Here is a 72,089-nt window from a genome sequence, read left to right on the forward strand (position 1 = left end):
CTATTAGGTTTCAGCAGCAAATCCAAGGCCTTTAAGATGTTTGATCCAGTGGAGAAAAAGGTTCACATCAGCCGAGATGTGATATTTGAGGAAGATAAGAAGTGGAACTGGGAAGATGTTGGTTATTCTGGTGAAGAAAGTATTAAACTTGAGTGGGAGAATGATTATGAAGATGTTGAGAATGCAGAGGAGGCGGAAGAAGCGGAAGAAGACATTGATGTCGTTCCTTTACCAAACGATTCACCAACTGTAGAAACGATAGCAACAACGGGCAGGGTGAGAAAACCACCAATCTGGTCTGCAAATTATGTCACAGGAGAAGGGCTATCAGATACAGGGGAAGAAGCAAACATGGCTAGAGTCGAGATTGAAAACCTAGCTTTCATGGTCATATCAGATCCGACCAGTTTTCAAGAAGCATCGGGACATCAGAAATGGAAACAAGCGATGGATGCTGAGATACAATCCATCGAACTGAACCACACGTGGTCGCTGACTGCACTGCCCATTGGAGCCAAGGCTATTGGGGTTAAGTGGATTTACAAGACCAAATTAAATGAACTGGGAGAGGTAGATAAGTTCAAAGCTAGGCTGGTTGTAAAAGGGTATGCTCAAGAGTACGGAGTAGATTACACAGAGGTATTCACACCGGTGGCTCGAATGGACACAATAAGGATGATCGTTGCTGTAGCAGCACAAAGAGGATGGGGAATCTATCAGCTCGATGTCAAATCTGCTTTTCTGCATGGTGAGTTAAAGGAAGATGTATTTGTAGAGCAACCACAAGGCTATGAAGTAGCAGGGAAGAAGGACATGGTTTATAAGCTACATAAGGCTCTTTATGGACTAAAACAAGCACCTAGAGCTTGGTTCAGTTGCATTGAGGCTTATTTCGTCAAGGAAGGGTTTGTAAGCAGCTCTAGTGAACAAACATTATTCATCAAACAAAAGGGAGGTAAAATCTTAATTGTGAGCATTTATGTTGATGATCTATTGTTCACTAGTAATGATGAGGAGTTGCTGAATGAGTTCAAACGCTCCATGAAGGATGAATTCGACATGACTGATTTGGGGAAGATGAGATATTTTCTTGGCATTGAAATGATGCAGAAGGCTGATGGCATCTTTATATGTCAAAGAAAATATGCTGCTGAGTTGATCGAGAGGTTTGGGATGCAAAATTACAACTCCGTTTGTAATCCGATAGTTCCTGGACAGAAGGTTGGCCGAGATGAAGCTGGTGTGAAGGTCGACTCAACGCTATATAAGCAAATGGTGGGCAGCCTAATGTATCTCACAGCCACCCGACCTGACCTGATGTTTGTGGTAAGTCTTATTAGTTGTTTTATGGCAAATCCCACTGAGTTGCACTTTGCTACTGCAAAAAGAATCATGAGGTACTTGAAGGGAACTCTAGAATTTGGGATATGGTATCAACGTGAAGGAAAGAGTGAACTCTTAGGCTACACCGACAGTAACTATGCGGGAGATGTGGATGACAGTGAGAGCACCTCAGGCTATGTTTTCTTGATGAGTGGAGGAGTTGTGGCATGGTCCTCAAGGAAGCAACCAATCGTAACTCTGTCAACTACTGAAGCAGAGTATGTAGCAGCAGCTACATGTGCTTGTCAAGCCATTTGGATGAGGAGGATATTGAAAGAAATCGGGCATGAACAAGATGAAGAGATGGTTTTGTTCTGCGATAACACGTCCACTATCAAGTTGTCAAATAATGCAGTCATGCATGGGAAGTCAAAGCACATAAGAGTCCGATACCATTTTCTTAGAGATTTGAGAAAGGAAGGTGTCGTTAAATTGGTCTATTGCAGCACCGAGGAGCAGCTGGCCGACATAATGACAAAGCCTTTGAAGATGGCATCATTTCAAAGAATTAGAGAAGCTTTTGGGATGAGAGTTGTGAACTGAAACTCTTGATCGAGTTCAGTTCAAGGGAGGTATTGTTGTGTAAGTTCTTTTAGTTTTTCCAATAAAGACCTATTCTTTAGGCTAGAGCAGGTTAATTTCTGTTTTGCTATTTTCTTGCTATTAGTGGAGTTAGTGGAGCTAGTTGAGTCATGTCCTTTATTTTAGGATTTGCAGTTGTTTACAGTTTTTTATGTATTCCTTATAAAAAGGCATTGGAACCTATGAATAAAGTGATCATTCTGGTGCATTTACAATTCAATTGAAACACTTACAATTTACAATTATACCCTCCCAACACACACTTCATCACACTAACACATATTAACCGACATAAAACCGAGAAACTCACTGCGCGATTCAAAAAGAGGAACTTCACTATTTAAAATATCATATCCCTGCTACTCACATACATAAACAACAAGATTCAACACCACCACAATAATCAAAATCGAAAACCAAAAAGAGAAATGGAAGTCGAATCCGCACAGAGCTGCACCACCGAATACAACTTCTAATCGTGAGCCTCCCCCACCTCACCGCTACACCGCCGTCGTAGAGCATGAAGTCGTGCCATCCGCCCCTCTTCACGCGGGCAAAGTCACATCACCACCACGACACCTCCGATCTCGGTACCTTTCTTGATTGCTTTTGATTGTTCTGTGGGATTTGGATTATTATTCGTTTAGGTTTTTGATATCAAGTATTGTTCCATTTATTGATGCTTGTGAGAATGACTTTGGTTATGGATTTTTTCTTTCTGAAAAAAAAGAGAAAATAGAAAAAAATTGTTGTAGAGAAAGAAAAAGCAAATTGGGAAATGAGAGATGAGAGGAGAGAGTTCAATGATTTTGTATTGCTTGAACTTTTTTTCCTTTGACTTTTTCAATAGCCATGGGTCACTTATAATTTGGGAAGGGGTTTTACTTTGGAGAGGTATCAATTTGGCAGGGCTCCGAGGTTATTTTAAGAGCTATCAATAGCTTAATTTATAGGGAGAGATGTGTGAGGGATGAAAAAAGAGAGGAAAAGGAGAATCAATTAGAGGGATTTTTGGGGGAGATTGAGATAGCAATATTAGTTCTTAGATGAAGGGAAATGGTTGTGATGAAATTGGAGAGTGAAGTTGTTAGAGAATGTGTTTTTTTGATTGTATGGAATGTAAAGATGATGGTTTAAGGATTTGGATGTATGCAGGGAGTCACATGTTTTTGCTTCTTATTATGTTCTCATTTTGTTTTACAATTCAGTTTCAATTATTTTCGAATTAATTTGTTTTGATGTTAATGATGTATGCTGAGTGATGTATGCTGAGAGTTGTAATGCTATGTGTTTGAAGTGCAACAAACTCGTGACTTCTCTTTTGCAATTTTCTTCTTGTTTAGTCTTTTTTATTATGTATGTGATGTTGATGTTAAAGATGAGGGTGTTAGCTGGGATTTTCGACAAGGGAAACAAATATCAGTACAGTTAGACTTATAACAAATTGAGGTCAACTAGAAATTTCTCGATGTGTTATGGTGCAAAAGTCAAAGTTTCAAGAGGAGAGGTACAAACGAGACTTAGGATTTTTCATGAAAAAGGAATATTTCCTCTATCATTTCAACGACATGGTGGTTTGGGTTTTTGACAACAACAAGGTGCGCCGATCAGCAATTATTTAGGCGTGAAGAGGCGACTTATTCAAAATGAATAACTACTTCTTAGTCTTATCCCAAGGAACACGTGGAGAATATTCAAAATGAGGTACATGCAAGAATCTACGTGGCTAAGGCTGAAGAAATGAACATTAGAAAACTGTTATTTTACACCTGTATAAATAGGGATTATGGTGTTAGGATTCAGGGTGTTCATTTGATTTTATTACAAATACTCAAAGTACCAACTTAGACAGAAATGAGTTTCACTGAGAAAATGTATGAATCTTGAAACACCATTTTCATTCAAAGGAAAAGATTTTTATTTCATTTTATATTCTTTGCCTATTTATTTTCATTTCTCTTTTAACTTCATTGTCACTGTACGCTTACTTTACAAAATTCTAGTCTTTTTAACATTGTCGAAATTACCTTTCACACTACTTTTCTCAACTATTTCGACCAAGTCGAAATCCTTCACGTCTTTACACAAAACTAGAAATAAAAGTTTTTAGCACTATGTCCTAGGATTCTCTAGTTGATCCTGTAAGTAACCTTCAATAAGAGACTAGCGGTTATTTACCAAATTTCACAGTAAACAAATTAGCACACCGAGTGGGACATGTGCTAAACTCTTGTCTTTTATAGACATTCATAAGTTTTCTCTTATAAACTTGTTTTATGCACATGAATTATTCTGGGTAGTTTGTATACGTTTAAAAAGTGAAAAGTCTTTACCAAAAATTATGTGTCCTCATATAGATAACACCAGTTCACAAAATAATCCCCAAAATTTAGTAGAATAACCAGTCAGATCGACGGTTGAAGAGACAGTTATCTTAACTCCCGTTAGGACAACTACCCCGATAGTATCGTCAACGTCAGTTGCACCGATGCCATCACATAGGATAACACCCCCACCACATTCAGGGAATACCCTATTTAACCATACAGTCATAAGGCCTTTGTTTGGGTTCTCAATGCTAATGGATAATAGAGAATACCCTTACGATATGCCAACATGGATGATGGTTGACCTTCATACTAATATATCAACTTTTAGTGACAATGGAATGGCCACTGGGCCATCATATAATCCATACAATGCCTTAGCTTCGACCATCAACAATATTGGTTCGACCAGGAGGGATATGCTACACCCCTCAAATAACGTCATCTTTAAACACCACCTCTATGATGGCCATGAGGTAACAGATGGACGGAAGTAGTTTGAAAGTCTTGGTAATGTGTTTAGCATCTTAGCATGATCAGTTTACTTGCAACAGGTTAAGAGTAAGTTTTGAATTACTAATTCAATCACACATACACATTAAAGTTTTTCAAACCCTATGTGATTTTTTAAACTTCTTGAAAACCTATCAAAGCTTGTATGATATTGATTAGGAAGTATTTTTAATCAATTGAGGAAGTTAACACACTACATAATTGATTAAGGACTTGGTCCATTCGATTAGAGCATGGTGAAAGACCTCTTAATCATTAGAAAAGTTGTTAATTGATTAAGTTATATAGTCGTTTTAGGGTTTCCTTGTTTTGGATTAGCATTGTTGTATTTTAAAAGCTTTTAAATGATTACCATCTAGGGTTAATCGATTAAATCAATTAATTCTCTCATGTATTATTTCCTATTTCTGGATAAATATTTTCTATATAAAGGACGCTTCTCCTCATTTCATTTTGGACCAAAATTATCAATATAAATCTCTCTATATTTATTCTACTCTCTGTTTTGGAATTTTATTTTTCACGAGAATTTTGGTAGTGCTAAAAGATTGAAAAGCTCTTCTGAGAATTATGTTGTAATCGATGTTTTACTTAATTTGCTTTATTCAAGAGCACGATTCTCTTGTGGAATTGTATTTGTAAAATACTTAAAAAGTTGCAAGCTAAACCTGATAAAATGTTGTTTATATGTTCTTGAGCTTGGCTTGTGTGAAAGCTTTGATTGTAGGTTCTTGAACTTGATATGTGTAAAATCTATGTTTGAAGGTTCCTAAGCTAAGCCGCTGTAAAAGCTCTATCTGTTGGTTTTTGAGCTTAACAAGTGTAAAAGATAGATCTATTTGTTGTTGAAGATTCGCAGGAAAATCCTATAAAAAACTTAAGTGTTTATATATTGTAACTCCAAAGAGAAAACTCTTGGGGAAAAGAGTATGCCAAGTGGTTAGTATGAACCTGTATAAATCTATGGTGCAGTCTTTCTATCTCTCATGTCTTCAATGTCTATTGTTTATGTTATTTTCGACGCATATCTCTCTTCATATCCATCTTTTTTCTATATTTCCAGTTCGATATCTTTGTTTGTTAGATTAAATAAAGTTATTTTAAAGGACAAAGTTTTAATAAATTGTTTTCGATTTTCAAACAATACAATTCATCCCTTATTGTGTTTGGAGTCACTTGGTAAATAATAAGTGAAGTCAAGGAGATCACACTTTATTCTTCAAATATTCACAAGGAGAAAACTAATTATACATCTTGTTTATGTTGATGATATTATTGTTACAACTAATGATTTGTTTCAGATTTAACCACTCAAAGAAAAGTTATCAACAGAGCTTGAGATGAAAGATCTTAGGCAACTCAAAATATCTTGGGAATTTAGGTAGCTTACTCAAAACAAGGCATCTTTTGGAGGAAACATGGAAACTGGGATCTAAACCACCAAGTGTTCGCATTGAGCAAAACTATAGGATAAGCCTTTAGCAGAAAAGTTTTAGAGTTGATAATAGCCAGTATTAGAGTTTAGTGGAAAAGTAGATTTACTTGGCACATACTAAGTTGAATTTGAAAAATGTAGTTAGTATGGTTAGCCAATTTATGAATGATCCAAGGGAGAAACACTTGAAATTTGTAGAATATGTTCTACGATATCTCAAAGCCTCTCCAGGGAGAGGGCTCTTGTTTAAAATATGTTGAAGTTTAACTATTGAAGTTTACACTAATGTTGATTATGCGAGTTCTATGAGTGATAAAAATATATGCTTAAATATATTTTACGTTCTTGTGTGGGAACCTAGTTGAATGGAGGAATAAGAAACAAAGTATAGGTACCCGCTCAAGAGCTGAAGGATACTTTAGAGATATGTCATAAGGAATTTGTAAAATATTGTGAATGAAAAAAGTGTTAGAAAATTTGAAGATGCAGTTTGAAGGACATATGGGGTTGTTTTGTGATAATAAGTCAACCATCAGTATTGCATGTAATCTTGTTCAATGTAAAAAGACAAAACACAGTGGGATTGACTGATATTTCATCAAAGAAAAGTTAAATAATAGATTGATAATTATAGCTTGTATTTCTTCTGAGTATTAACCGATAGATGTGATAATGAATGGTCTACTAATAGAATAATTCAACCAACTTAATTGCATGTTTAAAATGATTGATATTCATTCACTGTCTTGAGAAGGAGTGTTGTAAATATTAAATGTAAATATTAATTTGTAATATTAGTCTAAGACTCGTTAATCAAAATATATATGTTATGGGTTGACCAAAGGCGCAAATCAACTAATATCCATTCCATATGACCCAAGGTATAAAGTTGTCTCATACTAAGACAATGCTTAGATATGATTACATCCCCAGAAATTGCATTTGGATGTGGCTTTATCCATCCCCTGCAGAGCTACTTAACATGTTTGCATGTCTGTTGCGATCCACCATCAGCAAGAAGCAACATAGTGCGATATGTCAACATTAGAAGTAAATAGTCCAGGAGTTGACCATTTACGTATGATCTTTTGTCCATAATGCATCTGCGTCATATCCCTTGTATCAGAGGGAAAATTTTGGTTATGTTTAATACTTAAACTATCTTTCACAATGATGATTTGAAGAGAAGAGTTCTTCATATCATCCCATTAAATATGTTTAATTAGGGGCAACTATCATGCCCAAATTTTTTGCCCTTACAAGAATCTATGTTTAAGATCTCTCTAAAAAATCAAAGGAGCAATGTTGAAAACTTGATTCATTCTCATATTGCATTGTCATTTATGTTTGCTCGCTCATGCATCTTTGATGATTTTGTTTCCAAACTATTTGAATTTCAATGGGAGTCAAAGGTTTTATTTGACTGATGCTTCAATTGGTTCCCCTTTTGATCATGATGGAACAAAGTTCTAGAAAATTAACATTTAATACATTTGTTTCTTCTCTTTAAAATGATAGAAGTTGGATGTTTAGTAAATTAAGTCCTTAGCTTTTGGTCCACTGTCTTGAGTTTGTTTTTAAGACTAAGTCATATGTCTTTAGTCCACAAAATACTTGGATTTCCACAAGTCTATACCAAGAAGCGTTGATTCTTCAAAGACCAAATTTCGCCCAATATCATTTATTGAGAACTTGTTTTCACTTGACCGTCATCAAGCTTAACATTTCATAAAGAGTATGAAAAAGGGTTACAAGTTATCAAAGGTTACAAGGTTAATTTCCAAGTGCTACTTTCATAATCATAGTAGAGATTTGGGGACCGTAAGTCTGTAATGCTCGAGTTTAAATCAGAAGTACCAAATAAAATAAAAAGTTTTGTTACAATGGTGGAAACTCAATATCTCATATGAAAGTGAAAACCAAAGCACATTGGAATTTACCTTGTTTGTAATAACAATAAAGTGGACAACAAATTAAGAGCACATTGATATAGCATTACAACAAGTGTTCATATTAAAAGCTTTAAGCCATACATGTTGTTAAAAGTTGATCTTTGATAGTAAACCAGGAAACCGAATTTGATCTAGTACTAAAGTCACCAATTCATTCAAGTAAACTCAAGTTTGGCGACGTGTACATTTCATAGTCCTAAAACTTAAAGGCCCAGGTTGCAAAGAGTTTCTAAGACCCTATTGGATTACAAGCTAAGTAAAGGCATGATCAAAAGTGTCCAGATTTCCTTTGAGCAAGATTTTTCTTTGATGGTTTATCTTCCTTTGCTAGCTCTTCACTGAGATGTTCAGCGGCTGCGCAAACCTACACGAAACCTCTCGTATCAGTCATCATCATTTCAAGTGGTAAGGAAATTAATAATTTGTTGTGATGCAGAATGGAATTAGCATACAATTAGTGTCATTACCTGCAGTAAGCAACTTTGCATAAGCCTAATCGCATCCATGTGCATTGTACTTATTGCATTCGATTCGTAGTTTCATTTCCTTAACCTTCTGCACCAAATAAGAAAAAATCAAGACCTGTCATAAAATTTTAATAAGGAAGAAGTTAACCTTTTGATGAGATTCTTTGAGTCAAATGTCCTAATTGAACCCCTCTTCAACTTTGTTTCAAGGTCCAAGACCTAATTCATTAAGCAAGAACCTCAAATTTTGGATTGGCCAAACTGGTCAAGATGCCTAGCCAGACCTAGAATCATATCCTTTTGACCCGATTCTTTTTGAAAATGATTAAGGGCGTCACAAAGAACATTTGACACGACTTTCATGCAAAATGCACGAGCCAATTTTATTTGGCCCAAGTTCAAACTTGGAAATTTATCATGGTGCATACATCAGGCCAGACTTGGGCAGATTTTGCATATTGATGCATTAAGTCATTAAACTCATGTGTTCTGATCCTATTTAACCCAAGACATGTTATATAACATTGTGTGACAAAAAATGTAAGAAATTATGAATGAAATCAAGGTCACATGAAGCCAAATCGAAGCCAAGATCAAAAGCAACTTTTTCCCAAAATGGAAAAAAGCAAAAACCACAACAACTATGATTAAACCAGCCTTGTCCCTCCTATTTGAGACTAAGTTGCAAACATATTGAGTGGAGGGGAATACCAAGTTAGAACCCAGCCACAATTTCCCCACAAGTTTCACTTTTGAGCATGTTTTGAGTCTCACTCCATTCTGAGAAAACCATCTCCATCTGAAATCCAAGCCTTTCAAGCCAGAAAAACCCTGTTGGAAATCTAACTTTCCTCCCTAAAAATAGAGTTTCAGTTTCAAAGTTTCAAGCCATTCCAAGTTCACTTAGCCAGCCAGAAACCTTCCCACAACATGCCTCAAGTTTTCTGAAACACCAAAACCACCTGCAACCACCTTCTCTGAGCTATCCACACTTGTCGTAATCTTAATCAGAAACTGATTCCGATAATGTAGTTGTACTCACCTTTTTCTCTCAAAAAAGTTCCTCTCTGATGCTAAGTCATATGGTCTAAGCTTTGATTATCCATTATTCTACATTTAATTTTGTTTTTAGGTTAAGTTTCATTTTGGAGTTCATGTGAAGTACTCCACACTCAGAGCCAATCAATGACTCATTTGTATGGAGAAGATAATGATGAGGTGTATGAAATTTGAATCTATGGTTGATTCCTTCCAAAAACATGAGTTGTAGAAGTTGAAATTTGAAGATTGGAGGTTGAAGATGACTCAGTTATCTATTACCTCGCGCGTGTTTTGAATTAAAAAAAATCCCGTTTCATGTTTGTATTGGTTGCTTTGTGAGCTTTTTATTTTTGTTGTTTAATCTTATTATTTTATTTGCTGAGCACGCTTACTAACACCACAAGGAGCTTGACCTAGTGGATGGGGGTTGATCCCATGACTGTAAGGTCAGGGGTTCAACCCCTAGCGCCCCCATATTATTTTTATTCTCTTTTTATTCTTTTCTTATTTTTTTAACCATTTTCTTTAATTTTCACTTTATTTTTTTCCACTACTTATATTTATTTTAATCAAAATATTTTGTGAACACACTTGACTTATTGTTTCCCATGAATTTCATTTCATACTTTATTTATTTTATTTTGACTTTGTTTATTGACTTTTCATGCCTTTATCGATGATGGTTAATGAGATCTATTTGGTCATGACTTTGGCTTTTTAGGGTTGATAAAAGCTTCAATACTTCAAATCTATCAATCAATGATTAATGGATCATTCATGATACTTTGAGGTATTGATAGGTTCCCTCTATTTAACCATACTTAAGTCATTTGATGCATAGATGAACCCATACTTGTGTTTCTAACTTATTGATCCATGTCATACCCCAAAATTCACCCTACCCCGACATAACTTTCATCTGATCCATGGCTCTACTGTACATTCATGCATTCATTATTTCATCATCACAATTTCATTGAAATTTCATAACCAAATACATATTACACGGACTCAAGGCATGGTGTTTACACCCGGAAAAAACTAGGGTTATCCGGTTAAAGTTCTGAAGAAAAAAATTGGGTAATCGATTACCCTAATCATGGTAATCGATTACCCATACCAAAAATTATTTTTTCTTTGGCCATTTTGGACTGGGTAATCGATTACCCTAATCATGGTAATCGATTACACACACCAAAAATTGATTTTTTTGGCCATTTTGGACTGTGTAATCGATTACCTTAATCATGGTAACCGATTACACCTGCGCAGACAGTAGTAATGGCTCTGTTTTTTTACCCAAAAGACCTTTTGGTTCACCCACTTCGACCCCTTTGCTTCCTCTATAAATAGAGCACTATCCCCACTCATTTTTCAAGCTTGAAAGCCACAAAACCTCTGCCCAAATCACATTCAAGCTCCCTCTTTTCAACCTAAACCCCAACTCACTGAAACCCTCTTTTCTTCTTTGAACCACCCAACCACCATGTAAAAATACACAATCTCCACACAACAAAAACAATAGCAAACTTGTGACCTTCACTTACATAATCATTCACCACCACCACATAAACATACAACTTTCTTCCCTTCCATTTTTCCACCACAATAACCATAGCCACCCTGTTCCAAGCTTTTTGCTTGACTCTCAAACCCAAACACAACAACAACCTAGTTTTGACACCACAATCTTGGTAATATTTTGGACTTAAACTCCTTGACATTTTTGGTTTTGCTTTGTGTTTGAAAATGACTTTTTACTCTTGGGTTGTGTTTTGAGAGAGATTTGAGTCAACTTTGAGACAAGTGGTTTTTGTTGGGTTTACACCCTTTTGGGGATTTTTTGCTCTTACTACTTTTTATCAACCATTTCCTTTACATTGTTTCTTGTTATCATTTAATATTTATTGTTGACTTGTTATTACATTTATTTGGTTGATGAGTTCTATTAGATCATGACCATGGTTGTTTAGAGTTGATTAAATCTTCAATACTTCAAACCTATTAATGGTTGATCAATAGATCATTCATGATACTTTGAGGCATTGATAGATTGCCTCTATTTCAACCATGCTTGGGTCATTTGATACATAGATGAAACCATTTCCTTTACATTGTTTCTTGTTATCATTTAATATTTATTGTTGACTTGTTGTTACATTTATTTGGTTGATGAGTTCTATTAGATCATGATCGTGGTTGTTTAGAGTTGATTAAATCTTCAATACTTCAAACCTATTAATGGTTGATCAATAGATCATTCATTATACTTTGAGGCATTGATAGATTGCCTTTATTTCAACCATATTTGGGTCATTTGATACATAGATGAAACCATTCTCTTTACATTAACTTGTTATTCTATTTGCTTATTGTTATTCTACTAACCACTAACCATTAACTACTAACTTCTAACATTTATATTATTGCACTTTACTTCCTTGCAATTTATTTTATTGTGCCATTTACATTCACTAACCATTATTATTGTGATATTATCATTCTTTATCTTGTGATTTACTTTTATGTCATTACCTTGTAATTTACATCCAAGTACTCATTATCATCATCATTGTACAAACTCATCATGCATGTTTATTTACTTGCTATTTATTTTATTGTCATCAATTAAAAATAACATGATAAAGTTATAAGACCAAAAATATTCACTCCACTCTTAATCAACTTGGACTTAGAGGATTTCATCTTAGGACCTTTGCATGGAGGCCTTCCTTTACTCTTTATGATACTTTGTAAACACTTGGATTTTCATCCGTAACTTACATGCATGTTGTAAGAATGGCATCATGGCACCACCTTAGGGGGACATGTTTGTAAGACCATTATCCTTTGTTTAGCTTAGGTCACTTTTGCACACAAAAGGCTTTCTCTTGGGCTACCTTACAATGAGACTCTTTAATTTCTTGTTGGTTACTATGCATTCATGTTGCATAAGCCAAATTTCATAATCAAAATAAAACAAACCCTTGATTCAACGTCAAGTGGCATTTTTATAATCAAATTCAAAACACTTAATAATTACGATTATTATTGTGCGCCACGAGCCTTAAGTGGTGGAGAATGAGTGAGAATGGAGCATTCCTACCCTTACTCTGATTATTTTGGACGCAAGACGCTTGACTTGTTGTCTAGAATAATCACCTCCACCTATAGACTTTAGTACAATATAATCACAAACACTCATTTCATAAAACCCTTATTCAAGGCAAAAACAATATAACTCATCAAACTCATTTTTGTGCCTTAGGGCCTCATCCTGAAAACCCTTTTCTCAAAGGTAAAATCAACCAACACACAAATATTTTCTACTCCGAACTACGGAGCTCTGATTCCTCATCCCCGAATGAGTGATACGTAGGCACAAGGGCCCCAATCCTTGGCGAGCACTATAATAACAAAAACATCCCCTTCTTTTCACACATTCTTTTGAAAATAAAACAATAATAGATAAATCCCATGTATGTAAAACAACCCAAATGGTTCCCATGGAGTACCATGGACGTAAGGGGTGCTAATACCTTCCCTTTACGTAACCGACTTTTGAACCCAAATCTCGGTTGCGAGACCGATTCCTTATTCTCTTTTAGCGCTTCCCGTGCGCGTCTCTTTTTCGAGGGTTTTATCGACTATTTCCCCTCTCCTCTCCGATAGATGTAAACTAAATAAAATTCGGTGGCGGCTCTTCTGACTTTGCCTTTCTTTGGCATCTCTTTAGTCACGGTTTCGTTATCGTGAAATCCCGGTAGCGACAATCCATTTGACATGTTTTATTTCCCTTAACTACTAACCCTCTAACACTTATGATTAATTGATTAACTTATACATTATTCACTTGTTAATTTGTAATAAATGGGTGATATAATCTTCTATTTGTCAAATCACTGATAGATGGACTTGGGGTTTGTAAGACCCAATTTTGACCCTAATATCCCTCATGCTATCTCATCATTTGCATTGACTTTGGGATCATACCTTGGTATTCTCTTCACCCCTTATTCATTGGGTTTATATTGGGAGCTATCACCAAGCATTTTGTGATTGTATCATACTTTGTTTTTCTTTTGTTTACTAACATAAATACCAAAAAACACATGTCTATGTGTAGTGTTATTTCTTTTGTAGGTAGTGTGTGCATCCACATGTGCCTCATCAAGCTCATATCTAGGGTTTGAAACCCTCAATGCAAGTGATCAATAAAGAAAAGGTTCACAATCATTCTAAATATCATATATGGATCCCCATGATCTTCAATTGTCATTTTGATCAAGAATTCATCAAGAGTTTGAAGCTTGTTTGCCTTGGAAGCCCTAATTCATCTGGATATCTTATGTGACTTCCTCAGGAAGTTTCTTCATCAATTGGTCAAAGATATCAAGGGATACTCCATTATACATCATGTCAAGCATATATGATTCTCCATGATCCCCAGATATCAAAGGAACTTCAAGTTTTCTAGTTGGTTCAAAGAGGTTGACCAAAAAAGTCAACTAGTCAAATCTAGGGTTCCCTAGACCGTATCTCCTACGATTTTTGTCATATTAAAATTATTCTAAGATAAACTTTAGTCTTTATGACATTCCAAACAACTTTCATGTTGGCATCAAGAACTAATTTTGCTTGGAAAGTCATTTTTTATGCCGAAAGATTATAGGTCATTTTATTTATGCCCTAGATGGAAGGTCAACTTCCAAGAATCACAACTTCCTCACTTTTCATGATATGAAGTCCATCCAAGTTTCATGATCAATTTTAAGATGTCTTCTCCAACTTTTCTTCTTTGAGAAATTTAAAGATCTACTTGCAAGGGCATGTACCAAGAGGAAACATTATAGGTCATTTTGGGCCATCATCATTGAACAAACAATTTTCCTCAACTTCTAAAATCCATAACTCCCTCATGAAAGATCCAAATGGTGTAAAATTTATGACCAAACTGAAGAGGAATGAAAGAGCTACAACTTTAAAGAAGGAACCAAAGTCATTTGATGTTCATAGGAAAGCTTATTAATGGTGGAAAAAGTGATCATTTGACTTTTAACTTAGAAACTTTTCAACTATGTTTGATTCTTCCAACTTCCACCTTAAAATTCATCATGATCCAAGCTCCAAATGGAAAAAGTTTCAACAACAAAGTTTCTCCCCTTCACGTCACCTTTCTAAAGAGTCCAAGATCATGGCATTTGGAGCATTTTTTGTAACTTGCGCATGGGTGTAATGCATGGCCCCATTTGGAAGATTTTCATGACCAATTTTCCTTTCACATTGCATGGCCCCATGTTAAGGTTTCAGCATCACTTGTGCACGATTTTGGACTCATTTCAATCATTCTTTGGGCCTTGTGCACGCCCATGCAAGCATGTATCATACCATTTCTATTTTTGGCAAAAAATGGAAATGTGTGGAAAGCAATTGATAGCCTATAAATACATGGTCCTTGAGCTCAGAATAAGGTTCCTCTTTCCCAAGCTTTGACCCGCTTCTTCCCTAACCTTCATTGAAAGGATTAACTTGAAGATTTCTCTTGAAGTCGAGTTTCAATTCTCATTCTGTTTTGGAATTGAAACTCCAAGAATCCAAGCCCTTTAATCATCCATTTCACTTCCTACAAGTTGTTAGAGGCAAGCCAATGGAAATTAGAAGCAAGATCAAGCTCAATTGAAGCAAACCGAAGGTGAATTTTCTGGATTTTCTCTTCTTCGATTCTCCCTCAATTCTCTACTATTTTGTTTGTTCTTTGGTTGTTTGAAGACCTACCAATGTAGGCAACAAGATTGAGTTGCTTCGAGGTCAAATCGAAGCAACTTAATTCATACTCCTCAATTTTCAATTCCATATATCTTTAATATAATGAGAATTGGAGAATTCTGAAGGCAGATTTGGATTCCTGACAATTTTCTCTTCAAAATAGTGCACACATCTTTTATTTTCATGAAAGTTGGTGGTGGACCAGTCCGGTGAGGTCCACCAGAGAAGATGACCGGAGCCATAACTCCGGTGGTGTGGTGGCAAGTTCCTATCCATCATATCATCTCTCCACATTTTAATCACGTCCATTGGTTTTGATTACTCATGTTGCTACGCATTTGACTCAGGTGTTTGGTGCACTCTAGTGCGTGATCATCAGATCTACCACCTCAATTAGTCAGAGAGATCTGATGGCCCTTGTTTTTTCCATTTATTTTATACTTTTTTATTTTATTTTAAATCCCTTTAATTTGCTTAATTCATATTAAATTCATTTTTAATCCAAAAAATATGGGACTTTCATCAAAAATACTTAAATATTTTCCTCTTCCATATTTTGAATTAAAATCATTTTTTGGATTAATTTTGATATTTTTTTGTGAATTAATTGATTTTGGACTTGTTTTTAAATATTTAAATATACTTCTGACTTTCCAAAAATTCTATTTTTTTTGTCTAAGGTCCTTTGACCTTGTTTGACCTAGGATAAGTCCCTTGGCCATTTATTTGGTGATTTAAAGGGATTTGAGGTTTTACTTTTGAAAAAGGAGATTTAATTTATTTTTAATTTGATTTTTAATTGTTTAATTATTTAAAAGTATTTTTGAGCCATTTTGTTGACCTTGTGATGTTTGACTTTCTGTTTGGCCTTGATCATGGTTGATTTGAACTTCCATTTGATCAATACTATTGGATTTAGGGGATTGATGAAATGTACATTTTTATCCCTCAAAATGAATGGATAGTATTGATCAGATGAAATTCCTCCTATGATCAATTTGGGTTTCTATTTCCCATTCCCTCTTCATCTTTATCCCTATTCTTCCCCAATCCATCATTAACCAATGAATTCTCTTCAAGTCAAATGCTAGTTGATTCATTAATGACCTTGTGTCAAATGAATCAACATGAGCCTGAATGAGATAAGTCCCTCCCACTTTATTTTTGTATGTGGTTTATTTTTAGGAGCTTGGTTCTTTGTACCAATATTTATATTTCCCGACCTCAGATTGTTTTGACTTCTACATAAGTACAATTACGATTGCTTAACATAGTGCTAAATCTGTCCCAAAAGGCATAACATTCTTATAAGTGAGATTGTAAGTCTCCTATTCTTCATGGCATTGTATGAAGACTTCGCCTTTTTTCCATTCATGAGAGCTAGTGGTATACTTGTTGATTTATCCAAGTTGGAGCCCTTCTTATGGATGATGTCTTGGTTCATGTCTTCATACTTGTGAATGAAAGGTTTAGTGTTCTCCAAAGAATGACTTAAACAAATTGAACTCTTCACTAACATTTGACTAACTTCTTATTAATATTGCTTTACTTTCAAGTCATTTAGTTAATTTAATTTAAATTTCAATACCTTTATCATTCACTGCCATTTACATTTCATGCAACTTATTTATGTTTCAGTCCTTTTCACTTTGCTCACTTGAGCCATATCTTGTGATTGTATATATTGCGTGCTTGTGATTTTGTTCTATTTGTGGTCTTAGGACCTTAAAATACTTAATAACAACAAAAACCTTAAAAAATATCTTGGTGTACTGTTGGACTTGATCTGAAGTTTTTGACTTAGAATAGGTAACTTCCCTATGTTTTGAGGACTTGGCCAATGCCACTATTGGAGACTGAGCTATCCTTGACCGTTTCTTTCATCTTATGCAAACCTTGAAGTGTCCTTGGTTCATCTGTTATGTGGTCTCTATGTTTAATCAGTTATTTTGACTTTGTGATTGATGTCTGATGATTGTTTCTGAGAATTTGCCAAGGAACATTTTCATCTGATACATTGGAAGACATTGAAGACTGCTAGCTATTGGAGAGTTTGCTTGGATGTTATGGATATCTTTATTTGATGCCTTGGTATTCATATGATTTGCTTGGATGTTTTCTTATGCTTATTGCTTTCTCAAAAGTCGAAAGGAAATGGGTTTCTATATGACATTCTTGTCTTGTGGATTGCGTTCCATTAGTCATATCTTTTCAACTCTTAACTTTTAATTTTTATCTAGGGTAGTCTCTTCATCTATTCCCACTTCTTTAATTTCAAAATGTCTCCCTCTTTTCAAAACCTTCTTTGCTTTTTTAACTTAGACATGTTTTAATGATTAGAAACTTTGGCGTTTATGCCATTCAACTTTCAAACTTTTTTTCTTAAATCAAACTTGTGAATAAACTTAATTATATTTACCCCAATTTGAAAATACAAAAATAAGTAACAACCTCATTAAAATCTTTGGCCATTTTGTGCTTTTTCTTTCAAAACCTTTGATATAATCAATTCACCAACTTCTTTGAAATTTTTACCACGAACTACGGGGTTTTGATCCCTCATTTTTATGTTGGTATGTAGGCATAAGACCGAAGGTCTTGTCAAACACAAAAATATAATTAACTAATTATTTTCTCATCCCTTCACTCTATATTTTTATCAAACATCTTTTTGACCAAAACACTTTTACACAAAAAAGGGCTCCCTAGGAGTACCTAGGACACTTGGGGTGTTAATACCTTCCCTCTGTGTAACCAACCCCTCTACCTGTAATCTCTGACATTTATTAGTTTTGATTTGAAAACTTCTTATCTTTGGGTTTTGTTCTTACTTTTTCCCTTTTCCTTTGGAAACAATAAAAGCGCGGTGGGGATTCTGTTTTTATTGACGTCGAGTTTTTCCATAGCTCGATGGTCATGAATTTACCGCTACAGAAATAAAATGGCGACTCTGCTGGGGAAAATGTCCTCAATGGGTTTAGCCTTCTTTTTTGTGTGAAATATTTTGATGATATTTGATGTTTATTTGTATATACTGTTTGTGTGATACTCTGTTTGTTGTGCTTGGTGATCTCTGTATGGTGAGATAAGTTATAACCCGAACTAGAGTGCAATTTAAGATATGAGGGTGGTATAGTCATGTTGTCTTTGAAGGAGTAATCCTAAAAGAGTTGGCATGAGATCCCCCACTCAGTGGAGACCTCTTTGAAGTTATTGATGTCACACGAGTAAGTCGTGGATAGGAATTACTTTCTCTAATTTAGGGGTCCGAGAAGCTGAGGACCGTAGAACATTTAACCAAACTTTGCCTATTTTAGGACATAGTGCGGAGACTGTTCAAGTGTAGACTTGATAACAGTTGTTACGTGATACTACACTCAGACGAGTTTCTCTTGAGAATATTATGGGTTGATGAGTCAGCCATCCTAACCTATAGTATCTGAAAGATGGGATCACAACTCTAGGAACTTTTTCGAACATGATCTACAGGTTTTTATGCTTAGTAAACTCCTTTGGGATGGCTCTTAACCCGACTCCATGCTCATGACTCACAACAAACCCTTTGATTCTTGGTCGATCCGATCAGTCTCGTCAATATCAATGGAACTTGGGTGCTGATAAGGTGAAAACCATAATCCACCAAAATGGATGATTGATCTTTATGATGACTTGATCCATCCCTTGACCTTTGTTTGTGTTTGCCTTGTGTGTGATTGTTGCATTCATGCATACATGCGCATCGTGACCTTCATCACAATAATAAAATTTCATGGAAACTAAGGTCTATTTGCAATATTTTCAAATCATGGATTATGGACGAAGGAACACTAAGAAGTAAAGTTTAAGGTGTCCCGACTTGAAAGAGTTAAGGAAGTTGTCATCCTTTATATTAGATCCATTGGACTTTAAGCCACGTCATGGGAAGCTTTTGTCTGTATTATCTACTGATCTAGTTGAAGGACTTTTGAGTGTCTTGGTGCAGTTTTATGATCCTCTTTATCAGTGCTTCAATTTTCCTGATTATCAGGTTGTGCCTACGTTAGAGGAGTATGCCCATCTCTTGGGTATGCCCGTATCTAACAAGGTACCTTTCAATGGATTGGAGGAGATCCCGAGATCTCAAGTCATAGATAAGCTCTTCATTTGAAGAAATCTGAGATAAATGCCAACATGGTGAAGAAAGGAGGGATTCTAGGGTTGACTTATGAGTTTCTCATTGGGAGAGCTACTGATTTTGCTCAAGCCGGTAGTGTGGACTCTTTCAAAGCCATCTTTGTATTGCTCATCTAGGGTCTAGCTTTGTTCCCTAACATTGACAATTTTGTTGATGTTAACGCCATTAGAATATTCTTGATTGGGAATCATGTTCCGACTTTGTTGGGTGACATGTATTTCTCTTTGTATTTGAGGAATTATAAGGGTGGTGGAACCATTGTGTGTTGTGTTCCTCTTTTATACAAGTGGTTTATTTCACACTTGCCTCAGACGCCTGCTTTCTTAGAGAACCGACAATGTCTATGGTGGTCTCAGAGACTTATGTCTCTCACTAATGATGATATTGTTTGGTATGATTATGCATTGGGCAGCTTGGATATTGTAAGACCCTAATTTTGTCCCTAATATCCCTCAGGGCATCATAACATTGCATTTGCATAGCCTCAAGGATCATTAGCATCTTGGTTCCCTTTGCCTTTGGGTGGGACCTTCTGTGAGTTGGTTTAAGATCACCAAGCATGCTTGAATTGTATATCATTGCTTTTCTTATTTTGTTTACTAACCAAAAATCACAAAAATATGTCACTAACATCTTTTGTTTGTAGCTTGAGCAAACACAAGGTCCAAAGCTTCTAGGAGATCCTATGTATAAAGACATAGTCAAGAGAAGATGATAACAAACAGGGTAATGGTTCCCAAAGATCTCATCCATCAAATATGCCTCCCTAGTACCTCAATGCATCATTTTGATCAATCAAGTCAAAGGGTTTGAGATCTTGTTCTTTAGAGAAACCCTAATTCATCTGTGCATCACAATGCCTTGCTCATGAAGCAACCTCAACCCATGGTCAAAAATAATTAAGGGAAGTTCTTTAACTCTTAATTTCATTCATATTTGAACTTATTTGAGTGTCCTCAATCATCAATTCATCAAGATATGGGTTGTGGACTTGAGAAGTTGATCAGTCAATTCATCTGACTATTTTGAAATGCACTGAGACCTAACTTTTCATGTGTTGGTCAAATGGAGATGGTTACAAAATCAAAAATGTTCTTAAGGACAATATGAACAACTTTAATGTTCATCAAAAATTGATTTTAAGCTTGGAAGGCCATCTTCCATTCCAATACAGTATAGGTCATTTTGACTGAAACCCTAATTTTAGGTCAACTTCCCAAGGACATAACTCATTCATCTTTTATGATTTTGAGGTGGGATAAAATGAATTGGAAAGCTTAAGATGTCTAATTCAAATGATATGTTGAACAAAATTTCAAAATATCAAAGGAAATACATGTGATAATGCAAGACATTATAGGTCCTTTTTGACCAAAGGCATTAAAAGTAAAAAAAGTCCAACTTCAAGTGCCCATAAATCCTTCATCAAAAATCCAAATGATGTAAAATTTAAGTCCATTGTGATTGTCTTGAAAAGATATACAACATTCATGTTGGATGTTTTTTCATTTGAAGCTTGAATCATCAAAACAGAAGGGCTTGAAAGTTGGCCAATTTTAGAAACCTTGCCTTGACATGTTTTGCATATCACACTTTAAACTCAAATTTCATAAATTTCCACATTCCAAATGGATTTTTGACCAACATAACAATTGTTCCTTACATCAATACCTTTCCAACCATTACCCATATGCCTATGCTTGGATTTTCTAAATGGTACTTTCAAAGAGATGAATTTTTAGGTACAAAGAAGAAATTCACTTGAAATCTTGGTGCATAAGCAATTGCCTTGCAATTCACACGTCCAATTCCATCTGGCTGGTGTTCAGAACTCATTTGGCATTGTTTTTGGGCCTTGTGCATGATCACGCAAGCCCATGCAATGAAGCTTCACATGCCATGCACACGGATCATTTCACACTCTCCTTGCCACTTCCTCTATAAATAGAGACCTCATTCCCTCCATTTCACACGCCTAATTCAACCTGAAATACTGCAGAATTCTTTCCATAGCCATCACTAAAGAAGCAAGTTCACTTTTCTCAATTTTTTTCAGATCTGAAATTCAACTTCATCTGGTTGAATTCTCAGATCTAGTGCTTCTAAACCTTCATCATTTATCTCATAGAACTTCTGTTTTAGCAAAGCAAGCAAGGCATCGTGCTCAAATCACCAGAACTCAAGCTTACACTCCAACTGGTATTCTCTTCGATTCTCCTCATCCATTGACCTTTTGGCTTAGATTTTGTGTTGGCTGAAGTCCTCTAAATAGAAGCATCATGTTTATGCATTCAATTTTTGAAATCCATTGAGTTCATGATGAACACCAGATTTTTCCATCTCTGATTTCTCACACTATGGAGATCTAGAGGGAAAATGGATGGTACAGGGATGATGTACATCATCCCAACTTTCTAAAGATGTATAGATCGTGCGTTTTCATTAAGATTTGAAGTTCTGCAACTTTGGCCGAAAAATCCGAGCTCACCGGAGAAGACGGTGGTTCCGGTGGCTTCATCATTTCCAGTTTAAATCCTGGCCACACGATCTTATTTCCAGATGCAATCTGGACCGTTCCATGTTATGGCTTTCATTTGTTTTCCATGTGAGCGCATTGATTGAGGATCACCATAGGCGCGCATCTTTGGAGCGTGTGATCTGCCAGCTCAATTAATGAGCTCAGATCTAACGCTCCACGTTTTTTTGCATTTTTATTTTCTGGTTTTAATTTCTTTAATTCCAATTATTTTTAAAAATCAATATCTCTTTCATTTTTTATCCAAAAATTATGGGACCAATTGTATTATTTCCCAAATAATTTCTAGTTTCTGTTTCTGATTTTTAATATTTTTTATTTTGTCATTTGATATTTTTTGTGAATTTTCTCTTTTCTGGACATTTTTAATTCATTTTAAATAGTTTTTGATATTCAAAAAATACAAAAATATTTTCCTAACCTATTTGAATGATGATGGATCTGTGAAAAATATTCTCATCAAATTTTGAATTGATTTGAGATTTATTTGAGATTTTAATTCAATTAGGTTATTTTTATTCATTTTTAATTGATTAAAAATAGTTTCTGACTTTTAAAAATGCTGAAATTTTTTGTCAAACTTTGTTTGACCTTGTTAAACTTAGGATAAATTACTTGGACCTTTCAAGGTTGATTTGAAGTAGTTTTGAAGTTTGACCTTTCCATTTATTTTAATTCAAGTTTATTTCAATATTAAAAAAGTGCCAAAAATAGTTTAATCATTTCTTGACATCCAATCTTCATCTCACTTCTGTTTTTGATTGTTTGACCTTGACTTTCAATGTTATTGGTCAACATATGAGGATTGGTACATTGTATTTTATTTAATGCACTTTAATTTTGTCATTTCCATTTCTCTTATCCATCTTCTCCTTCTTCTTCTACTTCTTTTCTTTTTGATCAATGAGTTGAAGGTTGATAAGTTAGCATTGATTAAGGAGATTTAACCTTCCTTGATTCAAATCTAGTTCATCTTGATCAATTGATCAAGTGAATGGCTTTGCATTAAGGATATGTTGTCTTTTAAATCATGCAAAAAGGCTTAAACCAATACAAGATCATTTCTCTTCTTATTTTTGGCATGGCTAATGTTTGGGACTTGGTTCACTAATCAAGACTCCTAACTTGTGTTTGTTGCCTACATTATTATTGACCGGCCTCAGATAGTTGTGACTTCTACATAACGCTAAATTTGCCTTATGGCACATTGTCGCAACGCGGAAAACAACCGGCAGAAAAAAACTTGTTTACAGAGCCGCCACCGACGCTATTCATCCTATGATGGAAAGGAAGCGCAAGACTAACCTAAGAAAGGGAAAGGAACGGTCTTACGACCAGAGATTGTAAGGTACGGGAGTCGGTTACGCAAGGGGAAGGTATTAGCACCCCTCACGTCCGTCGTACTCGACGGGATCCATGCTCAAAAGAATAGGAAAAGGTTGCTAAATAACTGCTCAAAGAAATGCACACACTGGAATAGTAAACAAGTGAAAGAAGATGGAGGAAGGGGACTCGGCAGGATGTCACATCCTGGGCCTACGTAGTTTGTCAGAAACAAACATCAGAGTCAATGTAGTTCAGGGAAAGGGGAACATGCTCGCTAGGACATCGCATCCTATGCCTACGTATCTTCTCTATCCAGAGTAAGAATCAGAACACTCGTAGTTCGGCTAACACACGCCGAAACTAAACACCGAAAAGAGACGCTAAGACGTCAAAAGAAAGACTCAACAGGAAACGGAATGCCAATCCATGGACTTACATCCAACTCCTGACAATAACCAAACAAGGAAACAGAATGCCAATACATGGACTTACATCCGACTCCAAACAACAAACACAAAAGGAAACAGAATGCCAATACATGGACTTATATCCGACTCCAAACACACACACGCTAACCAGCGAACACCAAAGCAAAAGGTTATCAGATTGACAAGCTAATAGGGAGTCTGGAACTCGAGCCTAATAGCTGTCACACAAACACAAATGAGACGTTGAGACGTCAAGAGAAACAAAAAGGTCGAAAAATAAAAAGGGTGAACAAACAAACTAATAGGGAGTCTGGAACTCGAGCCTAATAGTTGCCACAAAAAAAGAAAAGGTTGCCCGGAGAGATCTCGCTCGACCTCCTGCCTACGTATCTCATCTGGTATGAGAATCAGGGCGACGTAGTTCCCCTTAACAGGGGAGAAACTCTCTCCTAACCAGAGACCAGGGAAGCAAACAAACTAATAGGTAGACTAAAACTCGAGCCTAAAAGTTGTCATGCAAACGATATCCCTAGGTTGAGGTCTCTAATCAGAACCTAACTCACACAGGAAGCAATTCAGTTCAAACAACAAATAAACATCAACATAATTGAACAAGCATCACACTCTATATACAAACAAGAGGCTCAGACAAATGGTTGGGCTTTAGTCAAGAGGGGTCATATCAACCTCGACAAACAAGCCAAAACTGCAAGGGTAAATAGAAGCTCTTAACCACTAAAATTGAGAGTTAGGGTGAGCAGATCAAAATGGTAATGAGGATGAGACCTCATGCTCTTAACCCTGGCCTGGGTGAGCTTATGACAATGAAAGCGTGGGGATCCAGAAAGAGGGACCCTATTCCACTAGACTGACTCTATACAAAGATCTTGGGTACATGTTCTAGAGCATCAGCATGTAGTGCGAGCATAAAGAACGACTCACTAAATAACAGGGGATTGATTGCTAATCCCTTCTATCTGTAAATTGCCTCTTCACTTAGGAGGACTTATCAAGTAGCATGCCTCACTTGGAGGTCTTTGGCACAAACGTAAACAAACACAAACATAGCCTCTTAAGGAGGAGTTCAGCCAAAATGCCTGCCAAAAAGGTGACAGGACTTCCAGACTACATGGAGTAAGAAGGCTAAACTACCTCAGTGATGTATCAACCATAATCCAAGGCTTAAGCAAAAGCAAAGCTAGCAAGCAACTAATGTACCTGTACAAAAGCTTAAACAGTTAATATCTCAATCAGAAAACCAACAGACAACAGTGGAACTTTCCAATATCTACACAATGCAAGTCATTAGTGCAAGCACTCAAGTGAGTTCATCACATCAATGGACCTACAATACAACAATAGTTAGTAATCAAAGGTATTGGCATCTCACAAGGTGAGATCAAACCAACCATTAGTGCCAAATGCTCAAACCTGAAACACAAAGCTCAATTAGTATGTGTACAAACCACTAGTTCAAAGACTAGGTTCAAAAGCAAGTGAAATGACCAAAACAGAAGTCAATATTTTACATTAAGCACATTCAAACAAACAAGAAGGTGTCCTCAAAAGTATCAAGACCAATTCATAAGGAAAGTGCTTCAAACAATTCATGTAAAGCAAAGGCAAGCAAAGATGCACAAATTGGACATCCAAGTTAGAAAATCCAAATCAAATCAGAAACACAAGCAATGATCTTGAAATTTTTTATGTGAATTCTACATGTTATGAACAAGCATCATGCCAAATATCAAATCCAGAAGAGATCAAATGGTATATGAATAAAAATGCACAAATGTAAGGTCAAGAATGTGACACAAATTGTCACACTACAGGTTCATGTATCCAAAACAGTGATAGAATATGATAAAAATCCCAAACCAAAGCTCAAAAGTCAAATCACATGTTAAGATCAAGCATGCAAAATTTCAGAGCAATTGGATTAACCATGAGCATTTCACAAGCAAATGAATGCAACATATCAAAATGATACAAGGCTCAATCAAAAATTCACAATTAAAAAATCCAGAAGCAACAAATCATGAAATTAGTTCTATAAAAAACTAGAGATCAACACAAGATTATGAAAATAAATTAAAGTGAAATTGGATCATTCTACTATTTTTTCTGATTTTTTTAACATGAACAAATAATATGAAATAATATGGAATAATGAGGAAAAATGAAATTTGAAATAAAATTCACAAAATGCATCAACCAGGCTCGAACCCACGCTCACAAGGTTGGCAAAGGCGCTCAAATGAAATAATGAGAAAGCTCATGGCTAGGGTTCGAACTCACGCGTACAAAGTCCATGAGAATATCAAATTAAATCCACAAAACGCACACGCCATGGATCGAACCCACGCAATGGAGGTTCAAGGCGCGCTCAAGGAGAAATTAAATGGACTTCTGAAAACGCCATGGCCTGGACTCGAACGTGCGCTAGGGGTCCCAAAACAACATGAAACGCAGCGTTTTGGACGAAACCCTAGGTGATGAACCAGACGGTCGGAACAGTGGTTCCGGTCGTCTTCTCCGACCAAACCACGAATGAGCTCAAACAATTTTTTCCAGAAATCAACGTACCATACATGGTTAGAGCCGCCTTGCAACGAGGATCACGAATATCATATCATCTAATCCTAAATCATCGTGTATTTTACAAATCGAGCAAAAATATTTCTAACATCAAAACTTTAAATCAACCATACGTGTTCATTTCTAAGCCAAATCAAGATCTAATCATATCAGCATGCTCAGGGGAACTAGATCTATCATTCTATAACAAGGAATTGGCAAAAAGAGATAATGAAATTTCAACCTACTTGAGATGGCAGTAGCTGTAATCGCGTGTTCAGGTGCTCAAACTCTCCAGATATGCTCCAATAATCCTCCTATGAAGCTTTGTGCAAGAAATAGTGGTTGAAGGCACGTGGATCTAGCTCAATTCTCAAGCTCCATCAACATGTTCATGCTTTCGATCTGCTCAAATCTGGACCAAATTCTTCAAACCAAGCGTGGATTCTTGCTCAATGATACTCCATAATCATGATTATGCAAAGAAATTGATGAATTGTGTGAAGAAAATTGAAGTTTGAAGTGAGAGAAAAAATGGAGGGAAGCTTGAATTTCAGATCTGAAATGTGTTGTTATGGCAAATGCAGTTATGATTAGGCTTATATATGATGTGCTAATCATGTTGTTAATCAAATTAGGCTGTGGTTAATTCAGATTAGTGAAATGAGAAGTTTTTTGCAAAAATGGCAAGTGTGAGGTAGCATGTACAATCCATAAGTGAACAGTGCCATGCAAGGGTACAAATTCACTTAAAATCATGCAACAATCAAGATGGGATTGGCATTTTGTTTGTAGCATCAACCAAATTTGAATTGTGAGATTTCCCTCTAAAATGCACATGTATGAACAAGTGGCCATATGAGTTTCTTTCATGCAAGGCAAGGCTTGATTTGAAAAGTATTGGTCATGACAAGCATTTTGCAAAAAGAGTGGACCAATTTGGAGTTTTGAATCAAAAGTTATGCGATGTTGAACTTCCATGTACACTTTGTGATCATTTGGCCATAACTTCTCAACCAATCATCAGATGGACATGAAATATGACTTTTTGAAAAGGGGAGAGAAAGGTCTTCAACTTTTATGTTCACCAAAAATCCATTTGAAACTTCTTTGATGTTGAAAAGTTAAGTTGAATGTGGACCAGAAACTTGCCATTTTTGGAAACTTTCAATTACAGGTCACTTTCCATTTTTGGAAACTTTTGCCATGGCCTCAAAATCTTCAAGATAGATGTTTAGAATGACAAATAGACCTCTTTTGGACATGATTGAGGTGTCTAAATTCATCTCCCCAACTCATAGCCCTCAGCTCTTGCACAGTTGACTTTTGTGGTCCTCAGATGACCTTGACATGCCCTGATCAGCTTGAGCCTCCACCACTTGAGGAAATTGCTCAGAAATGAAACCCTAGCTCATATAAACCTAATATAACAATCATGTGATCCTCATCATCAGCAAATACCTTATCTCCTTGAGAAACCCTGACTGGAAGAAAGTCATTGATTAGGGTTGACCAGAGGTCAGAACCCTAATCCAAAGGAACTTGAGAATGCACAATGAAACCCTTGATCATGATAGAACCATGATGATGGTAATATATCATTGCAAACCAGATGAGGCTCAAGACCTTAGAAGAACCAGCAAAACCCTAATTGAAGTGCAAACCCTCAGATGGTTGATCATCCATTCACAGAAACCCTCAGGCTTGAATCATGCAACTTCTCCATCTTTGAAAAGACTTTGGAGGATGACTTTCTTATTTTCAGATGATATGCAAAATGCAATGCCAAATTTCCTAAAACATGAAATGCAATGTGTCAAACTAGTCCCAAGAAGAGGAGGGCAAATTTTGAGGTGTTACAGCTGCCCCTATTCAATCCACTGTGAACCTGTCGATATGAACAACCTCGGCTTTCAGATGATCAAAGTGAAGAGTTGTTGAATACCAAGAACAGATGAACAATTTGCACTCCGCTGGAAATTATTATCTTTTTGCTTTTCTTGAACCCCAAAACTTTTTGATTTTTTTTACTTTTCTTGGACCCCAAAACTTCTTTGATTTTCATTTCCATCTCCGCCCGACAAAAATTCTTCCTCCAATATCGCACTACTGGGGAATACCGTTGGTCCAACGTCACGATGCTAAACTCCTCAGAGTAACATCTTCCAACTTCCATCTCCGCACGACAGAAATTCTTCCTCCAATATCACACTACTGGGGAATACCGATGATCCAACGTCACGATGCTAAACTCCTCAGAGTAACATCTTCCAACTTCCATCTCCGCCCGACAGAAATTCTTCCTCCAATATCGCACTACTGGGGAATACCGTTGATTCAACGTCACGATGCTAAACTCCTTAGAGTAACATCTCCCAACTTCCATCCCGAACGACAAAAATTCTTCCTCCAATATCGCACTACTGGGGAATACCGTTGATCCAACGTCACGATGCTAAGCTCCTCAGAGTAACATCTTCCAACTTCCATCTCACACGACAGAAATTCTTCCTCCAATATCGCACTACTGGGGAATACCGTTGATCCAACGTCACGATGCTAGCTCCTCAGAGTAACATCTTCCAACTTCCATCTCGCACGACAGAAATTCTTCCTCCAATATCGCACTACTGGGGAATACCGTTGATCCAACGTCACGATGCTAAGCTCCTCAGAGTAACATCTTCCAACTTCCATCTCGTACGATAGAAATTCTTCCTCCAATATCGCACTACTGGGGAATTTTGTTGATTCAAAATCACGATGCTAAACTCCTCAGAGTAACATCTTCACCAACCAGCTAAACCAATTCTCAAACGGTAACCACGGCTTGAGACTAGCTTATGCTTGCAATGCTGATGCATGATTTTTTACAACGTAATGCTCCATAACCATGGGAATGCTACGCAATGAGTTATGCAATATGCTATGCTTTTCTAAATGATGAATGCATAAAAAGTATCCCCCTCAGGGGACGACACAAGTAACTTTGCTGAGGAACTCGATATCTCTTCAATCTTCACCCTGCTGGGGAAAACACCGCTGTTGGGGAAAGGGCAACCATTACTAAGGATGAACTCCACTGAACCCGATCCGCTTGGGGACTTCGCTGGGGAAACAACTACCAATGCAAACCTCCGCTGAGGAAACAGCAACCTTCAGACTTGCTGGGGAAGTAACAATCTCAACCCTGCTAGGGGAAACAACAACCTTCAGGCCTGACTGCCGAAGAAATACCGATCTCAAACCTGCTGGGGAGGAACAGCAACCTTCAGGCTTGGCTGCCTAAGAAATACCGATCTCGAACCTGTTGGGGAGATACGGCACATTTGACACGGAACACCTGTCGACTCGTCGAACGCTGGCATTCACCATCTGACCAAAGTATTAACTTTCTATTTCGAACTTTGAAGAGTCTTCTTTATTCATCACCTTGTATTCTCGACTTCTCTCTACTCCAAGACAATCGATCTCCTCAGATTCGGGCCAACTCTCCAGTCCTCAGACTTTGAAGAGTCTTCTTGATTAATCTTCTAGGATCGTCGCAATTCTCTCGCCGTCTTTACACCATTCTTCCATTCCTTGTCCCTAATTGGACTCGAAGAAATCTTTCGTCAAAAAGCTTCACATCACAACCTGCAAGTGAGTGAAAATATCTAACAGCAACTGCAAAAGAGATCGTTAGATAAAAACGTGCCCCAGGTGTGACAAAATTTCAACACCTGGGTCACTCTACCTTCCAAATAAGATTTCAAGTTCTCAATCATATAAACATGCATTGGAAGGAACCCCTATGTCTCAAAATGCAAAGATTCTTATCAAAATAAACGGATGTTTTTGCAATCAAAGCGGTAATGAAAACAAAAACAAAATTATTTGACTGAATATGCATTTTATTGATTGAAAAGAGGTGGCTCGTAACCGAGCAATACACAGGAAGCAATCCCTGAAAAGAGGTAATTGCGCACAAAAGGAAAATCTATCCTAATGACAATGTGAACCCGTGATCTCATCGAGTTTCAACCCAGTTACAACCCATATGTCCTCAAGACTCTCCGTGCTTTCTGCCTTCTGAACAAGACGCTTCCGACCGATCCCTGTCGGGGATTATCCATGGTCATATCCAAAGTACAAACGATCATGCTAGACGCAGTTGTTCGTTTCATTCCCTCTTTTTCCTGGACCGCCCTTTCGGGTTTTCAGTCCACCGGGATACCCTTTTTTGCCCAAGTCGCCCTTGTGGGGTTTTCGACTTGCCGGGTGTACAGTTTTTTCCTTTTTATCCCTAATTTTTGCCCGAACCTTTTTCATTTTTTCTGGTTCGCTGGGATGCCCATTTTTGCCTGGACTATTTTATTCTTTTTGTCCAGCGGGTCTCTTATACGAAGTATTTTTTAACTGCGTCTGCATTCACAGGGGATGGTAAATCCTCGCCATCCATGGTCGTCAACAACAAGGCTCCGTCAGAGAAAACCTTCTTGACCATGAATGGACCCTCATAATTGGGTGTCCACTTGCCCCGACGATCGTTTTGAGGAGGAAGGATCCTTTTCAACATTATATCTCCCACATGGTATACACGAGGTCGCACCTTTCGGTCAAAAGCAAGTTTCACTCGCTGCTGGTACAACTGCCCATGACAAATGGTCGCCAGCCTCTTTTCCTCAATCAGGCTCAACTCTTCATACCGAGTTCTTACCCATTCCGCCTCTTCCAATTTCACGTCCATCAGGACTCTCAATGATGGAATCTGGACCTCAACCAGTAGCACAACTTCCATCCCATATACAAGCGAGAAAGGCGTTGCCCCAGTAGACGTACGCACCGAGGTTCGATACCCATGCAATGCAAACGGCAACATCTCGTGCCAATCCTTATATGTCACGACCATTTTCTGCACAATCTTCTTAATATTCTTATTAGTTGCCTCGACCGCCCCATTCATCCTTGGACGATAAGGAGAAGAATTGTGATGCTCGATCTTGAACTCCCGGCACAGTTCTGCCATCATCTTATTGTTGAGATTAGAACCATTATCAGTAATGATTCTTTCGGGAACCCCATATCTGCAAATGATGTCTCTTTTGAGGAACCTGTCAACGACCTGTTTCGTCACATTTGCATAAGATGCCGCTTCCACCCACTTGGTGAAGTAGTCAATAGCCACTAATATGAACCGATGCCCATTCGAAGCTATAGGCTCGATCTTTCCGATCATATCAATGCCCCACATAGCAAACGGCCACGGAGACGACATCAAACTCAACGGGTTTGGAGGCACGTGCACCTTATCAGCATAAATCTGGCATTTATGACATTTCCGCACGAAATTGAAACACTGAGCCTCCATTGTCATCCAGTAATAACCAGCTCTTAATAACTTTTTCACCATTGCATTCCCACTGGCATGGGTACCAAACGACCCCTCGTGTACCTCTTTCATCAATTGGCTTGCTTCTTTGTCATCAACACATCTAAGCAAAACCCAATCAAAATTCCTCTTGTACAAAACCCCATCTTTGTTCAGATAAAACACCATGGCCAACCTCCTCAGAGTCTTTCGGTCTTTCTTAGACGCTCCCTCGGGATACTCTTGGGTCTCCAAATATCGTTTGATGTCATAAAACCACGGCTTTTCATCATCAGGCATTGTGTCGACAACAAACACATAAGCCGGTCTATCCAATCGTCCCACCTCAACGCTAGGGAATTGATTCCACCACAGCACCTTAATCAAGGCAGCCAGAGTAGCCAAAGCATCTGCCAAAGGATTCTATTCTCTCAGCACATGGTGTAGTTCCACCTTGGTGAAAAACGTCAACAATCTCCTCGTATAATCCCGGTATGGAATTAAGTGAGATTGATGCGTATACCATTTCCCATTAACCTGGTTAACAACCAAAGCTGAATCTCCATAAATGACAAGGTTCTTGATCCGCAAATCAATTGCCTCTTCGACACCCAAGATACAAGCTTTGTATTCAGCCACATTGTTGGTGCATTCAAACGCTAGCCGGGCAGCAAAAGGAATGTGGGATCCCTTCGGCGTAACCAAAACAGCACCAACTCCACTACCATTCACGTTAGCGGCCCCATCAAACATCAAAATCCATTCGGATTCAGGGTCAGGCCCCTCCTCCGGGATAGGTTCCTCACAATCTTTCGATTTGAGAAACATGATGTCCTCATTAGGGAACTCAAATTTCATCGGGTGATAATCCTCAATGGGTTGCTGGGAGAGGTAATCAGACAATACACTCCCCTTGATTGCCTTTTGAGAGGTATACTGTATATCATATTCAGTCAAAATCATTTGCCATCTCGCAACCCGTCCGGTCAATGCTGGCTTCTCAAATATATACTTGATCGGATCCATCTTGGAAATCAACAAAATGGTATGAACCAGCATATACTGTCTCAGTCGGCGAGCAGCCTATACCAAAGCACAACAAGTTTTCTCGAGCAGTGAATATCTTGTTTCACAGTCGGTAAACTTTTTGCTAAGGTAGTAAATTGCATGCTCTTTTCGACTAGACTCGTCATGCTGCCCCAGTACACACCCCATAGACCCCTCGAGGACTGTCAAGTACAAAATTAACGGTCATCCCTCCACAGGAGGCATCAGAATCGGAGGCTCCTGCAAATATTCTTTTATTTTTTCAAATGCCGCTTGGCAATCATTATTCCACCTGACCGTTTGATCTTTTCTCAACAACTTAAATATGGGTTCACACGTGGCTGTTAGATGAGATATGAACCGTGAAATGTAGTTCAATCTACCTAAGAAACCACAAACCTCCTTCTCTGTTCTCGGTTCAGGCATTTCTTGTATCACTCTTACTTTAGCAGGATCAACCTCGATTCCTCTTTCACTCACAATAAACCCCAGCAACTTACCGGACTGCACTCTGAAAGTGCACTTATTCGGATTCAACCTCAGTCTGAATTGTCTCAACCGGTCAAACAACTTGGCCAGATCTACCAGATGCCCCTCTTCTGTTTGGGACTTTGCTATCATGTCATCAACATAGCATTCAATTTCATGATGAATCATATCATGAAACAAAGTCACCATAGCCCTTTGATACGTGGCACCGGCGTTCTTGAGACCGAATGGCATCACCTTATAGCAAAAAGTGCCCCATGGTGTGATGAACGTTGTTTTCTCCATATCATCTGGAAACATTTTGATTTGATTATAGCTAGAAAAGCCATCCATGAAGGGAAACACCGAGAATTGAGCTGTATTATCTACCAACACATCGATGTGAGGTAATGGGAAATTATCTTTCGGGCTAGCTCTGTTCAAATCCCGGTAGTCCACACACATTCTCACCTTTCCATCCTTCTTCGGCACCGGCACAATATTCGCGACCCAAGGCGGATAGTTAGTGACAGCTAGGAAACCAGCATCCAACTGCTTCTGCACTTCTTCATTAATTTTCATGGCCATCTCGGGTCGAGTTCTGCGCAACTTCTGCTTCACTGGAGGACAATCTGCTCTTAATGGCAACCTGTGCACAACAATATCGGTATCCAACCCTGGCATATCCTGATAAGACCAGGCGAAGATATCAACATACTCTTTCAACAAGGCTACCATTCTTCTCTTGACATTCACCTCCAAAGCAGCCCCGACTTTCACTTCCTTTCGGACCTCCTCAGTACCCAGATTCACAATCTCGACTTGCTCCTCGTGCGGTTGAATCACCTTCTTCTCTTGTTTCAACAACCTGGCTGATTCCTCCGGCAGTTCACAATCTTCTTCGCCTTCTTCTTCAGCATGATAGATCGGATTGTCGAAGTCATATGAGGGTGTAACAGGATCGTTATCAATGAGATCCGGAGAATGATCGCATCTGCATGAATGTTGATTCATGCATTGCTTTAGAGTCGGAATGAGACAAATTAAAAGGATGAAAAATGAAAATAAACATTGCCATTTTTTTATGTTTTTTTAAACTGCAAAAATAAATGAAAAATAGGGAACACCGTTTTCAATGAAAAAACATCCTTTTATTGATGATGCAATCAATGCAAAATGAAACACATGAGGTGGCCCTTACAATGAACCAATACGTTTCGGGCAAAACGTATGGCTTTCATGCAAACAGAATTAAAAACAGAAATATTACTCGTCACGCAGAGTGACAGTGATGATCTTTTCGGCCTTCCAGTTCTGGATCTCCATCCTTGGTACGCACGGTTTTATCCACGAGTCAAGCTCGCAGTCATTGTCAATCTCTTCACCCACCGCACAGACGCGATCTGCATCCTCAGAAATTACATTCACCCCTATCGGACCATGCGTCGGCATGGGATTAACATTAACATTTGGCGATGGTGCGAAATTAATGGCCTTGGAGTCCACCAGGTCTTGGACAACATGCTTGAAGGCTTTACAATTCTCAACATTGTTTCCAGAGGCACCAGAATGCAATTCGCACTTGGCGTTCTCATCATAGCTTGCAGGCCTCTGATCTGGTCTCACCGGAGCCAACGTCCTCGGCTGAACCAACCCAAGATCCATCAGCTTCTTTAATAGAAAAGCATATGTCACAGGCGGCCTATCAAACTGACGATCAGTCATCCTTCCTCTCACTTGATACCCGGCCCGTTGTGTTCTCTGCTGGAACGGCTGTCGTTGCTGTTGCTGTTGTGCAGGCTGAATATCAGCAGGAATTGTTACTGCAGCAGTGTGCTGGTAGTAACGATCCCTACCATGTCCTCTCTAGGCATACACAACACTTGTGTCACCCTCCTTCTTATGCTGACCATTACCAAAGGGCTTCTTCGATCCAGAAGACGAAGCATTTCCCTGTATCTTCCCCATTTTTAGCCAGCTTTCAATTCTTTCGCCTGCCACCACTATGTCTGTAAAACTAGTGACGGGACAACCCACCATTCTCTCAGTGAAAGTCCCCTGAAGGGTACCCATGAACAGATCATACATTTCTCGATCTACCAACGGGGGCTGAACTCTGGAAGCCAACTCCCTCCACCTTTGCGCATATTCTTTAAACCCTTCATTTGGCTTCTGAGACATACCCTGCAGCTGGGTACGGCTAGGGGCCATGTCAGCATTGAATTGATACTGTTTAAAGAAAGCATCTCCCAAATCCTGCCAGCTCTTGATATCGGATGATCTCAACTTGGTATACCACTCCAGAGACCCACCAGACAAGCTATCCTGGAAGAAGTACATCCATAGCTTCTGATCCATAGTATAGGCCGATATTTTCCGGACAAAGGCCTGGAGATGAGTTTCCGGGCAAGAACTCCCATTATACTTATCAAACGTGGGCACTTTAAACTTTTGCGGGATCACAATCCCCTCAACCAGCCCCATGTTCGTCATATTGATAGCTCCAGGAGAGGTATGGCTTTCCAGAGCCCTGATCTTCTCTGCCAGTACCTGAATTTCTTTGTTTGGTGGATGAATACCGTACTGACCAAATTGCTCGTTCAACACGGAGAACTGATCTTCTTCTTTATCCTCCATGGCCCCAAAGAAAGGAGGAAACTGATTATCCTTCAGATTATTGCCTACAGGACCTAGCCCACCGCCTGCATCAAAACCAAAACCACCACCATTGTTGATCACTACACCAGATGTAGTCGCCTTCCTTCTAGGATCGCCACCATCCCTAGAACCACCAAGACCATCGTTGGAAACACCCTCTTGGTTATTGCCACTATTGGCAGCCGAAGCCCGCTCAAGCTTCTCCACCTTCTCAACGAGTGCCTACTGCCCCAAGGCGAACCCTTGCATGATGTTTATCAACTTTCCCATCTTCTCTTTCAGCTCGAGAATTTCTGTGTTGGGTAGATCCATCAGTTTGGATTTGTTGCGTCTGGTAGGGTATCTGTGTGGACGAGCTACGTGCAAAGGAATGATTCTACGTGCGCGAGCAATGATTCCTGAATCAATCAAACACGTTAGAAACTGACACCTGCAAAACAGAAGACATGTTATTATGACTCACGCATGAATGCAATGTCTATCCGTATGAGGAACATTCTGTCCTTTGATTTTGGCTTCATCGAGACGGATAATAATTTGGCAATAACATTCTGACACCAGGATGTCTCTCAACCAGAATCTCAATCGAGAATGTACCTTGAGTATGGATAGACATGAGTTAGATGCAGATGAATGCAAGATGGGAATGATGCAGATGCATGAATGCAAGTCACTGTGCCATCCTCCAAGTCATCTGAACATCAATTGTATTGGATATTCCGGTCTCTGGACTGATCACAACCATCTGAGGGACTAGGTAACCACAAATCCAACTTGGGGTTCCGAAATAAACGGAACGGAGGATACATCACCATCATCACAGGAAAGCCACTGACCAAATAGCAACAAGATCCTCTGAGCAAGAACCCTAAATTCAACCCGGGGATCCGAAATAAACGGAACCCGCTGATAAATACCACGGACAGAACTCCGGCGTGTCAGAAATAAATATCCATAAATCCGCCTCATAAATAGAACTCAGATCAAGAACTGAACCATTAGTCACCATCAAACAGAATCTGCATCTGTAGGAATCAAACCCTCCCCTCACAGGTGAATTCTAATAAGGTCATCCTAAGGAGGATAATGGTCTCGACAATCAGACAAGATACTCAACGGGTTTGCCCTTTCGGGTGTGCCGTTGCAGCTCTCATAAGATCATCTAAACCAAAGATCCGGGAAAGAACGGTCACCGAAGTCAACAGCTCAAAAGAGGTAACCCAACCAAAGTGGAATAACTCCACCCGGAAGAGCTCCCTCAGATGAACCTCGTCCGGTTGTGGTATGTCACGTCTCCCCATCATGTTAATACCACATGTGAGGAAACATGAGACCACGCTAATCCTAGGTGTATACTCGGGCCTGGGTTTTAGCCCCACTCAGAACACCCACCCCAAATCAAAGGAACCACACCTGTCCAGAATCCAGCACAGTAATAATATGATGCATGCAAACATATATGCAAATATATACACAGTATAATAATCATAAATGCAATAAATAAAGCAGCAAAAGCAACCAAAACTACTCTAAGGAGCGCTAGGATTGACTCGCTTAGGGAAGATGGACCAGCAAGAGGTCAACTTACGTCCCCAGTGGAGTCGCCAGCTGTTGCAACGCGAAAAACAATCGGCGGAAAAAAAAAACTTGTTTACAGAGCCGCCACCAACGCTATTCATCCTATGACAGAAAGGAGCGCAGGACTAACCTAAGAAAGGGAAAGGAACGGTCTTACGACCAGAGATTGCAAGGTACGGGAGTCGGTTACGCAAGGGGAAGGTATTAGCACCCCTCACGTCCGTCGTACTCGACGGGATCCACGCTCAAAAGAATAGGAAAAGGTTGCTAAATAACTGCTCAAAGAAATGCACACACTGGAATAGTAAACAGGTGAAAGAAGATGGAGGAAGGGGACTCAGCAGGATGTCGTATCCTAGGCCTACGTAGTTTGTCAGAAACAAACATCAGAGTCAACGTAGTTCGGGGAAAGGGGAACATGCTCGCTAGGACATCGCATCCTATGCCTACGTATCTTCTCTATCCAGAGTAAGAATCAGAACACTCATAGTTCGGCTAACGCACGCCGAAACAAAACACCGAAAAGAGACGCTGAGACGTCAAAAGAAACACTCAACAGGAAACGGAATGCCAATCCATGGACTTACATCCAACTCCTGACAATAACCAAACAAGGAAACAGAATGCCAATACATGGACTTACATCCGACTCCAAACAACAAACACAAAAGGAAACAGAATGCCAATACATGGACTTATATCCAACTCCAAACATACACACGCTAACCAGCGAACACCAAAGCAAAAGGTTATCAGATTGACAAGCTAATAGGGAGTCTGGAACTCGAGCCTAATAGCTGTCACACAAACACAAATGAGACGCTGAGACGTCAAGAGAAACAAAAAGGTTGAAATAGAAAAAGGGTGAACAAACAAACTAATAGGGAGTCTGGAACTCGAGCCTAATAGTTGCCACAAAAAAAGAAAAGGTTGCCCGGAGAGATCTCGCTCGACCTCCTGCTTACGTATCTCATCTGGTATGAGAATCAGGGCGACGTAGTTCCCCTTAACAAGGGAGAAACTCTATCCTAACCAGAGACCAGGGAAGCAAACAAACTAATAGGGAGACTAAAACTCGAGCCTAAAAGTTGTCATGCAAACGATATCCCTAGGTTGAGGTCTCTAATCAGAACCTAACTCACACAGGAAACAAGTCAGTTCAAACAGCAAATAAACATCAACACAATTTAACAAGCATCACACTCTATATACAAACAAGAGGCTCAGACAAATGGTTGGGCTTTAGTCAAGAGGGGTCATATCAACCTCGACAAACAAGCCAAAACTGCAAGGGTAAACAAAAGCTCTTAACCACTAACATTGAGAGTTAGGGTGAGCAGATCAAAATGGTAATGAGGATGAGACCTCATGCTCTTAACCCTGGCCTGGGTGAGCTTATGACAATGAAAGCGTGGGGATCCAGAAAGAGGGACCCTATTCCACTAGACTGACTCTATACAAAGATCTTGGGTACATGTTCTAGAGCATCAGCACGTAGTGCGAGCATAAAGAACGACTCACTGAATAACAGGGGATTGATTGCTAATCCCTTCTATCTGTCAATTGCCTCTTCACTTAGGATGACTTATCAAGTAGCATGCCTCACTTGGAGGTCTTTGGCACAAACGAAAACAAACACAAACAGAGCCTCTTAAGGAGGACTTCAGCCAAAATGCCTGCCAAAAAGGTGACAGGACTTCCAGACTACATGGAGTAAGAAGGCTAAACTACCTCAGTGGTGTATCAACCACAATCCAAGGCTTAAGCAAAAGCAAAGCTAGCAAGCAACTAATGTACCTGTACAAAAGCTTAAACAGTTAATATCTCAATCAGAAAACCAACAGACAACAGTGGAACTTTCCAATATCTACACAATGCAAGTCATTAGTGCAAGCACTCAAGTGAGTTCATCATATCAATGGAACTATAATACAATAATAGTTAGTAATCAAAGGTATTGGCATCTCACAAGGTGAGATCAAACCAACCATTAGTGCCAAATGCTCAAACCTGAAACACAAAGCTCAATTAGTATGTGTACAAACCACTAGTTCAAAGACTAGGTTCAAAAGCAAGTCAAATGACCAAAACAGAAGTCAATATTTCATATGTAGCGCATTCAAACAAACAAGAAGGTGTCCTCAAAAGGATCAAGACCAATTCATAAGGCAAGTGCTTCAAACAATTCATGTAAAGCAAAGGCAAGCAAAGGTAAACAAATTGGACATCCAAGTTAGAAAATCCAAATCAAATCAGAAACACAAGCAATGATCTTGAATTGTTTTATGTGAATTCCACATGTTATGAATAAGCATCATGCCAAATATCAAATCCAGAAGAGATCAAATGGTATATGAATAAAAATGCACAAATGCAAGGTCAAGAATGTGACACAAATTGTCAGACTACATGTTCATGTGTCCAAAATAGTGATAGAATATGATAAAAATCCCAAACCAAAGCTCAAAAATCAACTCACATGTTAAGATCAAGCATGCAAAATTTCAGAGCAATTGGATTAACCATGAGCATTTCACAAGCAAATGAATGCAACATATCAAAATGATACAAGGCTCAATCAAAAATTCGCAATTAAAAAATCCAGAAGCAAAAAATCATGAAATTAGTTCTATAAAAAACTAGAGATCAACACAAGATTATGAAAAAAAATTGAAGTGAAATTGGATCATTCTACTATTTTTTGTGATTTTTTTAACATGAACAAATAATATGAAATAATATGGAATAATGAGGAAAAATGAAATTTGAAATGAAATTCACAAAATGCATCAACCAGGCTCGAACCCACGCTCACAAAGTTGGCAAAGGCGCTCAAATGAAATAATCAGAAAGCGCATGGCTAGGATTCGAACTCATGCGTACAAAGTCCATGAGAATATCAAATTAAATCCACAAAACGCACACGCCATGGATCGAACCCACGCAATGGAGGATCAAGGCGCGCTCAAGGAGAAATTAAATGGACTTCTGAAAACGCCATGGCCTGGACTCGAAAGCGCGCGCTAGGGGTCCCAAAACAACATGAAACTCAGCGTTTTGGACGAAACCCTAGGTGATGAACCAGACGGCCGGAATAGTGGTTCCGGTCGTCTTCTCTGACCAAACCACGACGGAGCTCAAACAATTTTTTTCCAGAAATCAACGTACCATACATGGTTAGAACCGCCTTGCAACGAGGATCACGAATATCACATCATCTAATCCTAAATCATCGTGTATTTTACAAATCGAGCAAAATTATTTCTAACATCAAAATTTTAAATCAACCATACGTGTTCATTTCTAAGCCAAATCAAGATCTAATCATATCAGCATGCTCAGGGGAACTAGATCTATCATTCTATAACAAGGAATTGGAAAAAAAAAAAGAGAATGAAATTTCAACCTACTTGAGATGGCAGTAGCTGGAATCGCGTGTTCAGGTGCTCAAACTCTCCAGATATGCTCCAATAATCCTCCTATGAAGCTTTGTGCAAGAAATAGTGGTTGAAGGCACGTGGATCTAGCTCAATTCTCAAGCTCCATCAACATGTTCATGCTTTCGATCTGCTCAAATCTGGACCAAATTCTTCAAACCAATCGTGGATTCTTGCTCAATGATACTCCATAATCATGATTATGCAAAGAAATTGATGAATTGTGTGAAGAAAATTGAAGTTTGAAGTGAGAGAAAAAATGGAGGGAAGCTTGAATTTCAGATCTGAAATGTGTTGTTATGGCAAATACAGTTATGATTAGGCTTATATATGATGTGTTAATCATGTTGTTAATCAAATTAGGCTTTGGTTAATTGACATTAGTGAAATGAGAAGTGTTTTGCAAAAATGGCAAGTGTGAGGTAGCATGTACAATCCATACGTGAACAGTGCCATGCAAGGGTACAAATTCACTTAAAATCATGCAACAATCAAGATGGGATTGGTATTTTGTTTGTAGCATCAACCAAATTTGAATTGTGAGATTTCCCTCCAAAATACACATGTATGAACAAGTGGCCATATGAGTTTCTTTCATGCAAGGCAAGGCTTGATTTGAAAAGTATTGGTCATGACAAGAATTTTGCAAAAAGATTGGACCAATTTGGAGTTTTGAATCAAAAGTTATGCCATGTTGAACTTCCATGTACACTTTGTGATCATTTGGCCATAACTTCTCAACCAATCATCAGATGGACATGAAATATGACTTTTTGAAAAGGGGTGAGAAAGATCTTCAACTTTTATGTTCACCAAAAATCCATTTGAAACTTCTTTGATGTTGAAAAGTCAAGTTGAATGTGGACCAGAAACTTGCCATTTTTGGAAACTTTCAATTACAGGTCACTTTCCATTTTTGGAAACTTTTGTCATGGCTTCAAAATCTTCAAGATAGATGTTTAGAATGACAAATGGACCTCTTTTGAACATGTTTGAGGTGTCTAAATTCATCTCCCCAACTCATAGCCCTCAGCTCTTGCACAGTTGACTTTTGTGGTCCTCAGATGACCTTGACATGCCCTGATCAGCTTGAGCCTCCACCACTTGAGGAAATTGCTCAGAAATGAAACCCTAGCTCATATAAACCTAATATAACAATCATGTGATCCTCATCATCAGCAAATACCTTATCTCCTTGAGAAACCCTGACTGGAAGAAAGTCATTGATTAGGGTTGACCAGAGGTCAGAACCCTAATCCAAAGGAACTTGAGAATGCACAATGAAACCCTTGATCATGATAGAACCATGATGATGGTAATATATCATTGCAAACCAGATGAGGCTCAAGACCTTAGAAGAACCAGCAAAACCCTAATTGAAGTGCAAACCCTCAGATGGTTAATCATCCATTCACAGAAACCCTCAGGCTTGAATCATGCAACTTCTCCATCTTTGAAAAGACTTTGGAGGATGACTTTCTTATTTTCAGATGATATGCAAAATGCAATGCCTAATGTCCTAAAACATGAAATGCAATGTGTCAAACTAGTCCCAAGAAGAGGAGGGCAAATTTTGAGGTGTTACAGCCGCCCCTATTCAATCCACTGTGAACCTGTCGATATGAACAGCCTCGACTTTCAGATGATTAAAGTGAAGAGTGGTTGAATACCAAGAACAGACGAACAATTTGCACTCCGCTGGGAATTATTATCTTTTTGCTTTTCTTGAACCCCAAAACTTTTTGATTTTTTTTATTTTTCTTGGACCCCAAAACTTCTTTGATTTTCATTTCCATCTCCGCCCGACAAAAATTCTTCCTCCAATATCGCACTATTGGGGAATACCGTTGGTCCAACGTCACGATGCTAAACTCCTCAGAGTAACATCTTCCAACTTCCATCTCCGCCCGACAGAAATTCTTCCTCCAATATCGCACTACTGGGGAATACCGTTGATTCAACGTCACGATGCTAAACTCCTCAGAGTAACATCTCCCAACTTCCATCCCGAACGACAAAAATTCTTCCTCCAATATCGCACTACTGGGGAATACCGTTGATCCAACGTCACGATGCTAAGCTCCTCAGAGTAACATCTTCCAACTTCCATCTCACACGACAAAAATTCTTCCTCCAATATCGCACTACTGGGGAATACCGTTGATCCAACGTCACGATGCTAGCTCCTCAGAGTAACATCTTCCAACTTCCATCTCGCACGACAGAAATTCTTCCTCCAATATCGCACTACTGGGGAATACCGTTGATCCAACGTCACGATGCTAAGCTCCTCAGAGTAACATCTTCCAACTTCCATCTCGTACGATAGAAATTCTTCCTCCAATATCGCACTACTGGGGAATTTTGTTGATTCAAAATCACGATGCTAAACTCCTCAGAGTAACATCTTCACCAACCAGCTAAACCAATTCTCAAACGGTAACCACGGCTTGAGACTAGCTTATGCTTGCAATGCTGATGCATGATTTTTTACAACGTAATGCTCCATAACCATGGGAATGCTACGCAATGAGTTATGCAATATGCTATGCTTTTCTAAATGATGAATGCATAAAAAGTATCCCCCTCAGGGGACGACACGAGTCACTTTGCTGAGGAACTCGATATCTCTCCAATCTTCACCCTGCTAGGGAAAACACCGCTGCTGGGGAAAGGGCAACCATTACTAAGGATGACCTCCACTGAACCCGATCCGCTTGGGGACTTCGCTGGGGAAACAGCTACCAATGCAAACCTCCGCTGAGGAAACAGCAACCTTCAGACTTGCTGGGGAAGTAACAATCTCAACCCTGCTAGGGGAAACAGCAACCTTCAGCCTTATGCTTTTGATTTTCCAACTTTCTTTTCATAACACTTTTGTGCAAACATTTAACTATTGTTTTCAAAAATTAGAAACCTAAGCCTTATGCTTTTGATTTTCCAACTTTCTTTTCATAACACTTATTTTGAATTGAATCTTTAAGTCAACTTTGACCACGTTTTGTATATACTTCCAATTGGTAAATATAACCCATTAAAATTTCTTTTTGTGGTTCCAATGGCCACTTCTTAATCAAAATCTTTCATAACCATTAGCTATCGGGTTTGAGTTATCCTTGTGGTAGATATAATACTCACATATATCCTTAGTGATGGACAATGAGTCTTCCATGCTTATTATAGGGTTAACCCCTCACTAGCATGTTGAAGCTATCCTCACATGGTGGATTTGTGGTTTTGGTTGAGTTTTCTCCCTTTGATAACAAAAGACCTTAAAGCTTTTGGACCAATCAATTCACCAACTCATTTTTGAGATTTTTACCCCGAACTACGAGGTTTTGATCCTAATCTTTTTTATAAGATGGTACGTAGGCAATGGGTTTATCCATCCAAACACAAAAATGTAAATAAACTTGTATATTCTCTTCTCATCTCTTCAATCATGTTTGCACAAACAAAATTTCACAAAACAACAACCTTTGCAACAAGTATGAAAAGGGCTCCCTAGGAGTACCTAGGATGTTTTGGGTGCCTAACACCTTCCCATTGCATAACCAACCCCCTTACCCAGATCTCTGTTTCTTTTGCTAGTTTTTGTTAAAACTATTAGGTTTTTGTTCGCTTTCTAACCATTCCTCTGGATAAATAGAAGTGCGGTGGCGACTCGATTTGTATGGTTTACCTTGGATTTAGTCAATATCTCTAATGGTAACGAATACCGCGCTACAGAAAAGTGGCGACTCTGTTGGGGACATTTGCCTAGTGGGTTTTGCTAACTTTTCATGCTTGTTGTATTGTATTGTCTTGTGACATATTTTTGTGCAATTTGGGATTACTGTATTGTATATAATGATTGATTTTCTTGATATTAATTCTTTGTATGCTTGGTGATCTTTGTGAGATGAGTTCTATACCCGGACTCGAGTGCACTTAGGATAGGAGAATGGCATAGTCTTGTTGACTTGTGTGGAGTTATTCCTTAGCAAGTTGACTTGCAAGTCCATTCACTTGGTGGAGGTCATGTTGGGATCAATAATGTCACACAAGTAAGTTGTGGTTAGACATTAGTCTTTCCAATATAGACCTTAGAAGCCAAGGACCTTAGTTTACCACGCCCATCTTGGCCTATTTTTAGGATGTAGTGCGAAAGTCGTTCAAGTGTAAGATTTGATACGATTGTTACGCGATACTACACTCATAAGAGTCTCTCTTGAGAATATTTTGGAATACGAGTAGTCGTTTATCCGATAATATCCGAAAGATGGGATGATGACTATGGGAACCTCTTGTAGAACATGCTTGGCAGGTTTAAACCTTAGTACACTCCCTTTGGGTGGTTCTTAACCGAGACTCCATGCTCGTGACTTGCAACAAACCCTTGATTCATGGTTGATCCGTTCATGTATCCTTAATATCATTGGAACTTGGGTGTTGATAAGGTGTAAACCATAATCCACCAAAATGGATGATTGATATTAAGGATAACATGATCCATCCCATGACCTTTGTTTGGTGTGCTTTGCTTGATCCTTGAGTGTGATTGTTGCATTCATGCATTCATGCACTCATTTGCATTCATATCATCAATAATGCAAGAAAAGTTTCAAGGAACTTAAGGGGTTTATTTGCAAAATTTCAGACATGGAAAGACAAAGAAGGAATACAAAGAAGTACAGCTTCAGACAGCCAGATTTGAAAGAGTTAAGGAATCTGACATCCTATGTATTAGATCCTTTGGGTTTCAAGGCTCATTTTAGGAAGCTTCTTCCTCTTCTGACTACTCAGGTGGATGAAGGGTTGATGAGTGTATTGGTGCAGTTTTATGACCCCTTGTACCGTTGCTTCACGTTCCCGGACTTCCAGTTTTTGCCTACGCTTGAGGAGTATGCCTATCTTGTGGGTATACCTATTCTAGACCAAGTGTCGTTCAGTGGTTTGGAGAATATTCCTACTCCTCGAGAGATAGAAGACATGTTACACATGGATGAATCTCTGGTTGGTGCTCATATGACTACCAAAGGTGGAATTCAAGGTCTCCCTTCTGAGTTCCTCATTGCTCAAGCTACCGTGTATGGGAAGGCCATGAGTGAGGATGCCTTTGAAGCCATATTTGTACTTCTCATCTATGGATTGGTATTGTTCCCCAACATCGACAAGTTTGTGGATGTGAACGCTATTAAGATCTTTTCTACTCTTAATCCCGTCCCGACTCTGTTAGGTGATACCTATTTCTCTTTGCATATGAGGAATGCAAAGGGCGGTGGCGCCATTGTGTGTTGTTTGCCTCTGTTGTATAAGTGGTTTATTTCTCACTTACCTCAGACGGTCGCCTTCAAGGAGAACAAAGGATTTCTACGGTGGTCCACGAGACTTATGTCTCTCACTAATGATGATATCTCTTGGTATAACCGTGTGTATGATGGTGTGCAGATTATTGACTCTTGTGGTGAATTCTCCAATGTGCCTCTTCTTGGTCCATGTGGTGGGATTAACTACAACCCTATTTTAGCACGTCGTCAGCTTGGGTTCCCCCTAAAGGATAAACCTAATAACGTTCTGTTGGAGGGTGTGTTCTTTCAGGAGGGTAAAGATCCCCAAAACTTGAAGGGCAGAATGGTCCGCGCTTAGCGCAAGATTCATAGGAAAGGAAGGAAGGAGTTGGGTCCTAAGAATTATGTTGCCATGGAGCCTTATACTGCTTGGGTAAGGAGGAGAGCTTCTGAGTATCTCATGCCTTACGATTATCCGAGACCTACACCTTTGGTTATGGTTGGACCTTCAACCCTCCCTAACCAAGGAGTAGAGAAGTTGAGAGACGAAGACCGTTCACGTGCTTGGATCCGTGAACGCGAAGAGTTGCTTCAGCAGATTAAGGAGAAGGATGCTTTGATTGAGTTCCTCGAGCATCAAGTTATTGATGACCCTGATGATACATGGACTTCTCTACTTCCTCAGTCTTCCAAGTTTTGGAAGAGGAAGTATGATCGACTCGCCAAGGAGAAAGCGGATATGGAGGCAGCTTACGAGAGGGAGGTGAAGAGGCTTCGCGCATCCTATCTTCCTGTGTCCCGAGCTTTAGACGATTGTTTCTAGGGGTCCATAGGATGATTATTTTCCTTATCTCTTGTATACGATTGACAATGCTGTATTTCTTTTCTCCGATATTATTTAATGAGATATTTCCATATGTGATAAATGTTTAATGTTTCCAAAAAAATTGCAAATAAAACCCTAAGAGTTCCTTTGAAATAAAAACAAATCATATGCATTGCATGCATCATGTGCATAAGCAGGTTTTGTTTCCGGTCTCTTGTCCTGTGGGCTAACTCTGTGTTCTTCATTTAGTTTGAAGACAAGCTGACTCACCGGTACTACACTAGAGCCAACACTTCAAGACTGATGGATCATCTAGAGCAAGAGAACCGTGAACTCAAGGAGGAAGTGACCAGACTGAGTGCTTTGATGGAATCATTCCTGGCTGCCCAGAGCCAGTCTTCTCCGATGCCTTTAACTCCTCCCCAGAGGACAGTCATCTCTGAGATTGTCTCCTTAGTTGTGTCTGTAGCCAGTGCACACTTTGTTCCGACAGCCATGCCAGCCGGATTCCCGTGAGGGATGCCTCCTAATTTCATGCCTGAGGGTCCTGCTCCCACTTTTGCTTCTATGCCGGCGTCTAGCCCGGTCCTTATTGTTCCTCCTCTTGTCGTGCATACCATGTCCAGGGTAGACGACACCATCTATCATTCTGAGCCATCTGAGGGCCCAAATGTCTATGAGAAGATGGACGTTATGAACGATCAATTTCTTGAGCTTTGCAAGGAATTGAAGACTCTTAGAGGAAAGGATCTCTTCGGCAAGTCTGCTGCCGAACTGTGCTTGGTTCCCAACGTGAAGATTCTCGTGAAATTCAAGGTCCCTGACTTTGAAAATACTTGTCCTCTCAGCCATCTGGTCATGTATTCCAGGAAAATGTCAACTCAGACCGACAACGATCAGTTACTCATCCACTATTTTCAGGACAGTCTGTCCAGTGCCGCTCTGCGCTGGTACATGGGTCTGGACAGTGCGAACATCCGGTCCTTCAACAATCTTGGCGAGGCCTTCGTCAAGCAGTACAAATATAATATGGATATGGCTCCCGATAGGGATCAATTGAGGCCCATGTCCCAGAAGGATAAGGAAACATTTAAAGAATACGCCCAGAGGTGGCGAGAGTTGGTAGCGCAGATCGTACCTCCGCTAGAAGAGAAGGAAATGACCAAGATCTTTCTGAAGACCTTGAGTTCATTCTATTATGAGCGGATGATTGCTAGCGCTCCTACTGACTTCACCGAGATGGTGAATATGGGGATGCGTTTAGAAGAAGGAGTTAGAGAAGGACGTCTAACCAAGGAAGAAGGCTCTTCTGCCAAACGTTATGGGGCGTTTGCGAAGAAGAAAGATAGAGAGGCACATGTTGTGACCTCCCATGTGAAACCAAGAAGACCCTCTGTGAGGAGGAAGACCGTGCGTCTCGTCGAACCAGCATCAGCAACATAGCAATAATCAGCAACCACCTCAGCAATATCAACAACAACAGCACCGTCCGCAACAGCAGGCCTACAAGCCTCGAAACAGTAATCAAACCAGCACAAGTTACGAGAGGAAGAAGGTCACTTTTGATCCTATTCCAATGACGTACGCAGAATTATATCCCTCTTTGATAGAGAGGAAGTTGATTACTCCGAGAGACCCACCAACTATACCTGTTAACCCCCAGTGGTGGTATAAGCCCGAATTGCATTGTGTTTATCATTCTGGTGCTCCCGGCCACGACGTGGAGAATTGTTACCCTTTGAAGACCAAGGTTCAAGACCTTGTGAGGTGTGGCATTCTATGTTTCGAGGACGTAGGTCCTAATGTAAAGAAGAACCCATTGCCCGAGCATGGGAAATCTGTCAACATGGTCCAGGGCTGCCCTGGCAAGTACAAAGTCAAATATGTTAGTCATATTCGACAATCTTTAATTGAGATGCATCGTTTGCTATGCGAGTACAGTCACTATGAGTACGACCATGATAGATGACGAATATGCTCTGTTAACCGATTGGGTTGTCGCCAGGTGTGTAAGGATCTTCAAGAAATGCTGGATGAAGGAGTCATTGAGATTCTTCAGAATAGGAATGTTGACGAAGATGAGCCTGAGGTCAACGTAATTTCCCCAGTATTCCGGATGCCCGAACCTGTTATCATTAAGTATGATGGTAGCAAGCAGAAGGCCTCTCCTGCTCTTATCATTAAGCCTGCCGGTCCAGTACCATATTCTTCTGAAAAAGCTATTCCCTTTCGTTACAACGCTGTTGCTGTAGAAGATGGGAAAGAAGTGTCCTTACCATCCTCCTCCGTTGTTAATATTGCGGATGTAAGTGGTTTGACCCGCAGCGGTCGTGTGTTTTCAGCACCTTCCAAGCCCCAGGCTAATGCTGATTTTGTTGAACGCCCGATTGGGAATGCTGTGAGCTCTCCGAATCCGGCACCCGTTGTTAAGTCCTCCTCTATATTGATAACTCCTACTTCTGTTGGCTCGAGTGGCGATATGAAAGAAGAATGCGATGAGATGCTGAGGTTCATCGAGAAAAGTGAGTACAATGTTGTAGACCAGCTTCTACAAACGCCATCCAAAATATCAGTATTATCTTTGCTATTGAATTCAGAACCACATAGAGAGGCACTGCAGAAGGTTTTGGATGTAGCATATGTAGATCATGATGTCACAATAGAACAGTTCGATAACATTGTTGCAAACATTACTGCTTGTAACAATTTGAGTTTCTGTGACTCTGATCTCCTTGAGGAGGGAAGAGACCACAACTTGGCTTTACACTATTCTATGAATTTTAGAGACGACGCCATGTCCAATGTGTTGGTGGACACTGGGTCATCATTGAACGTATTGCCAAAAACCACTCTCTCAAAACTGTCTTATCAAGGGCCTCCCATGAGGCAGAGTGGAATTGTTGTGAAAGCTTTCGATGGGTCGCGTAAAACTGTAATTGGGGAAATTGATCTCCCAGTCAAGATCGGACCGAGTGATTTCCAGATTACCTTCCAGGTTATGGATATCCATCCATCATATAGCTGTCTCTTAGGAAGACCATGGATTCACGAGGCGGGTGCCGTGACATCCACCCTACACCAGAAACTGAAGTTTGTGAAGAATAAAAAGCTGGTGGTGGTAGGGGGAGAAAAGGCTCTCCTGGTTAGTCACTTGTCTTCCTTCTCATATATAGATGCTGAAGATGAAGTTGGAACTCCTTTCCAAGCTTTATCTATAGCTGAGCCTATTGAGAAGAGAACTCCTCCATTTACTTCCCATAGAGATGCGAAGTTGGCCATTGAGTGTGGTGCAATTGCGGGTCTAGGAAAAATGATTGAGCTAGAAGACAATAAGTCTCGGGCTGGAATAGGTTTTTCCTCTGGGATCTTCAATGAGAAAGGGTTGTTCAAAAGTGGAGGGTTCATCCACAATCGTCGAGATGAAGAAGCTGCTACTGTTTTGGAAGAAGATGTAGAGGATTCTGGCAATTTCATCATCCCTGGAGGGGTCTGCAACAATTGGGTCGCTGTAGATATTCCTACAATTATCCACAAGTCAACGTAATGATCACTTTGTTTAAAAACCCTTCTCCCATGCCAAAAGGAGGAGTGATGACATTGTCGGCAACATAAATACAATGATATTTTCATTCAATAAATTCATGTTAAATGTTTGTTTTTCCAATCATTTTCCCTTTTTGCTTTTTTGCATGAAATTGGTGATCACATAAAACCCTGAAAAACAAAATAAAATCAATCTTTTCATCTGCATAATGATTTGCCTTGTTTGTTTTCTAAAATCTTTTCATATTCAAAATCATTATGCAGGTTGATCAAACCCATTGAACATAATGATCCAACACCATCTCCCAATTTTGAATTCCCTGTATTCGAAGCGGAAGAAGATGATGTTGAAGAGATTCCTGACGAGATTACCCGTCTACTTGAGCATGAAGAGAAGATCATTCAGCCGCATCTTGAGAATCTGGAAATAGTCAACTTGGGGTCTGAGGATTGTGAGCGAGAGGTGAAGATTGGGGCACTCCTTGAAGAATCTGTTAAGAAGGGGTTGATTGAATTGCTACGAGAATATGTTGACGTCTTTGCTTGGTCATATGAAGACATGCCAGGTCTGGATACTGATATTGTGCAACATTTCCTACCTTTAAAACCTGAGTGCGTGCCTGTGAAGCAGAAGCTCAGAAGAACTCATCCCGATATGGCAGTGAAGATCAAGGAGGAGGTTCAGAAGCAAATTGATGCGGGGTTTCTGGTGACTTCTACATATCCTCAATGGGTGGCCAATATTGTGCCTGTGCCTAAGAAAGATGGAAAAGTCCGGATGTGTGTGGACTATAGAGACTTGAATAAAGCTAGTCCGAAAGATGATTTCCCTCTACCACATATTGATATGCTGGTAGACAATACCGCTAAATTCAATGTCTTCTCATTTATGGATGGATTTTCCGGATATAACTAGATCAAGATGGCACCCGAGGATATGGAGAAGACAACATTCATCACACCTTGTGGAACATTCTGTTATCGAGTGATGCCTTTCGGTCTGAAGAACGCCGGAGCCACGTATCAACGAGCTATGACCATCTTGTTTCATGATATGATGCACAAAGAGATTGAGGTATATGTTGATGATATGATTGATAAGTCAAGAACGGAAGTTGAACATGTAAAGCATTTGTTGAAGCTTTTCCAGCGTCTGAGGAAGTACAAGCTTCGTCTGAATCCCAACAAGTGTACATTTGGAGTCCGTTCTAGCAAGTTATTGGGCTTTATTGTCAGTGAAAGAGGTATTGAGGTTGATCCTGCAAAGGTCAAAGCAATACAAGAGATGCCTGCGCCCAAAACTGAGAAGCAAGTCCGAGGTTTTCTTGGCCGCTTGAATTATATTTCCAGATTCATATCCCACATGACTGCCACATGTGCGCCAATATTCAAGCTCCTCCAGAAATATCAGTCTCATGATTGGACCAAGGATTGCCAGAAAGCTTTTGATAGCATTAAAGAGTATCTGTCTGAACCTCCGATCTTGTCCCCACCAGTGGAAGGAAGACCTTTGATCATGTATTTGACTGTTCTTGAAGACTCAATGGGTTGTGTCCTTGGTCAGCAGGACGAATCAGGGAAGAAGGAGTATGCTATTTACCACCTGAGCAAGAAGTTCACTGATTGTGAGTCTCGATACTCAATGCTTGAGAAGACATGATGTGCTTTGGCTTGGGCTGCCAAGCGCTTACGCCAGTATATGATAAATCATACAACTTGGTTGATATCCAGAATGGACCCAATCAAGTACATCTTTGAGAAGCCTGCTTTAACAGGGAGGATTGCCTGTTGGCAGATGTTGTTATCTGAGTATGATATTGAGTATCGAGCTCAGAAGGCTATTAAAGGTAGCATCTTGGCTGAGCACTTGGCACATCAGCCGATTGAGGATTATCAGTCAGTTCAGTATGATTTCCCAGATGAGGAAATCTTGTATTTGAAAATGAAAGATTGTGATGAGCCTACACTCGATGAAGGGCCAGAACCTGGTTCCAGATGGAGTATGGTATTTGATGGTGCTGTAAATCAGTATAGGAATGGTATTAGGGCAGTGATTATTACTTCTCAGGGCATACATGTTCCTTTTACAGCAAGGCTAACTTTCAAATGCACGAATAATATGGCTGAGTATGAGGCCTGTATTATGGGATTGGAAGAGTGTATTGATCTAAGGATCAAGCACCTTGATGTTTATGGTGATTCGACCCTTGTGGTAAATCAGATTAAGGGTGAATGGGACACGAATCAGCCTGGTCCTATTCCATATAGGGATTATGCGAGGAGGATTTCAACGTTCTTTACTGAGGTTGACTTCCATCATATTCCTTGAGATGAGAATCAGATGACAGATGCTCTTGCAACGCTCGCTTCGATGATTGTGGTAAAACTGTGGAATGAAGTTCCCAATATCACTGTGATGCGCTTGGATAGACCAGCTCATATGTTTGCAGTTGAAGAAGTAAAAGATGATAAACCATGGTATTATGACATCAAGTGTTTCCTCTAGAACCAGGTTTACCCGCCTGGGGCATCTGTGAAAGATAGGAAGACTTTGAGGAGATTGTCACGCAGTTTCTACCTCAATGGCAAAATGCTTTATAAGAGAAATTTTGACATGGTTCTGCTCAGATGCGTGGATAGACACGAAGTAGACCTGTTGATGACTGAGGTCCATGAGGGTTCATTTGATACTCATTCCAATGGACATGCCATGGCTAGAAAAATGTTGAGGGCAGGCTACTATTGGTTGAAAATGGAGTCTGACTGCTGCAAATATGTGAAGAAATTCCACAAGTGTCAGATTTACGCGGATAAGATTCATATTCCTCCGACACTTCTAAATGTGATTTCATCACCATGGCCTTTCTCCATGTGGGGAATCGACATGATTGGCATGATAGAGCCGAAAGCGTCTAACGGACACAGATTTATTCTCGTAGCAATTGATTACTTCACCAAGTGGGTTGAAGCGGCATCGTATGCAAATGTGACCAGGCAGGTGGTCGTGAAGTTTATCAAGAATCAACTCATATGCATGGTGTTCCAGATAAGATCATTACTGATAATGGATCTAACTTGAACAACAAAATGATGGAAGAGCTGTGTAGCGAGTTCAAGATCGCGCATCATAATTCTTCGCCCTACAGACCCAAGATGAATGGGGATGTTGATGCTGCTAACAAGAATATCAAGAAGATTATCCAGAAGATGGTTGTTACGTATAAAGATTGGCATGAGATGCTGCCATTTGCTTTGCATGGATATCGTACGTTTGTCCGCACTTCAACAGGGGCAACCCCTTTTTCTCTTGTTTATGGCATGGAGGTCGTACTCCCAGTAGAGGTGGAGATCCCATCAATGAGAGTCTTGATGGAGACCAAGTTGACTGATGTTGAATGGGCTCATAGTCGTTATGACCAGCTGAATTTGATAGAAGAGAAGAGATTGACTGCCATGTGCCATGGTCAGTTGTATCAGCAGAGAATGAAGAAAGCTTTTGATAAGAAGGTCAAGCCTCGTGTGTTCCGAGAGGGTGACCTTGTGCTCAAGAAAGTCTTGTCCTTCGCGCCCGATTCCATGGGCAAGTGGACTCCAAACTATGAAGGTCCATATGTTGTTAAGAGAGCCTTTTCAGGCGGTGCGTTGATACTTAAAACTATGGATGGGGAGGATTTCACTCGTCCTGTGAATTCAGATGCAGTCAAGAAATACTTCGCCTAGAAAATAAAAATAGAATAGCTCGCTAAGTTGAAAACCCGAAAGGGCGGCTTAGGCAAAAATGAGCGTCTCGGTGGATAGAAAACCTGAAAGGGCGATCCAGGCAAAAGTTAGAGACATAAAAAAAATGAATGTATGTATCCCGCTAGATTTAGTACCTCACCCTGGGGCAATCTAGGCAAAAATCAGGGATTTGGCAAGTAACTGCATCCTGACAAGACATTGTTCTACAATTATCATCTGTCAGAGATTCTTGTTCATTCGTCATCAACCGAAGCTTCGAATACATCGAATTCAGAATTGGTGGAGAAACTGTCATTATGTTCAATGTAGCCCTTCTCCAATATATATCACCAATTTCAAACTTGTAGATCTATGGAGTCTTGCCATTTGCATACTACCATTCCATCAAATAAATTTGAGCTTGTTATCCAATTGTTTGCACTCTTATTTGTTTCTATTCAACAAATGTCTTACATGTTTTAATTGAGAAAATATCATTGTTTCGAATAAACATTATATATATATATATATATATATATATATATATATATATATATATATATATATATATATATATATATATATATATATATAATTTGTCTTTAAACAAAGTGAACATTTACCATGATAAAAAGGGTACTTAGGAGATCCTCAGTGTTCTCCCAAGGATGGTATGACCTCCAACAGGATGTGATCTTTTTGGCGGTTGATTCTCTAGAATCCCTTTATCCATCGGATAGACTCCCCAGTAGAGTTGCTCATGTGGTAGATGTGGTCTCATTGTAACTCCTGTCCCCAGCCGGGTTGACTATTGATTCCTCCCCCGCAGAGATTTTGTTGTTTCCTGGTATCTCTGATCTCCGGCAGATTGATCGCTCTCTGGTGATTTTGGCTTTGTCTCTTGAGATGTAGTACCGGATGTTGGTGTGCTTATTCCTATGAAGCCTGTTTGTGTTAGAAATGTCTGTTTGTCAGCATTCATCATGTATAAACCACGCATGTGTGCATACAATTTTCGAACATTTGAATATTCATATTGCATTGTTTTCCATATATCTTTGTTTGTTATCCCTCTGCTAGTGGGTAATACTTTTCCCAAGCAGGTGTCGGTGTTTGATCCCTCAATATAGAGAGTCGACCCCTTAAGCAGAAAGTGTTTATCCTTCCTTCCGCATTCCCCATTGAGTTCTATCCGCGTGGACGACGGTTGTTTTCGCTTCCTCCCAACACATATATTGGGATGGGTTCCCCTATTGAGTTATATCCTCATTAGGACGAGTCTTGATTCAGTTCGCCTCTTTGGTTTGATCCTAAATTGGCCTCTTGTGACTATTTCTTATGTTTCCCCGTGGTATAGATAAATAATTGCTCAGTAACCACTAATTATCCATCCTATCACCGGCGGAGCCTGTGGTTTTCTACCCTTGTACCGGTAGTTGTGAATCCTACTTTCTCCCCTTTGTAGAGTTAACCTTGTTGCTCATCCTATTCGATGACGGTTACTTTTCCGTGGTTTTCTACCCCATATCCGGTAGATGTAATCCCCTCCTTGACGGTTATCATTATCCAATATTCGGTGTTGATATTCCCTCTTTTGCCTGGATAATTGCCCTGTTTACGCAATTTATCCCCAACGGGTCATCTTTCGTCTACCCTGTTGTTGTTGGTAACGATTGTTTCTCTCCTGAATTGGTCATCATTATATACCTAGTTTTGGTATCCCGATGCCTTTCTCTTTGACGGTCGATTTATCCTTTATTAACCCAGTAACCAGTTATGGATAATCTTCCATGCGAGTGTATTATCTACGTTCTGACGGTAATAGATAGTATATCTCATGCACTCTTCGGTCGAAGCCTTTTGTTCTTCCCGAGTTGAGTAAGATTCGTTTCCCCTTTGCGGAGTCGAGTATCCATCCTATAATCGAGTTTGCTTTTAACCCTCTTTTGGATGATGAGTGTCTTGGGAATATTCCCCAATTCACGCCTTGGTTGGTCACCTATTATATGCCCAGTAACCGGAAACCCTGGTGTCCCTTCCTTCTGCTCCCTATTATGACTTTTGTCCCCTGTGGAGTCAGATTTTCCTGAGTTGAAATATACCTTTTTAGGTCTTCCTCAGATGGTTTCGGATGTTTGATATCTCTCACCCTTATACCGGTCTTAGATATTCATTTCTTCTCGAGCATGTTGTATCTCTGACCCTTATGTCGGTGTTCAGATCACATGTCTCATTGAGCTTGTTACCCAGTAACCGGTAACACCTCATCTCGCTACTTCCCCAGGAGAGTCTTTTTATACATCCCTAGTGAAGTCCTTTATTGGATCGTCCTCGTCCGGATTTTTATCCGAAGTATCCGTTGTGGATGGTTTTTGCTGTATTGGCGTATTCCCCAATACGAGCGTCTTCGAGTCAATTCGAGTCTTTCTAATGGATCTTTCCCATTTGGATTTCTACTCCCCAAGCTTTGAGTCGTGACCTGCTCACGCATTTTTATCCCGCTTCTATCCCCATGAGAGTCCCCAGGATCTTAGTCCCATGGAATGTATCACTCATATGGACTGTCAGTGCCTCCTGATTTCTTTACTACTTTGTGGACACATATCCCCATAGAGAGTTACCATTTTGCATACATACATTTGCATCATGAGGTCTCTTAGGGACCAAAATTCGTCTCTTTGTTATTATATAAGCCCATTCTACTCGAGATGAAGATTTTAACCTTCACTTCTCCGACTAGAATGACCTTAAATAGGGGCATCTGTAAGACCCTAATTTTGTCCCTAAGATCCCTCAGGGCATCATAACATTGCATTTGCATAGCCTCGAGGGTCATTAGCATCTTGGTTCCCTTTGCCTTTGGGTGGGACCTTCTGTGAGTTGGTTTGAGATCACCAAGCATGCTTGAATAGTATATCATTGTTTTTCTTATTTTGTTTACTAACCAAAAGCACAAAAATATGTCACTAACATCTTTTGTTTGTAGCTTGAGCAATCACAAGGTCCAAAGCTTCTAGGAGATCCTATGTATAAAGACATAGTCAAGAGAAGATGATAACAAACAGGGTAATCGTTCCCAAAGATCTCATCCATCAAATATGCCTCCCTAGTACCTCAATGCATCATTTTGATCAATCAAGTCAAAGGGTTTGAGATCTTGTTCTTCAGAGAAACCCTAATTCATTTGTGCATCACAATGCCTTGCTCATGAAGCAACCTCAACCCATGGTCAAAAATAATCAATATAGGTTCTTTAACTCTTCATTTCATGCATATTTGAACTTATTTGAGTGTCCTCAATCATCAATTCATCAAGATATGGGTTGTGGACTTGAGAAGTTGATCAGTCAATTCATCTGACTATTTTGAAATGCACTGAGACCTAACTTTTCATGTGTTGGTCAAATGGAGATGGTTCTAAAAGAAAAACTGTTCTTAAGGACAATATGAACAACTTTCATGTTCATCAAAAATTGATTTGAACCTTGGAAGGCCATCTTCCATTCCAATACATTATAGGTCATTTTGACTGAAACCCTAATTTTAGGTCAACTTCCCAAGGACATAACTCATTCATTTTTTATGATTTTGAGGTGGGATCAAATGCATTGGAAAGCTTACGATGTCTACTTAAAATGATATCTTGAACAAAATTTCAAAATATCAAAGGAAATACATGTGATAATGCAAGACATTGTAGGTCCTTTTTGACCAAACGCATTAAAAGTAAAAAAAGTCCAACTTCAAGTGCCCATAACTCCTTCATCAAAAATCCAAATGATGCAACATGTAAGTCCATTTTGATTGTCTTGAAAAGATCTACAACTTTGAAATTGGAGGTTTTTTCATTTGAAGCTTGCATCATCAAAACAGAAGGGCTTGAAAGTTGGCCAATTTTAGAAACCTTGCCTTGACATGTTTTGCATATCACACTTTAAACTCAAAATTCATAAATTTCCACACTCCAAATGGATTTTTGACCAACATAACAATTTTTCCTTACACCAAGAACTTTCCAACCATTACCCATATGCCTATGCTTGGATTTTCTAAATGGTACTTTCGAAGAGATGAATTTTTAGGTACAAAGAAGAAATTCACTTGAAATCTTGGTGCATAAGCAATTGCCTTGCAATTCACACGTCCAATTCCATCTGGCTGGTGTTCAGAACTCATTTGGCATTGTTTTTGGGCCTTGTGCATGATCATGCAAGCCCATGCAATGAAGCTTCACATGCCATGCACACGGATCATTTCACACTCTCCTTGCCACTTCCTCTATAAATAGAGACCTCATTCCCTCCATTTCACACGCCTAATTCAACCTGAAATACTGCAGAATTCTTTCCATAGCCATCACTAAAGAAGCAAGTTCACTTTTCTCAATTTTTTTCAGATCTGAAATTCAACTTCATCTGGTTGAATTCTCAGATCTAGTGCTTCTAAACCTTCATCATTTATCTCATAGAACTTCTGTTTTAGCAAAGCAAGCAAGGCATCGTGCTCAAATCACCAGAACTCAAGCTTACACTCCAACTGGTATTCTCTTCGATTCTTCTCATCCATTAACCTTTTGGCTTAGATTTTGTGTTGGCTGAAGTCCTCTCAATAGAGGCATCATGTTTATGCATTCAATTTTTGAAATCCATTGAGTTCATGATGAACACCAGATTTTTCCATCTCTGATTTCTCACACTATGGAGATCTAGAGGGAAAATGGATGGTACAGGGATGATGTACATCATCCCAGCTTTCTAAAGATGTATAGATCGTGCGTTTTCATTAAGATTTGAAGTTCTGCAACTTTGGCCGGAAAATCCGAGCTCACCGGAGAAGACGGTGGCTCCGGTGGCTTCATCATTTCCAGTTTGAATCCTGGCCACACGATCTTATTTCCAGATGCAATCTGGACCGTTCCATGTTATGATTTTCATTTGTTTTCCATGTGAGCGCATTGACTGAGTATCACCATAGGCGCGCATCTTTGGAGGGTGTGATCTTCTAGCTCAATTAATGAGCTCAGATCTAACGCTCCACGTTTTTTTGCATTTTTATTTTCTGGTTTTAATTTCTTTAATTCCAATTATTTTTAAAAATCAATATCTCTTTCATTTTTTATCCAAAAATTATGGGACCAATTGCATTATTTCCCAAATAATTTCTAGTTTCTGTTTCTGATTTTTAATATTTTTTATTTTGTCATTTGATATTTTTTGTGAATTTTCTCTTTTCTGGTCATTTTTAATTCATTTTAAATAGTTTTTGATATTCAAAAAATACAAAAATATTTTCCTAACCTATTTGAATGATGATGGATCTGTGAAAAATATTCTCATCAATTTTTGAATTGATTTGAGATTTATTTGAGATTTTAATTCAATTAGGTTATTTTTAATCATTTTTAATTGATTAAAAATAGTTTCTGACTTTTAAAAATGCTGAAATTTTTTGTCAAACTTTGTTTGACCTTTTTGAACTTAGGATAAATTACTTGGACCTTTCAAGGTTGATTTGAAGTAGTTTTGAAGTTTATTTCAATATTTAAAAAATGCCAAAAATAGTTTGTTCATTTCTTGACATCCAATCTTCATCTCACTTCTGTTTTTGATTGTTTGACCTTGACTTTCAATGTTATTGGTCAACATATGAGGATTGGTACATTGTATTTTATTTAATGCACTTTAATTTTGTCATTTCCATTTCTCTTATCCATCTTCTCCTTCTTCTTCTACTTCTTTTCTTTTTGATCAATGAGTTAAAGGTTGATAAGTTAGCATTGGTTAGGGAGATTTAACCTTCCTTGATTCAAATCTAATTCATCTTGATCAATTGATCAAGTAAATGGCTTTGCATTAAGGATATGTTGTCTTTTAAATCATGCAAAAAGGCTTAAACGAATACAAGATCATTTCTCTTCTTCTTTTTGGCATGGCAAGTTGTTAGGACTTGGTTCACTAATCAAGACTCCTAACTTGTGTTTGTTGCCTACATTATTATTGACCGGCCTCAGATAGTTGTGACTTCTACATAAGTCCAATTACGATTGCTTAACATAGCGCTAAATTTGCCTTATGGCACATTAACTACTAACACTAACTATTGACAATTAACATTTACTTTATGCAATTTACTTTTATGCAATTTACTATTCTTACACATATTATTCATTTGCTTTTCTCTTTGCTCACTTGAGCACATGTTTATGTTAATGTCATTTGCCTTTTGCTTACTTGAGCACATAATTGTGTGTATATTATTGTGCTTGTGTTTTTGTCTTGATTGTTGTGAACCAAATACAAGGAAATGGACTTAGTTTCTAGGACTTCCCCTATGCAAAAAAAAAAATGGAGAATTGGACTTAGATTCTAGGACCTTCCTTATGCAAAATTGGAGTAAAAGGATCTTAATGATGAAGATGGATTATAAGAACCAAATCTCTAAACTCACTCTTGTCCATTCTTGTTTTACTTCATGGAACTTTTGATGTGTGTGCTTTTGTGCTAGGAGTTCCTATTTGAGCTTAATTGGAGGATCATTACCATATTCATTCAAGTGGAAGATACAAGACACATTGAGGATCTCTTATGAGGCTTGTTTGATTGCTTATACTGTGTGGTTGCTTATTCCAAAGGATGGGAGCTACTTGGATCATCAATATGATCTCAAGAGAGGAACTCCTAGTGTGGTTTCATTTCTTATCCCTCATCTTTTTGCTTTGCTTAGGACTTAGCCCTTCTTCTTCTTCTCTCCACTCTAACCCAAGCCAAAACCTTTTGTTCAAACATTTAACTATTGTTTTCAAACATTAGAAACCTAAGCCTTATGCTTTTGATTTTCCAACTTTCTTTTCATAACACTTATTTTGAATTAAATCTTTAAGTCAACTTTGACCACTTTTTGTATATACTTCCAATTGGTAAATATAACCCATTAAAATTTCTTTTTGTGGTTCCAATGGCCACTTCTTAATCAAAATCTTTCATAACCATTAGCTATCAGGTTTGAGTTATCCTTGTGGTAGATATAATACTCACCTATATCCTTAGTGATGGACAATGAGTCTTCCATGCTTATTATACGGTTAACTCCTCACTAGCATGTTGAAGCTATCCTCACATGGTGGATTTGTGGTTTTGGTTGAGTTTTCTCCCTTTGATAACAAAAGACCTTAAAGCTTTTGGACCAATCAATTCACCAACTCATTTTTGAGATTTTTACCCCAAACTACGAGGTTTTGATCCTAATCTTTTTTATAAGATGGTACGTAGGCAATGGGTTTATCCATCCAAACACAAAAATGTAAATAAACTTGTATATTCTCTTCTCATCTCTTCAATCATGTTTGCACAAACAAAATTTCACAAAACAACAACCTTTGCAACAAGTATGAAAAGGGCTCCCTAGGAGTACCTAGGATGTTTTGGGTGCCTAACACCTTCCCATTGCATAACTAACCCCCTTACCCAGATCTTTGTTTCTTTTGCTAGTTTTTGTTAAAACTATTAGGTTTTTGTTCGCTTTCTAACCATTCCTCTGGATAAATAGAAGTGCGGTGGCGACTCGATTTGTATGGTTTACCTTGGATTTAGTCAATATCTCTAATGGTAACGAATACCCCGCTACATATATTATTTACAGTTGTGGTGAGTTCTCTAACGTGCCTCTCATTGGTACGCAAGGAGGAATAAACTACAACCCAACATTGGCTCGTCGTCAGCTTGGGTTCCCCTAGAGTGATAAGCCTAATAACATTTAGTTAGAAGGTTTATCCTATCAGGAGGGTAAAGATCCCCAATATTTGAAGAGTAGAACAATGCATGCTTGGCACAATGTGCATAATAAGGGAAGGTACGAGCTTGGTCCATGCAACTGTGTAGCTTTGGAAGCTTACATTATTTGGGTGAAGAAGAGAGCTTTGAAGTTCAAGATGTCGTACGCTTGCGAGAGACCTATGTTTGTGGTTATGGTTGAGCCATCAACTCTCCCTAACCAAAATGTAGAGGAGTTGGAAGACGCACTTGCCAAGATGAAGCAAGAAAGAGACTTATGGGAAGAGTGGTTCCATGCTTTGAACCGAAAGCATGTAGAGTTGCAGCATGAGTTGAAGGACAAGGATGCACTTATTGAGGTTCTGGAAGAGCGTGCAGTGAAGAGACAGAGAGCGCAAGATGATTTATTTTCCTCTAGTATGCCTCGGCCTTAAGGTGCTTGGAAGAAGATTGTTGATCGACTCGTCCTCGAGAAGGCTCAGATGCAGACAACTTTTGAGTCAAAGATTCAATGCATCTGAAGGAAGTACACCCCTTAGCCAATTCATCTGATGCAGTTGCTAGGGATCTTTTGGATGATAGTTTCCTTTTCTCTTGTATTTATATTTTGGTTTCTGAAATTGTACTCAGTGTAATCCTTCTAAATTTTATGAATAAAATGAGATTTTATGGTCAATTGAATTGTTATTATTGTTAATTGAAAATATTTGCGAATAGTACTTTGTATGTTCCTTGAAATAATAAAAAAAAACATTGCATTTCATGCATCATTTGCATAACAGGTTTCTTCATCCAGATGTCTTATAATTCTTCTTCTGTGTATAAGACAAGCTTACTCATCACTATAACACTCGAGCTAATCGCCAGAGAAGAATGTACCATCTTGAACAAGAGAGCAAAGAGCTTAAGGATGAGATTGCCTGACTCACTACTTTGACGGAGTCAGTGATCGCCACTCAGAATCAACCTTCTCCGCCTCCTGCAACTCCTCCTCAGAGGATTATGATTTCTGAGATTGCTTTAACATACGTGCTTGTTGTTGCTACTAGCCAGTCGATGCCTACTATGCCTGCCGGATTCCCGTGGGGAATGCCACCAAACTTTTCACCTAAAGGGTATACTCCGATTGAGATCAGTTGAGATCAATGTCTTAGAAAGATAAATAAACATTCAAGGAGTAAGCCCAAATATGGAGAGAGATGGCTGCTCAAATTAGCCCACCCTTGGAGGAGAAAGAGGACCAAGATCTTTTTGAAGACCCTGAGTTCATTTTATTATGAACGCATGATTGCTAGTGCTCCTAATGATTTCACCGAAATGGTGAACATGGGGAAGCAGTTGGAAGAAGGTGTCCGAGAAGGCCGGTTGTCCAAAGATGAAGCGTCTTTAAGCGAGAAATATGGTGGTAGTTTCTCCAAAAACAAGGAAGGGGAAACCAATGCAGTGTCCGTAGGGAGGCAGAGGAGGCCTCATGTGAGGAAGAATGTTAGACCATTCTAGTAACATCATCGAGTATCATCAGTTATTCCTGTTTTCACTAATAATCCAGCAAATCAATCAGTTCTCGTTCAGTAATAACAGCAACGGCCATAACAATGTACCAAATACAACAATAACAATCATCATCAGAATTTTGAGAGGAAGAAGGTATCTTTTGAACCTATTCCTATGACGTATGCAGAGTTATATCCTTCTTTGGTTGTCAAGAATCTGATTTAACCAAGAAATCCTCCACAGACTCCTGAACCTTTGCCATGGTGGTTCAAGCCAGATTTGCATTATGCTTTTCATCAGGGAGCTCCCGCCCATGACATTGAAAATTGTTATCCTTTGAAGAATGAGGTTCAGAAGCTGATTAAGAATGGTATGGTGTCCTTTAAGGATTAAGCACCTAATGTTAAAGCCAATCTATTGCCTGCTCATGGCAATGCTTCAGTGAACATGGTAGACGGTTGTTCTGGAAATTTCACGGTTTTTGATGTGCGTCATCATTGGTGGAAATTCATAAGGATCTGTGCTTGGTTAGTGATTGTGAGCATGACCATGATGGTTGTGTTATTAGCAGCATCAACCCTCGAGGATGTGTAATTGTCAAGAGGGATATTAAAAAACTGATGGTTGGAAATGTCATTCAATTCAACAATCCAGGGATATATGGAATGATGTAAATGTTATTATACCAATGTTCAAGACCCCCGATCGGGTAGTTATTTAGTATGACAATAACAAGAATGACAATAGATCGGTATCGCTGTTGGTTATACGGTTAGCGGGCCTCCTTCCCTATTCATCTGATACAGTTGTGCCTCGTAAGTATAATGCCACCATGATTGAGAATGGGAAAGACGTTCCTCTTCCCACTACAACTTCCGTGGTGAGCATTGCAGATGTTGTTAAGGTGACCCGTAGTGGTTGTGTATTTGGTCCAGTATCCACAAAGGTTGTGGAGGACGCTGTGGCTGGTAAGAAAGCATATATTCCTAGAGTTGATCTGATTAGTGCTCCAACTTGTCAGCCTAGTTAATCCAGCGGGTTGAAAGCTAATGATGATAATGAGGTACTTCATTTGATCAAGAGAAGTGAGTTTAACATTGTGGAGCAGTTGCTCCAGACACCGTCAAAGACTTCTGTATTATCGTTATTGATGAATTCCGAAGTGCATAGAGAGGCTTTGTAGAAAGTGTTGGAACAAGCCTAAGTATAGCACGATGTTACTGCGGATCAATTTGACCACATTGTTGCCAACATTACTTCATGTAATAACTTGAGCTTTTGTGATGAAGAAATTCCCGAGGAAGGTAGAAATTACAACTTGGCACTCCACATTTCAATGAATTACAAAGAGGATGCTTTGTCCAATGTATTGGTTTATCATTGAATGTGTTGCCCAAGTCAACTCTAGCAATATTTTCTTATCAAGGCGCCCCAATGAGCTACAATGGCGTGATGGTAAAAGCATTTGACAATTCCTGAAAAACTATCATTGGAGAGGTGGACCTTCCGGTTAAGATAGGTCCGAGTGATTTTCAAATTACTTTTCAAGTAATGAATATTCACCCGGCCTACAGTTGTTTGTTGGGAAGGCCATGGATCCATGGTGATGTGACATCTACTCTACATCAGAAGCTGAAATTTGTTAAGAACGAAAAGCTCGTCATTGTTGGTGGGGAGAAACCGCTTTTGGTAAGCCATTTGTCATCCTTCACCTATGTGGAAGCTGAAGAAGAAGTTGGAATGTCGTTCCAAGCTTTGACTGTTGCTGATGAGTTGAAGAAGACTGGGGTGTCCATGTCTTCTCTGAAGGATGCAAAAGAGGTTATTCAGGCTGGTGGCACCCACAAGTGGGGTCATTTCATAGAGGTAATTGAGAAAAAGAACATGGTCGGTATGGGATTTCAGCAAGGGTCGTTCAATGGAAATGTCAAGGATATGCAGGAAGTTTTCCATAGTGGAGGGTTCATTCACAAGGATGATCAACACTCAGCTGCGGTTATTGAAGATGACGATGAAGACGAAGCTTATGTCAACTTTGTGACACACAACCAGACTTGCAACAATTGGGTTGCTGTAGACGTTCCTGTTCTTATGCACCATTCAAAGTAATTTATTTTATTGTTTAAGAAAAATCCTTCTTATATGCCTAAGGGACAAGTGAAACATTGTTGGGCATTTCATTATTATCATCAACAAAAATACAATTTTATTCATCCACATCTATGATGTTTGTTTTTACTTTTTGATTTTTCAAAAAATGGTAATAACAAAAAAAAGATAAATAAATAATAATTTCCCCATATCTGCATAATATTTATTTGCACTCCATTTCTCTAAAATCAAAATATCAAATCATTATGCAGGTTGGTTCTCAAACCCATTGAACGTAATGATCATACTCCCTCTCCAAACTTTGATTTCCCTGTGTTTGAAGTTGAGGAAGAGAATGATGATGAAGATGTGTCTGATGAGTTATCTTGTTTGCTTGAGCACGAGGAAAGAGCCATTCAGCCGTTTGAAGAGCAGATTGAATTAGTCAACTTGGGTTACAATGACGATGTGAAGGAAGTCAAGATTGGGTCTCGAATGTGTCCAGAGGCTAAAAAGGGGTTGGTTGATCTTCTCTGAGAATATTCTGATGTGTGTGCTTGGTCATATCAAGATATGCCAGGTCTTGATATCGATATCGTATAACATAAATTGCCTTTGAAACCAGAATGTCCGCCGGTCAAGTAGAAATTGAGAAGAACTCATCCTGATATGGCAGTGAAGATTAAGGAGGAACTGCAAAAGCAGATTGATGCTGGTTTCTGTAAGACCCCAATTTTGACCCTAAGATCCCTCATGCTATCTCATCATATGCATTGGCATTGGGATCACATCTTGGCATCCTCCTTACCCCTTATTCATTGGGTTTGCATTGGGAGAGATCACCAAGCATAATTTGATTATATCATACTTTATATTCTATCATCTTTACTAACCAAAATACCAAAAATATGTCTTTATATGCACTAACTCTTTTGTAGGTGGGACATGTGCTCACCTTTGATCATCAAGCTCACATCTAGGGTTTAAGACCCTCATTGCAAGGATCTCAATTAAGAAGTGGTTTACTATGGCTCTGGACATCATATATGAATCCCCATGAGCTTCACATGTTATTTTTATCAAGAATTCATCAAGATTTTGGAATTGTTTTGCCTTGGGAACCCTAGTTCATCTGAGTATCTTGTGTAACTTCTTCAACAATTGATCAAATAATTCAAGGGATACTTCAAATTTAATTATCTTATGCATATATGATCTTCCATGGGTCCCAAAAGTCAAGAGAATTGCAAGTTAGCAAGTTGGTTGATGGTGGTTGACCAGAGGAATTCATCTGATTTTAAAGCTGGGTTCCCTAGACCCTATCTCCTACAATTTTTGTCATATGAAAATGATTCCAAGAGCAAAGCTACTCTAAATGGCATTCAAAACAACTTTAATGTTGAGGTCTATAGATATTTTTACATGTAAAGTCATTTTTTATGGTGAAAGATTATAAGTCATTTTGTCTAAACCCTAATTTGGAGGTCAACTTCCCAAGGTCATAACTTGCTCAATTTGTATGAGATGAAAGATTTACAAGTTGCACAATCAAATTCAAGATGTCTACTTGAATTTGTATGTTTGGAGGAAGAGATAATTCAACTTTTATGTGCATGTGATATGAGGATACATTATAGGTCGTTTTGGACCAATGCCATTGAACAAGTGATTTTCCTCAACTTCAAAAATGCATAACTCCGTCATATTAAAACCAAATGAGGTCAAATTTGTGACCATTTTTAAGAACTTTGAGAGAGAGAGACAACTTTAATGAAGGAACCTTTCTCATTTGAAGCTCACATAAAAAGTTAGCCAAGGTGGAATAAGTGAACATATGACTTGACACTTAGATTTTTTTTTGACATGTTTGATTTTCCCAACTTCCACCTCAAAATTCATCATGATCCAAGCTTCAATTGAAAAAGTGTCCAACATGAGAGTTATTCCTATTGATCTAGCCTTTCCAAAAAGTCCAATTTCATCCATTTTGGATAAGATTTGAATGGGTTGCGCATGGCTTGAACATTAGATCATCATCTGGCAAGATTGAACTTGAAACTTCCATACACCTTTGACTTGTATTCCAACGTGATATCAGTATTGCTTGTACTCAATCATGGATCAGAAGAAGTGATTTCATGAGCCTGTACCCGCTCATGCACCCATGCGAATTGCACATTGCTATTTTTGGAATTCCATTTTAAGTGTGCAAATATCAATCCATTTGGCTATAAATAGAGCCCTCTATGCTCAGAAATAAGGACCCTGCGCGCCAGCTTTGCTTCCAAACCTTCAAGCCCTTTCATTTCAGAGGATAATATTGATAATTTCCATTGAAAATTGAGTTTGAATCTCACTGTTTTGAGATTCAAATCTCCAAGGATCCTGAATCTTTTGATCATTCAATTCTACTCTTCCAAGTGTCTTGAGCAAGATCAAGCACAAGCAAGAGCAAGATCAATCGAATTCAGATCTGCATTGACGGTATTTTCCAAAAAAATCATCTCTTCGATTATCACTAAATTCTCCATAATTCTCTTGGATCCTTGGTTGTCTGAAGTCCTACCAATGTAGGCAACAAGATTGAGTTGCTTTGAGGTCAAATCGAAACAACTCAGATCATGCATCTCAAATTCAACTCCTTGTATCTCTCAATATACTTGGAGTTAGGATAAATTGAGGCCAGATTCGAGCTCAGTGGCATTTTTACTTTAAATCCATGTCCTTATTTTTAATTTTGGTGATGGTTGTGACTGAACCAGTCTGGTGAAGCTCACCAGAGAAGGAGACCGGAGCTTTGGCTCCGGTGGTGAGTTGGCAGTCATCAGAGCCACATGATCCATTTGAATTGATCTAATCTCGCACGTTGGTTTGGATTACCACTTGTGTTACGCATTGACTCGTGACTATGGTGAAAAGCGCGCTACCAACCACTTGATCTGCCACCTCAATTAATGAGGGAGATCATGTGGTCCACGTTTTTTCTATTTTCTGATTTTTCCTTTTATTTGGTTTATTTTCATTAATTCATATTAATTTTAATATTGATCCAAAAAATATGAGAATCTCACAAAAAAAGTTAAATAAATTCCTTTTTCATTTTCTGAATTAAAATTATTTTTTGGATAATTATTAATATTTTTCATGATTTAATTGATTTTGTGAACATTTTTAATTGTTTAAAAATAGTTTTAAGTTTCCCAAAATGATGAAATTTTTTCTCCAAGGTCCTTTGACCTTATTTGACCTATGATAAATCTCATGACCATTTCTTTGGTGTTTTGATGAGGTTTTAGGAATTTGACAAACCATAATTTAATTTAATGCATATTTTAGTTGATTTTAATTATAAAAATGCAAAATAAATTGTGTTGAGGTTCTAATATTGACTTTTTGAGTTTGACTTGTGTTGTTGGGCCTTGGTCAAGGTTGATTTGACTTTGTTGAGTTAAAATCATTGAATTTAGGGGATTGATGAAATGTACATTTCATCTCCCAAAATGAATTAATGATTTTAATTTGGTAAAAGTCCTCCTTTGACCAATTTGTGTTGATTCCATTTCCTCCTCCCTCTTCATCTCAATCTCATTATTTTCTCATTCATTTTATGGACCTATGATATCTTTATATCCTAAGGTTAGTTGATTTCAAAATCAACATAAGTATGGATGAGATTAGGTCCACTTTCTTTTGCATATTATTTTTGTGTGTGGTATGTTTTAGGAGCATAGTTCATTATACTATGTCTCTAACATGCATTAACACCAAAATCTCTATTGCCCGACCTCAAATAGTTGTGACTTCTACATAGGTCCAATTACGATTGCTTAACATAACGCTAAATTTGGGACACAAAAAGGCATAACATTCTAGTAAGTGATATTGTAAGTCTCCCCTCTTTCATGCTATTATGTGGAAACTTGGCCATTTTTCCTTACTTTGGAAGATGTCTTGGTTCAAGGATCCATGCTTGTGACAAGTGGGTTGAGTGTTCTCCAAAGAATGACTTAAACAAAAGAAAAGCAAAAGCAATACTAACTTCTAATCAACTAACAACTAACATTTAATTTCAAGACATTTACTTTTGTGCACTTTAATTTTGAGCCTTTATTCATTTGCCATTATTCATACAATTTAACTTGTTTACTTTAATGTCATTTTCACTTTGATCATTTGAGTCATATCTTGTGTTTATGTTGTGTTTGTATATACTTGTTTGTGTTTGTGTTCGTTTGACCTGAATGTACATAATAACAACAAAACCCCTAAAAGACATTTTATGTGGACTGTTGGTTTGCTCTGAGACTTTGGACTTAGAATTAGGCAACATTCCCTATGCAAAAGGACTTGACCAATGCCAATTTCTTGGAACCAAGTGCTTGTGATTGGAACTTCATCTGAAACAAGTATTGTGATCCCATTTGAGTTAATCTGCTACATGGTCTTTTTGAGTTGTTACTTTGAACATGTGCCTAGTGCCTATCTTTGAGTTCATATGATGCATGGGAAATTATGAAAAAGATCATGAAGTTGCTATGCTTGGATGTGGCTATCTTTATTTGATGCCTTGCTCTTCATCTTAATATTTGTGTATTGATTATGCTTGATTCTAAAGTCCAAGGGAATTTGGGTTTCTATATGACACTCTTGTCTGTTGGATTGCAACCCATTGGTCATATCTTTTCAACTCTTAACTTTTAAATTTGTGCTTAGGATTAGTCTCTTCATCTCCTCCCCATTTCTTTAATTTCAAATCTCTCCCTCCTTTTAAAAAATCCTATTTGCTTGTGTTTTTTTTTTAAACTTAGACCATTTTGCAAACTAGAAACTTTGACCTTATGCCATTGCTTTTTTTAAACTCTTTTCTTAAATCAAACTTGTAAATGAACCTAATCATATTGACTAAAAATTTAAAAAGACAAAAAAAGAACTAACATTCATTCAAACCTTTTTAGGCCTTTTGTGCCTTTGTTAAACTTAAACTTTTGTTAAAAGCAACTCACTCACTTTGAAATTGTTACCACGAACTACGAGGTTTTGATCCCTCATTTTATGTTGGTACGTAGGCACAAGTCCGAAGGTCTTGTCAAACACAAAAAATATAATTAATGAATTCTTTTCTCATCCCTCCAGTCTATTTATTGCAAACATCTTTTGTACAAAAACACATATGCACAAAAAAAGGGCTCCCTAGGAGTACCTAGGACACTTTGGGTGCCTAACACCTTCCCTCTGTGTAACCAACCCCCTTACCTGTAATCTCTGGCATTTTATTAGTTTTGATTTGAAAACTTCTTATCTTTTGGGTTTTGTTCGTACTTTTCCCTTTTCCCTTAGAAATAATAAAAGCGCGGTGGTGACTCTGGTTTTTATTGACGTCTAGCTTATCCATAGCTTGATGGTCATGAATTTACCGCTACAGAAATTAAGTGGCGACTCTGCTAGGGAGTAGTCTCTAGTGGGTTTAGCCTACTTTTTATGTGTATATATTCGTATATTTGATGTATGTATATTTGTTTGTATGATATAATCTGTTTGTTATACTTGGTGATCTCTAAGTGGTGAGATAAGTTCTAACCCGAACTTGAGTGCAATTAAGATAGGAGGATGGTATAGTCATGTTCAACTTGTGTGGAGTAGTCCTTAACAAGTTGGTTTGATACTCATCTACTCAGTGGAGACCCTTTTAGAGTTATGAATGTCACACAAGTTATTTGTGGTTAGGCATTACTATCTCTGATTTAGGGTCCGAGAAGCTGAGGACCGTAGAACATTTAACTCCTCTTGGCCTATTTAGGACGTAGTGCGGAGACTGTTCAAGTGTAGACTTGATAACAGTTGTTACGCGATACTACACTCAGACGAGTTTCTCTTGAGAATATTATGGGTTGATGAGTCAATCATCCTAACCTATAATATCCGATAGATGGAATTAAGACTCTGGGAACTTTTAAGAACATGATCTACAGGTTTTTATCCTTAGTTCACTCCTTTGGGATGGTTCTTACCCAGACTCCATGCTCGTGACTCACAACAAACCCTTGATTCTTGGTTGATCCAATCAAGTCTTGTCAATATCAATGGAACTTGGGTGTTGATAAGGTGAAAACCATAATCCACCAAAATGGATGATTGATCTTGACAATGACTTGATTCATCCCTTGACCTTTGTTTGTTTGCCTTGGGTGTGATCCCTTATTTGTGATTGTTGCATTCATGCATTCATGCGCATCATAATATTCATCACATCAGAAAAAAAATTCAAGGACTTAGGTCTTATTTGCAAATATTTTCAGACCATGGATTATGGACGAAGGAACACTAAGAAGTA

This window comes from Lathyrus oleraceus, chromosome 7 (assembly GCF_024323335.1).
Source record: "Lathyrus oleraceus cultivar Zhongwan6 chromosome 7, CAAS_Psat_ZW6_1.0, whole genome shotgun sequence".
NCBI lineage: Eukaryota > Viridiplantae > Streptophyta > Magnoliopsida > Fabales > Fabaceae > Lathyrus > Lathyrus oleraceus.